The 57,366-nt window shown below is 32.7% G+C and overlaps 1 protein-coding gene across 1 annotated transcript; it reads right to left on the bottom strand.

Moving 5' to 3' along the window:
* Nucleotides 1-13,593: 13,593 nt before the first annotated feature.
* Nucleotides 13,594-41,802, bottom strand: LOC132737238 (uncharacterized). The gene is made up of 7 exons (XM_060724499.1): nucleotides 41,621-41,802; nucleotides 39,017-39,125; nucleotides 35,847-35,975; nucleotides 33,577-33,755; nucleotides 28,997-29,288; nucleotides 14,257-14,406; nucleotides 13,594-13,800 (listed from the first exon to the last, which is right to left on the bottom strand). Exons 1-7 carry the CDS (start codon nucleotides 41,708-41,710, stop codon nucleotides 13,742-13,744), a joined length of 1,008 nt encoding a protein of 335 aa, XP_060580482.1. The 5' UTR covers nucleotides 41,711-41,802; the 3' UTR covers nucleotides 13,594-13,741.
* Nucleotides 41,803-57,366: the final 15,564 nt, after the last annotated feature.

Raw genomic sequence — 57,366 nt, 5'->3', positions numbered from 1 at the left:
AAATCAATTTCAAATGGCCGCCATTGAATTTTTTAAATTTTACTTTAATTTTCCCATGGGCGAAATATATACATATTTTTTGGCATTTTAATTTAAGGCATTTTTAATTTTAGTCTGCTGAAGTGTGTACGAGAAGAATAGATGCAAAAACAATAAATTTATTGCGGCAGCCATCTTGGATTTCAAAAAGGCTGACAATTCCCTATGTTTTATACACTGTATTATAATTAAAGTAAACAAGCACGAAAATACATTTTACCAGGCATGTTTTCTTTTATTAGAAGTGCAGTGATACTAATTAAGACTTCCAAGTGCAGATTTTGAAAAACATCCATTAAAACTACAAACTTTATGGTGCCAAAAAGGTCACAATTTATACCCTAATACAACCTAAATGAGAGTCATATTTGCGTTCACTTTGACATTGAGATATTATTTTTATAATACTACGAATACAATGCATGTTCTTTAAATTATTGCGATGTTTTTTAAATTGGATTTGTATCGCTCTGAGGGGGGACCTGCTCAAATGTCTGTTCGTCTGTCTATCTGTCCGAGCGTCCTCTTGTGTCAGTTAGGGGTATTTGCGATCACAATTAGGCGTTTAGATTAATTCGGTATACCCACAACCTATCGGATGAATCATTGGTTATGGGAGGCAAAAGGCTGCTTTTGGAGTAAGAAACAAACATTAAGATAACAGACATCTTCACAAATCTCTCAGTAAGAACTTGTCCCTGTCTGTCCGTTTTAATCTCGTCCATATCTGTCATTTTTGGTTAGATTTTGAAATAATTGCATAAATGTGTGGCACATTGATACAATGTCATAAGAAAGACCCAGGTTTGAAGCTCAACTCATCAAGTTAGACTTAAAAGTGCTTGAAAAAAGATGTGCATTTAAGTATTCTGTCATTTAGAGATGGATTTTGAAAAAAAAAGTTGAGCATAAATATACGGCCTATAACGGATTGGGAAATGATATAATTTATATTATTACTTAATCTTCAAACAGGGATACCATGAAAATTGTTTGGTTATTTCTAATGTCAATGTCAATTGCGCAAAAACATGTACTGGAACGTGTAGTGATTGAGAGCCAATTCAACAGTACAAAGATCAGGGTCATGTCAATTAAGAAAGACAAGTTGGTAAAAATTCATTGGTGTGGAATCCGATCAACAATTTTTCATGCACGACATGATATTTAAAATAAGTCTTAGTATTTCCAAAAGTAATATAGGAATCGCCATCCAGGCTGGCATTCGAAAAATATATATATTTTTTTTCATGAAATAGACTACTTTCCTGAATAATAGAGTTAATGTTTCTTATTGTAAGAGAAATATTCCATATGGTGTTTATCCCATGGAAGCCCCTACATACTAGTGCCGAGCTTCCTGAATGAGGATAGTATTTCATTTGCTGACAAGAACATGGTGGTTAAGGCCCCTGTGTTAGGACTTTTGTCGTTAATTTTGTTATCATGTGGTATTAAATCATCTGTTTTGATTGACCTAGAGCACGCGGTGTACGGGTAAAAATATTTAAATCTTGTTAATTGTATATGCCGCCGTCCTGGAACGACAATAACTGCGTAAATGTGTAATTTAAAAAGGTCGTGTCATGCACAAGCAGGGTATGTCTACAGTTAAACTTCTATATCATAAATCATGATATAAACGTAACAAGGTGGTTGTGTCCGATCTATAACTTTCTCATTAATTGATGCATTTTGAAATAATAATTCTGCATAAGTATATGGCACATTGGGACAATTAGTCAAATGTAAACCCATCTGATGATGTAAATCAAAGATCAAAATCATAATTTCACTTCGAACAAAATATTTCCTTAAAGTGTCTGAAAAGTCTGGTTAATGAGTTTGTCATTCATGGATGAATTAAAAATCATTTGGGATAAATATAGTGCCTCTTTGTAAGACAAAATCTCGTATCATCAGTTAAGTTAATAAAATTTAAAGACATAGGCTTCGACGGCATTTGTTACAAGATTTAGAAGCAAAAAACCAAAATGCTCTATAAAATTATTTTGTGTTAATAAAAAGGGATAAACAGCAGTGAATCGTCAATATATTAATTGCAGAATTGGTATCAATTATCTGTCTAATCTTCTATGCATATACCATCATCAAATACCCGCGGTAGACCTATAATGTTTTACTCTATATTATTCATTAACCGTAAGACAGTGCATCCTCGTAGAATATTTATGGTTCATGTTTGCGATACTTTTTTTTAAAGTGAAAGGTAATAAAGATTAAAATGACTTTACCATTTATTTGAGTTTATTTCAATTAATAAATAGATGATCTGTTTTTAACCATGCCTAGGCATGTTTAAAGTTTGATTGATAAATACGACCCTTTATAAAGTAGCTATATCAATACAACAATTAAAAATATCATATAAACACATCTGCGGATATTTCTAAATTCCAAATTTCACAATTCCCCCTTTGATATATGAATTTAGCGTAGGCCGGTGCTTGGGTGCTTGGACGGTACCTTGCAATTTCAAGTAACGTCCATGTACAGGATCAATCAAATCGAGCCTAAAACATTTTAATTTTGCCGTTTTGATCGTTTTAAGTGATTATGTTGTTTTCTATTTTAAATCGGGTCGTACAATAGATATTGTTGCACAGACATGCGGGCCCAGAGACATAGTCGCTGACCTGTGAAGATGACAGGCAATATTTAAAATATCTACATACTGACCTTGACTCTTGGCATTCAAATTATAAAATGACCTAGTGTCCATAAAGGTTTACACAAATGCTATTCTATCAAAATAAAAAAAAACTTAAAACATCTAATGGTAAATTAAAATTTGCAGGTTTTATGTAAGACATTTGGGATCTCAGATACATGATATAGATTAATTGTCCAAAAGGAATGACCTGTGATAGTTTGAAGTAATGATGTAAATTAAAGTGTGCAGTATACCTACAAAGTGTGTACAATTCGACATGACATGTTGCTTATATCATTTTACAATTTTTGATACTCATGCCTACAGAAGGATCCATTTGTTTATAAGCACTTTACTTATATTTGTTAAAAAAGGTGTCCATTTTGAAATCAAAGATGGCCGACACAGCAGTCAATGTGTAAAGCATGTATAATTATCAGCCAATTATTCCTAAACGTAATTGAAACTTTATTCCATGTAGATTAACGGACATACGACACGATATATACCAGAAATAATAATTTTTTAAGTAGATGGTAAAGGACAATGGCGGTCATTTTGATTTGACCTTTAGAAGGTCAAGGACTTCGAGTACAGCCGTGGTAGAGCAAAAAATGGATTCAGCGTACCCGAATTATGTAAAAACGATTGACTACCTGCTTGTACTAAAAAATGCCGTTAGACTCTTAACGGAGGGTCTTTTCTGAAAATCAAACCCGTCTATATATAATGTTGAGGACCTTCTTAATTCTAAATATGGATCACCATTTTGAACGCTTAACAAACATTGATAAGAAATGATAAGTTACAAAATGATAAAATACAAAACAATAACGATTTTCAGAAAACGATTTTGGTTATGAAAGCACACAAATATTTGCTTAACTGTACAGATAAGGAAACAATTTCGGAAAAGCATTAAAAGAGATGATAACGCGGAATTTTTCCGAAAACAAACTTTGTTTCAGGTTGATAAAGACGACACGTATTATTTGTTAACAAAAGTAAAGTAAACCATTAACACAATTCTTTTTAAGGAAATATGAAATGAAATAATATCTGTAGTTTTCTGAAAACGATTGTTGGAAAACGGGCGAGCAAGATATTATTTCAGATAAGATTAAAGTATCTTTTTTTTACAAAATACGATGATCAGCAGTTAAATGTGAGGAATTGTTAACTCTACTGACTCGAAAAATATAACGCTTTTTAAGTGTTTTTGTTGATATTTATTTGTTTATTCCGTACATTTATTTCAAAAACATAAACTAAGACGTAAAGCTGCCCATTAACGTCTTTAATGCACATAAAATATATCTGCAAGGACTATTGCCTTCTGATATAAGCCAATATTTCTTTGTTGGAATGGCTCTTTACTTGATAATATAATACTAACAACATATCATAGCATGCTTTTCAATAGACAGTGAAACTATAATTTGATAATTTCACAGTGAAATAATAAACTATAACTTCCATAGTAGCCAGACTATATCTTAATGCAGATGAAAAGTATGCATCATAAATAAGAGGAAATATCGTCAGAAATACACTCTATCATACGTAAAATGTTCTTGGTTACCCGAAGCATATGAAAATCTGCACATACCGTAACAAAATGTAACAACTGTCGTGAAAATTGTACAGAATTTTTTTCAAAATGAACCATGTGACGTCATGAATGACATCTTGAAAAACAAATTCTTGTGTACGTTTTTAAAAACAAAACAGTATGTTTGTAACGTCACTTTTCATTTGATAATCTGTCAATTTATAAAGTAGTTTTCATTGTTCCTCAAAGTGATTCTGCTGTATTATAAATTCATTATCAAGATATCTGATATGTTATATGGCCATTTATAATACATCACTTTTAATTGTATAACCGTGACGTTGATATAAACTATATACACGGCTCATGTGAATTATTGAAGTCCTTACTTTGCTGCAATACAAATTCCTTATAAAGATTTTTGACAAGTCATATCACATTTTTATCCAGAAAGTTTTCCTGTCATGTGCCATACTCACACATGACAGACATGACTTCAAATATAAAAAGGTGAAGGCAACGCCTTTAAAGGTGAAGGCAACGCCTTTGCAAAATAAGCAACAATTTCTTCGTTCATTTGCATCTTTACTTCGGTGAATGCGATATTATGGCCAGGGATATATTGCAAACCACCGTTTATATAGGGCTATTTAACCTGTTAAAATCTTTATAACTAATATCTTTAACGGCTCGGGTAATAGTTACCTTTAAACCGACGTTTATACCGAAATATACAGCCTGTCAGACATAGAGGGTATTGAATGAGTGTGGGTTCATTACTGAATTTTATATAATTAAATTATGCGAGCCTCTGGCGAGCAAAATATTATTTTATTTAACGAGTTAAATAGATTCAGTAATATAATATAACGAATATAATTACCTTAAGACTTAAGACTGTGTAAAGTGCAAACAAATCATTTTCATTGGCGTGTCTATACTGTAACGCTAGCATATAGCGCGTCTTTACACAATGTTTATGTGCACAAAACTGACGTCACGTCAAAATATCTGCACGGCCGTGCAACGGGTATGTGATCAAACTTGATACATGTAACTAACAGTAAATTAGCCAAAAAAAGAGAAGTGTTTTGACAGTTTATTTGACTGTTTGCCATATAACTTTATAACTTTGAATACACGACATATTACCTCTTGATAAGTAATATCAGATTTCAAAAATATGTCCTATCACAAGCAAGCGATAAAATAAAACCACTGATACTTACTGTAGATAGTTTGGTGTAACTGAAGTTATGATAGGAGGTTTCAAGCCCGAATCTTTTAAACTCGTTGTATATGAATTCCTTTGAGGCCACTTTGTTAGTATTGTTGATCACGTGGTGGCGATTTTCTGAGAAGTGTTTGGTAATTGTTGATCTCAAGTAATCAATGTCCGCTGCGTAGATCACGTGACCTATAAAGTAAGCAGAAAAAAATAGCATCATCATTATGCATATCTGGCAATTACTCATTTTCTAGAGATATCGATCATTCGTGGAATAACGCAGAGGGATTTTTATGCAAATACGGACTAACAGATTACTAAGTGCGTAGATACTATTGAACGAAAGAATAGTAAGGTTGTAAGATTTTGCAAGTGTCGGAAAACAAACACGAAAAACAAATAGTGATAGCTTAAACCACATATTACATTATACCATCATGTGATTAACAAGAAATAGATTCGAGATAACAGAATATTAATGCTTGAAATAACGTACATGTATAATATCAAAAGAATTTACAGAATTGTATCAAACAATTTTTATTATCGTCATTTTTCACTTTTCAGAGTCTACATTAACAATAACAGCAAAGAAATGGACTCAATATCTTAAAAAAGGTTAAAAGAAGAAAAAAATACCGAAAAGCACACAGTACTGCGTAAATAAATAGAAAATAGTACACAAAGGTACTGATGATTCCAATTTTCAATCATTTAATGTAATTCAATCATTTGATATAAGTATGTATATTCATGTAAATTGTCATATGTAGAACTGTGTTATTTTACGTTTTATAAATTTCTTAGTTTCATTAGATTCGAACACTAGATAGATAGATTTATTTCGGCAAAGGAAGCATATACATAGTTGACAATATAACATAGGATAAAATAATGAGCATTATTAAATACTATATCACATACGAGTAAAACTATGACATGCTCACCAAAACCAAGGATAACACAAAAAAGGGCAAAAAAGCTCTTATTTCCATTGTGGTCCTTTGTATTGGCGGCATGACATAGAGAGGCAAACCTTAAAATAATCATGTTTAAGAATACTAATAAATCATAAAAATGTATATCACAGTCAAATTTTGAGTTAATGATACTCCTGTTTACTGCTAGGATTTAAAACACATTACTAAAATTGTAATAAGATAAATGGCAGACAATTTAAAATCCTGAGCCGAAATATGTAAAAACATGTTTAAAAAAATTTTTTAAATACTGTTCATAAGATGACTTTTGATGGCAACCTTAAAACTTTGTAACCTGTTGATCTCCGTTAACTTTACAGGTAAATCATTCCATAATTTAATACCAGAGAAAGCAAATGATTTAGAACCCTGGCCTTTGACCTTAGGTAGACAATATCCACCCTTTTGACTAAGTCTTGTACTATAATTATGATTGGAATCTTGTGAAATAAAGTGTTCTGACATGTAATCCGGAGATAGGCCATTTTTTATCTTAAAAACATGACACAACATTATCTGTTCAACTCTTTTGTGGACCGGTAACCAGTTAAGGGACTTAAAGTGGGATGGGTCAATGTGGGCTCTAGAGTCCAAGTCAAGTACAAATCTCATTATTTTGTTTTGACAAGTTTGTAACTTATTTTTTAAAGACTGTGTCAAGCTATTATACCAAACAGAGCATGCGTAATCATAGTGACACTGAATAAGAGACATAACCAGAAGTTTCTTGGTATGCTGAGTAAGAAACTCTTTCTTGCGGTAAAGAAATTTTAACCGAGAGTTGGCCTTCTTAAGAACAGACACTGTCTACATTTTCATTCACGGTCGTTTAAAATTATTGCAATTAATCATGAAGAACATAAAGATTTGCCATTTTTAAATCAGTAACTCATTTTATATAGCTCTGTAGTATTACCTTAACTATAATAAGACTTGTCACATAATATGATCAATTGTTATTACGTACTCTATCTAGTCCATTAGGTATCTCCTTGAACAATACGTTTATACTAAAAGTTTCCTTACAAATCTTAAGAAATGTCAAACGCATTTCAATTATGTTTCAATAATGCATTTAGAGCAAATTAGATGTTTAGCAACTAAAGAATTACTAACGATGACTATGGAGTAATGTGTCGAAAAGGTAGCAAAACGTAAACAAAGTGGTATTTTGACTTCCATACATAATACTCATTCAATATAATGAGCCAACAGAGCATAAGAATTATAATATAGTTTATCTGTATGCCAAATCAGTATTTTTTAAAACTGTAACAAGATACCAAAATAAAATGCCTTTGAGAAATAGAAAATATTGCTTTTTTGAGGCATAATTGGCCTTTTATGATATAATTATATTCTATTACTATAGTAAGATCGTGTTGAGAATTTCAAATTTTATAGATCTACTGTGCGCTAACATAATTATATTTATTATTTATTTTTCCCAATTATTATTTAAAGAATGGATACATGTGAACTTACATATAAGAAATGAAAGTCCGAGCAAACACCACATCATAAAATGTTTAAAGTATGTAAACGTTCGGTGATAAAACAAAAAAGTTAAGCTATTAATGACGATTATCCTGTGGGACACTTGAACAATATGCGCACTACGACAATAGCACTAAGATAAGCACTTAGCACTAAGTAAATCTGAACTCTCTTCAATGGCAGCCAGCGATTTCCGTTTAAACATTGACCTTAAAATTGTTTCAGTTTGATACGTGATTACGTGACTACGCCAAAAGCATTTTCGGAAAAAAATGACGGATAAAAATTACATACATTTTTTTTGTATTTACAGATACATGAACGGCAAAATGGTAGGGAAATAAAAATAAGACAAATTCGGGTTTGGTTATAATGATATTTATATTGTTTCTAATTGTCAGATATATTTCTCTATCATAGTTTTTACCCAAATGGATTTTATTTTCACGTGGATATAAAAAAATTACTCATTACTAATTAAAAAAAGAAAAAAAAGAAAAAGAAAACAGTTCTACAGTTTTTGTTTACATCTGAAGTTCTGAAGCGTGGTACTCGTGTTAAGTCCTAGGTGATTTAAGATAATAGTCGATGTGTTCCGATTGAGACGTCTATTACATTCTTTGTATTCGGTTATGAGATATCAAGTTAGCATGTTTGACTTCCTGTTCTATATTTAAAGTAATTAAAACATATGGAATTTGATAGTGCAAATCTCGTAGGATGTTTTGCACGCGTATTAATTTTTGTTGGACCGATCACCGAATAAAACTTCAATATACATGTACAACTGTATATTGGTAATACTACCGACCGGTCACATTGGAGCTTATGACCAGTGAAGACCAGTTCACGATCACCAGTGACCTCTGGTCGCGGACAATCTTTAAAACGTCTTACGACGGTCATCGATTATCTTTGACAGTCGCAGGTTATCTTATTTAGGTCCCACGACCAATTTCAGTCGTAGAGAGGTTTTTGAGCTTGCACAAAAACCTCCTTGCGATCAAACAGGTCGCTAGTGATCTTATAAGGTCTTAAGGCTGTCGCACGATGGTCGTTCGGAAGTGCGACAATCTTACGACAGTCTTTACAAATTCCCACTAGTCACTGATAATCTTAAGTAGTCTTTAGTAATCGTGTGATGGTCGTACGACAAGTTTTAGGTGATCGCATGTTATGTCACGGGTAGTCGTAAGTAATGCCAGGCAATCTTGAGACCATCGTACGTTTACTTATGACCTGTCGTGCGATTGTCAATGATGACTTGTCTTACGATACTCGCAAAAGTAAATTTATCTGTGCAAAAATGGTTTCGGTCGCAGACAATCGCTGATGATCGTCAGTTTTACAAGTCGCCGGTGGTCGCAAGTAATCGTAAGCTCTAGTGTGACTGGGGTTTTATGTTGGCGTTTAAATGACAGAAGATAGATCGATAAATCGTAAAGTTAATATCAGATACTAATGCCACTTCTTTTTAAAAAAAAGTATATTGACTATTTTTCATAGCGTCGCATTATGACCATTTAGGTAAAACGGACTGTTTTTAAAATTATTTCGCCATGCAACCTTGGGACAAAAAAAAGAAACCTCTTACAAAAGAAATGAATAATTTGGATATTCTTATCTAATATTGCGTGAAGATAAATCTAAAATGTTTTAAGTGATATAGTATCAACATTAAAATATGATGAAAAATAATATTCTGTTTTAGAACAATTTATTATCTGCTACATTGATATAAGTCATATCAGATTGTTATAACAATTCATGTATCTTACACTTGCTTACGACGTTCATATATAATTCTCTTTCCTTTTTTTTTATTTATTGTTAATGTCTGCAAATAAATAGTATCAATTCATTAACATCATTATTTACTGTATTACAAGCTTTCTATTACAGATAAATTTACTTTAACACACTAAAATAGCTGTATGCGTTTAGAAGTACCAATTATTTTACTACTTGCTATACAAGATTTAAAGACGATAATAAGTAAACTTATTAAATATTTCGTTGCAACTGAAAATACAAATGACTACTTACATGAGGAAAAAGAAGCGAATATAATAAATCCTTGCCAAATACCCATTGTCACAATGTTTATAACCACATCCAGTATATGTTTATCTGACTATCGTTATATTAAAATACAAATTTAACATGTATGTGTAGGAGATAAAGCTGTTATAGTAGTTCGTGATTACTCATGCATTTACTCGGTTAAATATTTATGTGGTATCCTGTGCATTTGTAAACCCCATGAGGACGTATGCGGTATTGAATTTCTGAAAATCTGTTTTCTGAAACAGTTTTTACCTTTGTACATTTAATGACAAATAGATAAGACCTTGGGGATATTTTCGCATTTGCAAACCATATCAATACAATATTAACATATTTTTTTTTCTTTCTACCCGAATAAAATTCAGCTGTTGACGCGTATAAAATTCCACAGTAAACTATTTCCAGAAAATAGCTTTTTATTTATGTTGCGTAAAATGAATAGTTCCAGGCAGCAAATATCATCTTGCCCAGAGTACTAAAAACATCCATTCATTCTCCGCTTGCCTGTCCGCCAGGGGCGTTCCTATAATACGACAGGACATTACAGTAAGTATTAATTGAATAAACTAGTGATGTAGAATATCAAACCGCCATTTTAGTGTTATAAGCATCTGGTTGTTTTTATTATTTAATGTTTGATTTGATTTGGTTGTTTAAAAAGAGTACTGTTTTATACATTGCAGCTGTTATATCTTTGTTGATATTATTATTATTATTATTAACTTATCTCACGAAAATATTTCATTTTCCACCTTTAAGTTAAAGATCCTGTAACACATTTTTGTATGATTTTATATCATAAATATGATGCTCAAATTAAGAATTATCTAAAGATAAGATAATTAATCTTTAGCAAAGCTGAAGGCCGCTTTAACTAACTTCACCTGACCATAGAAAACGACACATGACTTCAAATGATCTAAGGAATCGGTTTTGGAAAAAACGGGTGCAGATTTGTTGGCGATAAAGTCGCCAGTCCAAAAAAAATATGGTGGCAGTGGTATGTGTAGCAAAGCAAGACAGACCGCTGTGTAGACGTTTGCTCTGACATAATAAGGCGAATTATCGGAACTACTTTCGGTCACTTTGTAAAATGGCGGCCTCCATGGTGAATGTTAAAGAGATATGTTTTTTTCATACATTGGAAGAAATAATAACAGTGATATTTCGAAACTGCAACCAGTGGATTTCGGTTCTTAATCAGACATAGCTTTCTCGCGAACGAAAATTGCCTTATAACACCGGTCGAATTGCGCTGGATGTAGACATGTCCTATGTACGATATATAGTTTGTGACAAAGGTGGCATACAAAGTACAAATTACTATACCTATATATGTAAAACGTACATTATCTTTGAGCTGTACTAAAATGTACGGTGTAACGTTTAGCGGCTACTTTCTATAATAAAGTAATTTAGGAAACGCGAAAACACAAAATCACGGAAGAACGACGACGAAAAAGCTAAAACGCGAAAGTAAGATGACACCTCCGATACGACTGCCAGGTTGTCAAAATGATTTTGTTTCCTGGAAATAAACTTATCTTCATTTGATTTACTACTTACCGAGCGTCGCTTGTTTTGGGGAATAGATCCGCACATTTTTGTGCCCTGCAAGTCTGAAGATTTGCTGCAAAATATAGTTAAGATAATTCTTACTGTCGTCTCTTCCATCCTCCGCCCTTGTGCCCTCTCCCGTTTTTGGTTAGGTGTCTCTTTTTTGTGTGCGTGTGTGTGTTGGGGGGGGGGTACCTCGCACCACAGTATAGGTCGTAGGCGATTTTCCATCTTTATTGGTTGAGGAAGACCTCAGGTTCCCTTTCGTGCATTCAGACATGAAAGAATCCAATGTCCTTGTCGGGATTCGAACTCACAGCAGTAAGTGACAAGTAGTTTGAAGTTAACGACTTTAACCACTCGGCCTCGGATGCCCCCTTTATGTGTCCTACTTGGTGTATTACCGGTTTGGCTGGATTATGTCTGAGGCTGCGTTCTATTAATGTCGCCATGACTTGTATTATTTTTGTAAAATAAGTAGCAGTATAAAAGATTTTAAACTATGTATCGATAGAGAAATTCCAGCCTATTCTTGTAGCAACACGATCACTTTCATGACTTGTTTAATTTAATCTTGAATTTTTTGAAATTCATTTACCAATTGATTTGCTGTAACTTTTTATACGTTTTGACTGTTTGGTTGGTTGGTTGTTTTTTCATATTATATACTTTTTTATATTTTGTATAACATATTTAAAGTAGAAGTTAGTTTCATAAAACCGATGCATTTAAGCATACGCTAAATGTTTCAGATTGAAATCACATTTCGTGGTTATTATTACTTTTTTGTGTTCATTTATTTCTCAATTTCTGTGTTTAATCAGATTGATAAAAAGTATCTATATTGTGAATAGATAACTATAATGTACTTTCATCTTTAGCTACTTTAAAACAGACAACATCCGTATGTATCCATAATTTTATTCATTCCATTTGCGTTTTTTGTGCTAACATGTTATGTTAAACACCTACCGCTGTTTGTTGTTAGTTTTTGTATGGGATATTCACAAGATTATTTGGTTTCCAGTTTTACTTTAACTATCTGTTTTTATCACACTGTTAATACTTTCCAGTTAAAATTATTCTTTGAGTTGGTTTTTCAACTAGGATAACGTTTGTCACAGTTGAAAAACTTCATAAGTTTACAATTGCGTACAATTATAAAATAGACATTCTTCTTTGCTTAAATTTCTCCCTTTAAATACATGATCTTATTATTTAAGAAAAACAATAGACATGGAAGCCAGTCATGTCAATATTGTGTATCTCATCGATGTACACGTATTGTCATGGGGCGTCCGTGGCCGAGTGGCTTATAGGGTCGTTACTTCAAACCACTTGCCCCTCATCGCTGTGGGTTCGAATCCCGACATGGACTTTGGATTCTTTCATGTGAGTAAGCTATCCAGCCAGCTTAAGGAACGTCGGTGGTTCTACTCAGGTGCCCGTTCGTGCCTGAAGTAATGCTAGGAAGAGCATCTGAGGTCTTCCTCCACCAGTAAGACTGGAACGTCGCCAAATGACATATACTGTGTCGATGTGACGTAAAACCCAATCAAACAAACAAAACACAAACGTAATAGTACTTAAATATGTGATAAAAAGGTCATTATCACAATAAGCTATATAGTTATCTTTCGTGTCACGTCACAAAAAAGTTGGAATACATAGATTTAAAGCATTCACGAAAGGTTGAAAAATGCCATTAACACAACAACTTGCTCGCACTCTTTGAAGTTACGTTATAAAATATCACCTAAGTTGGAATACGAAATGTAGAAAACTGTCATTAACAAAACAACGTGTTCGTATTCTATCACATCACTACGTAATAAAATATTACTAAAGTTTAAATGTATAAAACTTCCACGAAAGACAAAACAACATCGTAGTACTATTGTTTTGTTTCACGTGCATGGAAATGTGACGAAAGGTAGAATGTATTGAGCTGTAACGAAATATTGAAACATCTACGTATACCATACAAAATACACAGGCGTTTTGAAATACTCATTTATTTGACATCTACAAATATGTCTCTGTAACATACATCTTTCAAAAGCTTTGTTTGAACAAATTAGTCCATTGTTGAAAAAATATATTGTTCTTCAGGGACTATGGTGTTTTAAGATATAGTAGACCAACATTTAAGCAGAAATCACACGACTTAGAAAGACTCCGATGCATCCACTTGTTTCTGAAAAATCTATAAAATAAACAAACCCAATGGTTTAATCAACAAGACGTCTTTAAGAAGATATAAGAATTTACACATTTTATTTTTCTGTCACCATATGTTAGACGGAGGTTGAATTTTTGACAGTCCGCAACTAGGAAGGACGTGTCTATGTTAACATTTGATGTACAGAATCTATAAGAAATTTTACACCACTTACGTTTATGAACTGTTTAATTATTCATAAATTATTGTGTTGCCCACTCTCTCTTAAAGAATACTAATTAAATCCAAAGAAATATCTTTACGTGGCAATATCTATATATCGTATTTGCGTAAATTTGATTGTTGGTAAGATGTGTTTCATTTTAATAATGTGTTTTTTAAAGCTGACCAATAAATCATATTGCTGTTAATTTAGTTGCGGCTCTAAAGCTGGCCTCTACAGAGAATATACTGCATGTATCCCTAATAAAAATATATTACCGGTTTTGTCGGACTCTGACAATTCATCAATTGATCTTGCAATAGCATCTGATGTCTTGCTAAGGAAGTTAATATTGTCATCAGTAAGCATTGTAGCTAGATCATCACATGGACGGTGGTAGCATTTCACCATATCTCCACGGAAATTTCCTGTATAAAGAAATCATTGCACAAACATATAAACAAATTGCGATACTGACATATCTCCACGGTAATTTTCTGTATAAAAGCATTACACAATTATAATATAAACATGTATAATATAAACAAAAACTGCGATACTGATGAAGGCATTCCACTATATCAACGAAAATTTGCCGTATAAAGAATTCACAGTATAATAATTTAAACAAATAGCGATTGGTAACATTTTTGCATATCATACTGCTCAAGGATAGCTTTGTTCAACAAATGTCGCTGCTTATGTTAGTACACATTAATGCACTATACGACGACAACACAAACATATATAAACGAAAGGTATATTGATAGTTCCCTAATATGTAACTAGTGGTACTTAAGTTAGTTTAAACATATTTATACGGAAGCTTATCAGGGCCTCCACTTATCTAAAAGTTTCACGTCATGTAAACTTGTTTCTTCTCGTTTTGACCAAAAACATTCCATGAAGACGTTATGATTTATACGTTATACATAAAACATTCCATGAAGAAGTTATGATTAATACGTAACACGTAGAAGTTTTTAATAATTTCAAAAAAACTTTGTTGAATTACGTGAGCTATTTGTCAATGCGAGTAACGTCTTTGCGTCTTACTAAATATTTCAGCAAAGTCGTGAAATCAAGAAGTTTCGACAGGATTTTTGTCGAAGAGACAAAAGCTTCAAACATATCGAGAAAAATTCAGTTGCAATGCCTAAATGCTTCTCATCTTTTCAGTAAATTTTATTGCGAAATGCAAAAACATCTTATCAATGCGAATAAAAATAAGTCGACTTAGCGCAAAACATCTCACCAACTGTAGGCCCTGATACGCTTCCGTATATTTATTTCAATATCTTACAAATATTACATTTTATATGTATATAATTGTTACATAAAATTGAAAGGGATTAGAACGAAAGAAAACTTGTAAAGTTCATCTCCCTAAACACAGGTACTTGAGTTAGCGGCGGAACGCTCAAGTGTCTAGGATATCTTTTAAATATAGAAGTACTTAAACATTGCATGAATGGCTTCCTCCTTACCGCGACAAAGGTGAAAAATGTATTGTTTTGGATATACAATATTATGCGTATTACTAACAAAATAATATCGGGGGGAAAATTGCATTAGCTATCTTAAAGTCGATTCGTTTCAAATCCATACGTCTTCAATGTGCAAACAATTTTTTAAGAAAATATTTAAATCTACGTAAGATTGAGTCAAGATTTTACGATAATGATTATTATATTAACACTATACCCATTACGTGTTATGTGCAAAGGTTGACTGAATTTAGTACTTTTATCCTGCCATATAACTGAGTAATGGCTATGTTTTGCCTCTTTTTTTTTTATAAGATTTACATGGTAAATTACATAGATTTTAAGTGCCTCGTGCTAGCTTTGTTCAGGTATTGACATTTTCACGAAGAAGACAGAATTATTGGATTTCCCACCTTCTCGTGATCCATCTTGTATACTTTTTTTTTTATTAAATTCAGTTTGCAAATCCTACCTTTATATAATTACGACCTCAAGGGGGTCATGCCATGCGCGCGAATCCTCAAAATTCTGATACCACGAACACTTTTTCAACCAGTTTCTTGAACAAAAACGAGTCATGTAAAGCAATCAGAATATGTTTGAATTTAATTTCTTTTGCAAAGAAGATGTCCTTACTTCTAGTTTTAGTATCCAAATACCTTGACATAAGTCTTCCCTTTTTTGTCAGTATTTCGCGTTGAATGCGATTTTGATTCTGGATAATGCGTACACCCGGCGGTGAAATATTACAGAAATTGAGAAATTGTCGATTAAACTGAAAGTTTCATACAACTGGAAGTAAGCTTATGGTAGAACCTGTTTCATAAATATGTTTTCAATCTTTTTTTTTTTTCCTTTGTACGAACAATGTCTTAAAACGAATTTTCTGTGTATTATAATTTGACATATATACGAAGCGTCATACCTCTGAACGCAAGTTTGGATGCTATTGTGGAAAATGAGATTTGAAACCATTAATTTTGTATTAACGACCGCTTATTTAGGAGTTCAGTGCTTTAATATGCACTAGCAAACTTTCGTGCACCTATAACGATTATTTACCAAAATCAACTATTCTAAACAAATGGTTAATCATTCACATTACATTAAGTTTATGAAGTTGTTGAATAGCAATATAATATATTCTTTCATTATTGTTTTTGCCCTACTCAGAATGCGCACGCACGAAATGCAACACTCGTTTCTATGGAAAATTCGTATCGTAAAAACGGCCTTAATGCTCTTAGGCAAACAAGTTGTTTCAACTCGTATGATTAGAATCTTGTATAAAATAAGGCGAGAAAGTAAATTTCAGGGTGGTTAAGAAAGGAAATATATTTTGGTTTTGAGTGAAATGTGCTATAATACCAAAGATAAAGACTGTTTGAAGTGAAAGAAAACTCTAAAATGTTTAGATAGATAGATAGATACTTTTTATTCTCCAATATTGAAGAGCAAAACATATTTAAAAAACCGAACAATAACAGAGCATGGCATATGTACAATAAATTACAAATCATAACATCTAAGCAAACATCATTTGTTATACAATTCTTTCAGATCGAATAAATATATGGAGATATGCTGATATCTACATTTATCTCATTTATGACATAATATGTATGTTAACAGACTTTAATTATATAAAAACCACATCGTATATTTGTATTTACTCTGCAAAAACTAGAAGTTGACTATTAAAATGTAAAGTATATAGGATACAAAAGATATATTTAATTGCTAAAGTTTTAGTTTGAGAATTCGTGTATATCATATCTTTCTTCGGTTACTTCTGTCAAAATTTTACAATTTTAATCAGGGTGTGGAGTAAAAAAAATCAAGAAGCTAACCATATAATTATCGTGCTATATGTATAACACAGAGAAAACACAATCAAAATGTTTTCTGTTCTAACACATCAAGAAAAAATATAGTCGGATTTTATTGTTGGTGATTAAATTTGTTCTTGCCTCATTGTTTCTAATATTAACGTTATTTAATTGATTTTTTAGTTGTTGATGCATATCAATTTGAGAGTTACACATGTTGGGAACGTTGTTTGTGTTCTTATTTTATCTCTTTATATATTTTACAAGCGAAAAACAGTATTTATAGTAAAATATAGGCAACAGTGATTTTTTTACGGTTTTTGCACGCGCTGTTTGGCGCTGCATTGTGACGTCACGTAAACAACACTTCAAACGTCTGTATTGCGTTTACGACTGAATTAAAGATATTATTGTCCGTATTAATTGTTTATGATAGACAACTGCCTATCATTATAGAAAGTTTTATTATACTTAATCATATTCCCGTGCCAAATTTGCGATTCCGTAAAAATGGTATTGCAAGGCCGTGCATATATTTTGACGTGAGGTCATTTTCTTTTTAAAAACATAACTTAAAGACGCGCTAAATGTTAGCGTTATACATTGATATAAGTCATATCAGATTGTTATAACAATTCATGTATCTTACACTTGCTTACGACGTTCATATATAATTCTCTTTCCTTTTTTATTATTTATTGTTAATGTCTGCAAATAAATAGTATCAATTCATTAACATCATTATTTACTGTATTACAACTTTTCTATTACAGATAAATTTACTTTAACACACTAAAATAGCTGTATGCGTTTAGAAGTACCAATTATTTTACTACTTGCTATACAAGATTTAAAGACGATAATAAGTAAACTTATTAAATATTTCGTTGCAACTGAAAATACAAATGACTACTTACATGAGGAAAAAGAAGCGAATATAATAAATCCTTGCCAAATACCCATTGTCACAATGTTTATAACCACATCCAGTATATGTTTATCTGACTATCGTTATATTAAAATACAAATTTAACATGTATGTGTAGGAGACAAAGCTGTTATAGTAGTTCGTGATTACTCATGCATTTACTCGGTTAAATATTTATGTGGTATCCTGTGCATTTGTAAACCCCATGAGGACGTATGCGGTATTGAATTTCTGAAAATCTGTTTTCTGAAATAGCTTTTACCTTTGTACATTTAATGACAAATAGATAAGACCTTGGGGATATTTTCGCATTTGCAAACCATATCAATACAATATTAACATATTTTTTTTCTTTCTACCCGAATAAAATTCAGCTGTTGACGCGTATAAAATTCCACAGTAAACTATTTCCAGAAAATAGCTTTTTATTTATGTTGCGTAAAATGAATAGTTCCAGGCAGCAAATATCATCTTGCCCAGAGTACTAAAAACATCCATTCATTCTCCGCTTGCCTGTCCGCCAGGGGCGTTCCTATAATACGACAGGACATTACAGTAAGTATTAATTGAATAAGTAATAGAAAGAGCACCGAAACACGAGGCTATCTGATTTGTACGAGGGGGCGTAGCCCTCGAGTATTAATCAGATTGCCGAGTGTTTTGGTGTTCTTTCTCTTTTGTATCATAGTCAAACATAAAAGCACGTTCCCTGTTGTCACAATATGAAACCCCGGCAAAAATGAACCAATGAACGAACATCTGAATATGACATTTCTGTCGCTTTCCCTTTCTCTGCCGCCACAATATGTAAACCCCAGCAAAAAGGAGCGCTCTGGAGTGCGGGTAACTAATACCCGCACTCCAGTTAACGCACTGTGCATGTATATGTATACGATTTAACCCTGACACATTTTCAACAGAAAGGTCTCCAAACTATGATACAAACTAGTGATGTAGAATATCAAACCGTCATTTTAGTGTTATTAGCATCTGGTTGTTTTTATTATTTAATGTTTGATTTGATTTGGTTGTTTAAAAAGAGTACTGTTTTATACATTGCAGCTGTTATATCTTTGTTGATATTATTATTATTATTATTAACTTATCTCACGAAAATATTTCATTTTCCACCTTTAAGTTAAAGATCCTGTAACACATTTTTGTATGATTTTATATCATAAATATGATGCTCAAATTAAGAATTATCTAAAGATAAGATAATTAATCTTTAGCAAGCTGAAGGCCGCTTAACTAACTTCACCTGACCATAGAAAACGACACATGACTTCAAATGATCTAAGGAATCGGTTTTGGAAAAAACGGGTTGCAAGATTTGTTGCGATAAAGTCGCCAGTCCAAAAAAAATATGGTGGCAGTGGTATGTGTAGCAAAGCAAGACAGACCGCTGTGGTAGACGTTTGCTCTGACATAATAAGGCGAATTATCGGAACTACTTTCGGTCACTTTGTAAAATGGCGGCCTCCATGGTGAATGTTAAAGAGATATGTTTCTTTCATACATTGGAAAGAAATAATAACAGTGATATTTCGAAACTGCAACAGTGGATTTCGGTTCTTAATCAGACTTAGCTTTCTCGCGAACGAAAATTGCCTTATTAACACCGGTCGAATTGCGCTGGATGTAGACATTGCTCCTATGTACGATATATAGTTTGTGACAAAGGTGGCATACAAAGTACAAATTACTATATTATATATGTAAACGTACATTATCTTTGAGCTGTACTAAAATGTATGCGGTGTAACGTTTAGCGGCTACTTTCTATAATAAAAGTAATTTAGGAAACTCGAAAACACAAAATCACGGAAGCAACGACGACGAAAAAGCTAAAACGCGAAAGTAAGATGACACCTCCGATACGACTGCCAGGTTGTCAAAATGATTTTGTTTCCTGGAAATAAACTTATCTTCATTTGATTTACTACTACCGAGCGTCGCTTGTTTGGGGAATAGATCCGCACATTTTTGTGCCCTGCAAGTCTGAAGATTTGCTGCAAAACTATAGTTAAGAATAATTCTTACTGTCGTCTCTTCCATCCTCCGCCCTTGTGCCTCTCCCGTTTTTGGTTAGGTGTCTCTTTTTTGTGTGCGTGTGTGTGGGGGGGGGGGTACCTCGCACCACAGTATAGGTCGTAGGCGATTTTCCATTCTTTATTGGTTGAGGAAAACTACCTCAGGTTCCCTTTCGTGCATTCAGACATGAAAGAATCCAATGTCCTTGTCGGGATTCGAACTCACAGCAGTAAGTTGACAAGTAGTTTGAAGTTAACGACTTTAACCACTCGGCTCGGATGCCCCCTTTATGTTGTCCTACTTGGTGTATTAAACCGGTTTGGCTTGGATTTATGTCTGAGGCTGCGTTCTTAAATTAATGTCGCCATGACTGTATTATTTTTTTTTGTAAAATAAGTAGCAGTATAAAAGATTTTAAACTATGTATCGATATGAGAAATTCCAGCCTATTCTTGTAGCAACAAGATCACTTTCATGACTTGTTTAATTTAATCTTGAATTTTTTGAAATTCATTTACCAATTGATTTGCTGTAACTTTTTATACGTTTTGACTGTTTTGGTTGGTTGTTGTTTTTTCATATTATATACTTTTTTATATTTTGTATAACATATTTAAAGTAGAAGTTAGTTTCATAAAACCGATGCATTTAAGCATACGCTAAATGTTTTCAGATTGAAATCGAACATTTCGTGGTTTTTATTACTTTTTTGTGTTCATTTATTTCTGCAATTCTGTGTTTAATCAGATTGATGAAAAAAGTATCTATATTGTGAATAATAACTATAATGTACTTTCATCTTGGTAGCTACTTGTTTAAAACAGACAACATCCGTATTGTATCCATAATTTTATTCATTCCATTTGCGTTTTTTGTGCTAACATGTTATGTTAAAACACCTACCGGGCTAGTTTGTTGTTAGTTTTTTGTATGGGGATATTCACATAGATTATTTTGTTTCCAGTTTTTACTTTTAATATTGTTTTTAATCACACTGTTAATACTTTCCCAGTTAAAACTTATTCTTTGAGTTGGTTTTTACTGGATAACGTTTGTCACAGTTGAAAAACTTCATAAGTTTACAATTGCGTAAATTATAAATAGCATTCTTCTTTGCTTAAATTTCTCCTTTAAATACATGATCTTATTTTTAAGAAAAACAATGAATGGAAGCCAGTCTGTAATATTGTGTATCTCATCGATGTCACGTATTGTCATGGGGCGGCCGTTGCCGAGTGGCTTCTAGGGTCGTTAACTTCAAACCACTTGCCCCTCATCGCTGTGGGTTCGAATCCCGACATGGACTTTTGGATTCTTTCATGTGAGTAAGCTATCAGCCTAGCTTAAGGAACGTCGGTGGTTCTATCAGGTGCCCGTTCGTGCCTGAAGTAATGCTAGGAGAGCATCTGAGGTCTTTCCTCCCCAGTAAGACTGGAACGTCGCCAAATGACATAATACTGTGTCGATGTGACGTAAAACCCATCAAACAAACAAAACTACAAACGTATAGTACTTAAATATGTGATAAAAAGTCATTATCACAATAAGCTATATAGTATCTTTCGTGTCACGTCACAAAAAAGTTGGAATACATAGATTTAAAGCATTTCACGAAAGGTTGAAAAATGCCATTAACCAACAAACTTTGCTCGCACTCTTTGAAGTTACGTTATAAAATATCACCTAAGTTGGAATACGAAATGTAGAAAACTGTCATTAACAAAAACTAACGGATGTTCGTATTCTATCACATCACCTACGTAATAAAATATTACTAAAGTTTAAATGTATAATTCCACGAAAGACAAACAACATCGTAGTACTATTGTTTTTGTTTCCACGTGCATGGAAATGTGACGAAAGGGTAGAATGTATTGAGCTGTAACGAAATATTGAAACATCTACGTATACCATACAAAATACACAGGCGTTTTGAAAATACTTCATTTATTTATGACATCTACAAATAAAATGTCATGTCTCTGTAACATACATCTTTCAAAAGCTTGTTTTGAAAAATTAGTCCATTGTTCTTCAGGACTTATGGCTGTTTAAGATATAGGTAGACCAACACACAGCAGAAATCACACGATTAGAAAGACTCCGATGCATCCACTTGTTCTGAAAAATCTGATAAAATAAACAAACCAATGGTTTAATCAACAAGACGTCATCAAGAAGAATATAAGATTTCACATTTTATTTTTTTCTGTCACTCTATATTTGAGACGGAGGTTGAATTTTTGACAGTCCGCAACTAGGAAGGACGTGTTCTATGTTAATTTGATGTAAAAATCTATAAGAAATTTTACACCACTTGGCGTTTTATGAACTGTTTAATTATTCATATTTTGGTTGTCCACTCTCTTTAAAGAAATACTATTAAATCCAAAGTAAAAATATCTTTCGTGGCAAATCTCTATTATCGTTTTGCGTAATTTGATTGTTGGAAGTGTGTTTCATTTTAATAATGTGTTTTTTTTAAAGCTGACCAATAAATATATTGCTGTTAATTTTAGTTGCGGCTCTAAAGCTTGGCCTCTACAGAGAATATACTGCATGTATCCCAATAAAAATATATTACCGGTGTTTTGTTGGACTCTGACAATTCATCAATTGATCTGAAATAGCATCTGATGTCTTGCTAAGGAATTTAATATTGTCATCAGTAAGCATTGTAGCTATATCATCACATGGACTGGTGGTAGCATTTCACCATATCTCCACGGAAATTTTCCCCATGTATAAAGAAAATCATTGCACAAACATATAAACAAAATTGCGATACTGACAATCTCCACGGTAATTTTCCTGTATATTTAAAGCATTACACAATTATAATATAAACATGTATAAATAAAACAAAAAGCGATATCTGATGAAGGCATTCCACTATATCAACGAAAATTTGCCTATAAAGAATTCACAGATATAAATTTAAACAAATAGCGATTTTGGTAACATTTTTGCATATCATTACTGCTCAAAAAAATGATAGCTTGTTCAACAAATGTGCTGCTTATGTTAGTCACACATTAATGCACTATAAGACGACACACAAACATATATAAACGAAAGTATATTTGATAGTTCCCTATATGTAATACTGTTGTACTTAAGTTAGTTTAAACATATTTATACGGAAGCTTATCAGGGCCCTCCACTTATCTAAAAGTTTCACGTCATGTAAAACTTGTTTTCTTCTCGTTTTGACCAAAAAACATTCCATGAAGACGTTATGATTTATACGTTTATACATAAAACATTCCATGAAGAAGTTATGATTAATACGTAAACACGTAGAAGTTTTTAATAATTTTCAAAAAAAAAACTTTGTTGAATTACGTGAGCTATTTGTCAATGCGAGTAACGTCTTTGCGTCTTACTAAATATTTTCAGCAAAGTCGTGAAATCAAGAAGTTTCGACAGGATTTTTGTCGAAGAGACAAAAGCTTCAAACATATCGAGAAAAATTCAGTTGCAATGCCTAAATGCTTCTCATCTTTTCAGTAAATTTTATTGCGAATGCAAAAACATCTTATCAATGCGAATAAAAATAAGTCGACTTAGAGCAAACATCTCACCAACTGTAGGCCCTGATACGCTTCCGTATATTTATTTCAATATCTTACAAATATTACATTTTATATGTATATAATTGTTACATAAAATTGAAAGGGATTAGAACGAAAGAAAAATTGTAAAGTTCATCTCCCTAAACACAGGTACTTGAGTTAGCGGCGGAACGCTCAAGTGTCTAGGATATCTTTTTTAAATATAGAAGTACTTAAACATTGCATGAATGGCTTCCTCCTTACCGCGACAAAGGTGAAAAATGTATTGTTTTGGATATACAATATTATGCGTATTACTAACAAAATAATATCGGGGGGAAAATTGCATTTAGCTATCTTTAAGTCGATTCGTTTTCAAATCCATACGTCTTCAATGTGCAAACAATTTTTTTAAGAAAATATTTTTAAATCTACGTAAGATTGAGTCAAGATTTTACGATAATGATTATTATATTAACACTGATACCCATTACGTGTTATGTGCAAAGGTTGACTGAATTTAGTACTTTTATCCTGCCATATAACTGAGTAATGGCTATGTTTTGCCTCTTTTTTTTTATAAGATTTACATGGTAAATTACATAGATTTTAAGTGCCTCGTGCTAGCTTTGTTCAGGTATTGACATTTTCACGAAGAAGACAGAATTATTGGATTTCCCACCTTCTCGTGATCCATCTTGTATACTTTTTTTTTATAAATTCAGTTTGCAAATCCTACCTTTATATAATTACGACCTCAAGGGGGTCATGCCATGCGCGCGAATCCTCAAAATTTCTGATACCACGAACACTTTTTCAAAACCAGTTTCTTGAACAAAACGAGTCATGTAAAGCAATCAGAATATGTTTTTGAATTTATTTCTTTTGCAAAGAAGATGTCCTTACTTCTAGTTTTAGTATCCAAATACCTTGACACAAGTCTTCCCTTTTTTGTCAGTATTTCGCGTTGAATGCGATTTTGATTCTGGATAATGCGTACACCCGGCGGTGAAATATTACAGAAATTGAGAAATTGTCGATTAAACTGAAAGTTTCATACAACTGGAAGTAAGCTTATGGTAGAACCTGTTTCATAAATATGTTTTCAATCTTTTTTTTTTTTCCTTTGTACGAACAATGTCTTAAAACGAATTTTCTGTGTATTATAATTTGACATATATACGAAGCGTCATACCTCTGAACGCAAGTTTGGATGCTATTGTGGAAAATGAGATTTGAAACCATTAATTTTGTATTAACGACCGCTTATTTAGGAGTTCAGTGCTTTAATATGCACTAGCAAACTTTCGTGCACCTAAAATGATTATTTATCAAAATAAACTATTCTAAACTAGTGATCAATCTTTCACATTACATCAAACTGTTTATGAAGTTGTTGAATAGCAATATAATATATTCTTTCATTATTGTTTTTGCCCTACTCAGAATGCGCACGCACGAAATGCAACACTCGTTTCTATGGAAAATTCGTATCGTAAAACGGCCTTAATGCTCTTAGGCAAACAAGTTGTTTCAACTCGTATGATTAGAATCTTGTATAAAATAAGGCGAGAAAGTAAATTTCAGGGTGGTTAAGAAAGGAAATATATTTTGGTTTTGAGTGAAATGTGCTATAATACCAAAGATAAAGACTGTTTGAAGTGAAAGAAAACTCTAAAATGTTTAGATAGATAGATAGATACTTTTTATTCCTCCAATATTGAAGAGCAAAACATATTTACAAAACCGAACAATAACAGAGCATGGCATGTGTACAATAAATTACAAATCATAACATCTAAGCAAACATCATTTGTTATACAATTCTTTCAGATCGAATAAATATATGGAGATATGCTGATATCTACATTTATCTCATTTATGACATAATATGTATGTAACAGACTTTAATTATATAAAAACCACATCGTATATTTGTATTTACTCTGCAAAAACTAGAAGTTGACTATCAAATTATAAAGTATATAGGATACAAAAGATATATTTAATTGCTAAAGTTTAGTTTGAGAATTCGTGTATATTCATATCTTTCTTCGGTTACTTCTGTCAAAATTTTACAATTTTAATCAGGGTGTGGAGTAAAAAAAATCAAGAAGCTAACCATATAATTATCGTGCTATATGTATAACACAGAGCAAATAAAATCAAAAAAGTTGTTCCATTGTAACACGTCAAGAAAAACTATAGTCGGATTTTATTGTTGGTGATTAAATTTGTTCTTGCCTCATTGTTTCTAATATTAACGTTATTTAATTGATTTTTTAGTTGTTGATGCATATCAATTTGAGAGTTACACATGTTGGGAACGTTGTTTGTGTTCTTATTTTATCTCTTTATATATTTTACAAGCGAAAAACAGTATTTATAGTAAAATATAGGCAACAGTGATTTTTTTACGGTTTTTGCACGCGCTGTTTGGCGCTGCATTGTGACGTCACGTAAACAACACTTCAAACGTCTGTATTGCGTTTACGACTGAATTAAAGATATTATTGTCCGTATTAATTGTTTATGATAGACAACTGCCTATCATTATAGAAAGTTTTATTATACTTAATCATATTCCCGTGCCAAATTTGCGATTCCGTAAAAATGGTATTGCAAGGCCGTGCATATATTTTGACGTGAGGTCATTTTCTTTTTAAAAACATAACTTAAAGACGCGCTAAATGTTAGCGTTATAAAATAGGCGCGTCAATAAAAAATATAGAGAATAATAGGTTGGTGCCGTGGACGGAGAAAGTTATCTGGCGAGGCGGAGGAATTTATTGGGTGAGCCGAAGGCGAACCCAATAAATTCCGGAGCAGAGCCAGATAAACTTTCTCCATCTACGGCACCAATCTATTATTCTATTTATCCTGTCACCGTTTTTTTAAAGAATTTCATTAGGCAAACTACCTTTAATCACACTATCGGAAATGTTTCTATATAAACTAAGAAGGCCCGAAGCGTGCATTATTCCACAACAATGCACTCGCCGTTCTTATTATCTCCCTGTGTATTTTCACATTGAGGGCGCCATTTTGTTTGAAAAATGTGATGAATAAAACAATTTTTTGTCGAATTTTGTTGTGAAAACTATCTAGAATGAAAGAAAATGGTCTAACTAAGAAAATGAATTCGAACACCAATATCTTTTATTCAGTCGTTAACGCTGTTCAGACGTTTAAAGTATTGTTTACGTGACGTCACAATGAAGCGCCAAACAGCACGTGCAAAACAATCAAATCAAGTACGCTATTTTAATGTCGCAAACGAGTTAAGTTTTACATTTATTTCACTTTTAATAATTTTTATTTCGCTTGAAAAATTATAGAGTGAAATAAAATAAACAAACAAAGTTTTATCAACGTTTCAAAAGTTCGTTTTTCTACACACAGAAGATTTAACGACAGTTTTTTTTATACCACTGGAAAGGCCTGTAAAGAATTATATATTTTTTCTTGAAAAGTAGTCCGGCAAACATGCATACCACGTGATCAAGTGCCGTAGATCAGTAAAAATATACGGCACCTTGTTATCGGGCCGAAATTGATACAAGTGACAGGATAAATAGTTATTCTTTCATTTTAAACAGTCTTTATATTTGGTATATGATAAATAATATATTAAAGTCGTCTAAGTTTAATACTAAATATATTGAAGAGGCTTTCATAATATATTTTTTTAACTCGTTCAAGAAATTCAATATTAAACTTACACTAATTCGATATACGCTGGTAATCACATACCCGTGCGTGTCGCGTTAATGTCTCCGTAAAAATGGTGTTGCGTGGTCGTGTTTACATAAGGCATATGACGTGACGTCAAAATATATTCACGACCGTGCAATACCATTTTTTACGGAGACGCAAAAACAGCATGGGTATGTGATAAAGAGAGTACTGTATATCAAATGAGTGCATAAACTGACTAAAAAAAGGCCTTTAAAAACGCTAATATTAGAAACACTGAGGCGAGAACAAATTTAACCACCAATATAGCCCAACTATAGTTTTTTTGACGTGTTAGAATGAAAAAACATCTTGATTTTGTTTGTTATTTTAAAATGCAATGTACGAAAACATTTATCAGTTTAGAGTGTTACATAAATGATTAAACAAATTTAATGAAAAATATTAAAAGTATTAATTAGGATGTACATTTTAAGGGAGCATACTTTATCACAAAATTTAAATCATATTTTTTATTTTAATTATATTTTATTATTTTATTTTTTGTTCGCCAGTGTTATCCATTTGATCCAATTATGAACTTAGACTGCTGACAGAATCAATAACACAAAAATGTGTACGCAGTATCTTGATTTTTTTAGAGTGTACACAGTATAATGTATTTTTCCTGTAAATAGTTTAAAGACATTTTTTCGTACAAAGGAAACATAGCAAAGATTGAAAATATATTTGTGAAATAGATTGTACAATGAACTAACTTTCAGTTGTGTGAAATTTTCTGTTTAATCGACAATTTCAAAATTTCTGTTATATTTCAACACCGGGTATACGCAGTATCCAGAATCAAAATCGCATTCAATGCGAATTACGTGTACTGACAAGAAAGGGAAGACTTGTGTCAAGATATTTGGAATATCAAAACTAGAAGTAAGGACATCTTATTTGCAAAAGAAATTAAATTCAAATCTATTCTGATTGCTTTACATGACTCGTTTTTTTTTCAAAATACCGGTTGAAAAAGTGTTCGCGGTATCAGAATTTTGAGGATGCGCGCGCATGGCATGACCCCCTTGGACCTGGTCATAAAACTTATTTTCTACGCTGTAAAAAGTGTGTAATCATACCCTTAGATATTGAAAAATTAGCACACATGTCAGAAGGAGAGAAGAAATAACCATTTCAAATCAAAATGGAAGCATGGTTAAACTTGATTACGTCTTCGGTACTAGACCAGGTACTTATCTAATGATATATATGACTTAGAGCTTGCAAAAATAAAGGTTTTTTGGGTCCTCCTTGGCTCCTGGCCGCTGGTCCTTATTGCTGGGTCGTGTGGGGTTGCGTTCGTTTAACGCCGCCTTTCCTTATTGATCTTGTTTATCATATTTTATATTTCATGAAGCAATTTTAATTAATCTAAAGTTGATTTTTATCAAGATATAATTATATAGCTTCGTGACATTGAATTCGCATTGAGTTATATAACTTACCTGAATCTGTCAAAAATATCGCCGGTATTTTGACAAGCCAGAAGTTGAAGTGGTCACTACGAAGGAAATTTTCAAACAAACTCATCATTGTCCCGTTGAGGGAACTTACATCTACAAATGGTAAGGGAAATGATTCGATTTCAAACTGAGGACGCTTCGCAGCTGACCAAGACTTTAAAAGTGAAGTTGCAAGTGAGTCATCCGCGGTTTTGCGATATATCAAAGTCAGAAAATCTCCTCGAAAATTGTCCGAACTCATACTTTCGAACGACTTTGGAAATAGTTGATGAAACTACAAGTTTGAAAAAAAATAATGTTGTATATTTCTGAGTTAAAGATTTACCATTCGATATATACAGACGAAGTTTATATTATGAGATTATGAAAAGAGCTATTAAACTTTCAAAACTGCTATTAAGAACATTCAAATACAATACAAAATAAACTTTCCAATTACAGAAGGCACTTTAGTGTTCTATATTATAATTTACCCTTTATATTTTATTGATTTGAAATCTGAGTTAACACAGTTATTAAACTATTAAGACAACTATAAATGTATCTCTAAGTTTGTCAAAGACTATTTAATGACAGCGTTAAACGTTCAAAGCTAAAAATAGCAAAACTATCATTAATCTTTCTCCATAAAACTAACTCGGACTATTCAGAGAAAATTTCAAACTTTCAAAGCTTAAAGATAATTAAAAACAAATTATTCTTCCCCACTCTTAAAAACCCTATTTTTCTTCTTATCATTTTATTAATGCAAACTTGAGTTGAAAATACATGTACTGGGGGTTATCCAAAAGTTCGTGCACTTTCTTTGTTGCGTAATATATTTGAGATATTGATTGGAAATTCTTACACTGCATTGAAGAGTGAATAACCAATAAACATAGGAAAAAAATATGTTAGTAACTTCTTATATTACAAGAGTATTTAATTTTACATAAACACATGTCGGCGACATTGGCGCAATCAGTCAACGTCATTAAAACGTACAACTGGTGCTTTAACGTTACGCAGTCATGACCGTAACTGCTTCTCAAAGAAATGTCCGTTTTTCCCGTCCATAAATTAATCTCTTATGCCACTTTAAAACACTAAATTAAATGATTATGAAATTTTATTTTCTCTGTTTGCCTGCTAATTTTTTTCAAATGTTTCTGAATGTGCCATCCCAAATTACAACAAAATTTTATGATCGCGCGATTTTCTAATTATTTCTGCGTGTCCGTCATTTTCCCGTTAATTATTAACACAGTTAACTGTTCCTGATAATATTCTACAAGGTATGCTGATAAAATGTAATTACAATACAATGCACGTTGAACTTCAATAGATATTTAAACAGTCCACGAATTTTGGATAACTCCTCGTATAATTATCAATTATAAGTAAGAGAAGACACAGGGTAAAGTCATACATTTATTATACATGTACATGGTTTGGAAATAAACTTTGGTAAAAAATTATAATGTTTTTTTTTTAATTTTATTTTGTTTGTTACTATCTACTTTAAAAGACTTTTTTAATAATCAATCGTTAATGTTAATGGCTAAACGTAAAATGAATCAAAATAAAAGTTATCATTGTAATAAGTTCAGTGCGTCATGGAACAACTGAGTCATCTAAGTGTTCATTAGACTTTTTTGAAATATATAATGGTAAGTTGTTTAACCCACTTTTCTGACTTCATTATTCGATAAGGTATTTTAACTAAAAAAATTTGTACACATTGTTCGCTCTAAAGAAGGTTATCAGCGGAATACCCAGGGAAAGGGAAAAGGAAAAACAGCGGCGTTCACCCCGGTATCGGGGTATCATGCAATATTATCCACTCGGTACCAGGGATTAAAAGTACTATGTGAAGCAGCTGGTGTATTGCACTTCATAGCATTTCATATTTGTTTGTATTGAAATGAAAAAATATCATTTTATTACTTTAAAAACTACATGTACTTAAAAAGGAAACTTAGGCAAATATTTTCATTTCTTCGTTTTGAATTTTTCATTCATTAATCTGTAAATGTTCTCAGAATGAAAGAAAACACTAGGCAGTCACAGGAACAAAACTTTTCTCCTTTAAAAGAATAAAATGGTGGTTTCCTAGCTTGACTCACATGGGTCAGGTTAGTGTTAATATTTCACAATAGTTGTAACAGTGAACTCTGGAAACGTTAAAAAACATGTAAAATGTATGATCTAGGTTTGTTTCAATCATACAGTATCCACAATATCTGTTACTGCAACTTCTAGGGTTATTTAAGTCACATGACTAGTTTTAAAACAACTTGGTGATTCTGTCGGCGTCTCAATTTCGTTCTACATATATTATTAGTTATAAAGATTGTTGACAGGTTATATGGCCCTATATAAACGGCTATTTGTCAATATAACCCGAGCCGCTAGGCATTTGTATTGCATTGTATTGCAAACAGTCTTTTATATACGGCCATATAACCTGTGAAGAATCTTTATTACGAAGTTATAATACAGCAAGCATCCTTTTTGAGAAAAAAGTAGCATTTGTTCATGAATCGACAACAGTCGTGTATATTATATGTTATTTTGGTTTTGAAGTGATATATGTGGATATATTACCTGTCAAGATTTTATATCGCCCGGGCCGTTAGGCGAGGGTGATATATTATCTTGGCGGGTAATATACCCACATATATCACTCCAAAACCAAAATAATAATTTTATTACCATTCCCCTCACAAGTTAAGACGATTTTAAAATAAATCATTGCTACTTCAAATGAAACGTCGAAATAAGATTCCCTTTAGAGTACCTCTTCACCACAACATGACGTCACATAGATATATGACGTATTTTCTTTCGAACCTAAAGAATGTAAAAAAATCTGGAAACAAAGTGATCCTTCGGAAACATTTATCACAACAAAATTACAAGAGAATTGCAGACTCGGTTTGATTGAGTCTGTACATGAGGGATAATAACAAGAGAAAAGGAGTTGTCTCTTGAGAATTAATATCAAACTTTCACAAGGTCATATTTGTTTTCAATACTGATGAGAATATGTTTCATTACTCTATTTTGGTAAATATTTATCATTTGATTGTTTAAAAGTGCTTGTAAATCGGAATTTACATCGCGTAAAATCAAACCGTACGCACATTGCCACAGCGCATGTTGTTTACAATGTGGGGTACCCAACGGGGAAATTTTAGTGTATATTACAATATCAATGTCTTTCGGGTGATCAATATCCAATCAAAAAGGCGGAAAAAATCTGGAAGGGTAATAAAAAACTATAAACTCGTAAACGTCACGATTATCCAATGAAAAGCGACGTTACAAACGTGCATTATTAATATTAGTTAAAAAGATTTTTGACAGGTTATATGGCCGTATATTTAATATATAAACGGTTATATTGCAAACAACCGTTTATATACGAACATATAACCTGTCAGAAACCTTCATAACGAATTTATAATACAGCAAGCATCATTTTAGTGTATTAATTGAGATTTCTTCATAAATTGTCAGCAGCCGTGTATATAAAGCTATACAAATGTCACGATTATCCAATGAAAAGCGACGTTACAAACGTGCAGTATTATAAAGATATAAATACGCTTCAAACCCAAAATACATGTATACAAAATTTATATAGAAATTCATGCTGGGTTCTTTACAAATGTCATTTTAGCGTGATTTGAGTATATAAGATAATTTTGATATTTTTGTCATTAATTTGCCTGAATACCCCTTTAAAAATGGCATTTATTAATATAATGAGAGTAGATAAAACATGATATTATGTAGAGTTGGCCGTGTGGCAGCTGTAAAAAGTTACCACGTACTTCACTTAGAGTTGATATATTTTTCTGGTCATTCGGAATCATTGATTTCAGCATTTTTAAGTGTCTCCTAATCCGGTGCTATGGAGTGTGAGGGATGTTTCATTGGTTAATTATCCCTTATGTACTTACTTAATCAAAATGAGCAATTTTCATGTTATTTTGTTGTGATAACTGTTTCCGAGGGATCATCCTTTTTCCAGGCTTTTGGAAATAATGATGCGTTATTTTAGATCTCTGAAAGTTTGAATTTTCTAAGAGAATTATTTTGTGACTAACTGTTACGCAGTCTGTATAACGTGAATTTTGATAGTATGTGACGCAAAAAGTGACTTTAATCAGTTTTTTTGAAAGTTTGAGGGGAAAATTAAATTGGTTTTGTTTATTTTGGAATTTTCTTAATGGCTGTTTAATAGTGTAATAGCTTACGGTATAAACTACTTACATAATAGACATGTGTATTTTACATAATTTTAATATAGCAAGCAGTTAGTTCCTTCTTTGTGTTGTGTATTTTTTCTTTTTCTTTGTTTACTTTTTGTAATATGGTTTTGGTGTTTGAATGTCTACTTTTCAATGGTTTAACTTATGCATACCAGTCCTGTCAAAACTTTCACATAATTATAATAATTGTTTCCTGTTTATTTATAAAGAGGTCTTTTAGCCAAAAGGAAGAATGTTAGGACCTACTTTCCATGGCGAAAATAGGGTTGTTACTTTTAATTAGAAAATAAAGCATCAACTTACAGTAACCTCTGCTCCAGGAGGTAATAGTAATTTTTGAGAATTACTTGATGTTTTGTACTCCATTATAGTGTCCAATATAATAACTCCATGAGGTTGTAGGGACTGGTACTCGTCACCGTAATTTTTCATTAACCAAGGGGTCAACCACAGTGGGAAAAAATAATTGCATCCTATTGACTCTGTAAAAATACTAATGCATTGTATACTCACTATCTATATAAATATGTATTCACCCACTCTAGAACATGTAGATGTATAGTTGTAATATCTATATAACCTGTAAATCTACATAATTATACTGTTTATATAACTTGTCAATTATGTATTGTATTAGTATGTATAAACATTTTGGAAAATTGTACAATATAAGCCATTTTATCAAACATATATGTTAAGGTTCTAGTTAATTGACCATGTGAATGGTAATGGCAATACAGACCTATACAACTAATTTCTGTCCGAGCATCAAGTTCTGTTGGATCAGACCCTATACCTTTGGCTGCTTAAGGATTACAATAAGCAATAGATATTAACTTAGGTAGGCTGGTACCATATTAACCCCCCAAGCCGATCTCTCCTTCTTTGGACAGTTTTTGTTTACCTATTTAAGGTATGACAAGCCTAACAGGCACTATATAAGAAACTGAAAAATCGACAACATACGTCAGAAATATACCTAAAAAGAGATGACATCTGTATGCAAAATTTAAACAAACTTTACCGTACGAGTTATGGCCAATTTTCTAAACTTAAGCTTGGATGTTAGAAGGACCCTTTTTCAGAAATAAGGAACCAAAAATAATTTACAATAGCATCCCTATGCAATATGTTTTTCATTGACAAATATCACATTTATCTAACAACCCACATTAGTAAAATGATTGTTTGTACTCAAAATTTGTGAAATATGTATAAAAATATAAATATAACCCCATCCATTTAACATGTGTTTGACATTTTTCCTAATTAGAGAGCCTAATTAAGAAAATAACTAAAATATTCTAAAATATGTGCCTGTTTTCAAAGTTTCCTAAATTTTCTCTTAAGTATATTAGTTTAAGTGATCTTGCAAAATATTTATTATTTTACCGTGTAGTTTTGATTTGATTACACTTTGAAAATATCAGGTACTATATTTGTTATAAGATTTAGCATTATTTAGCTAATATATTCCTATATTAATTAAATAATTAAAACGCAACACTTTTTTCTTCCTTAAAGGGATATGAGAGATGTATTGATAATGTTAAAAGAAAAGAAAAAAGAAAGGAAAGAAGTTGACCCTTCTGGGATTTGATCCCACTGACCTATGTTTCAATGTAGTTAAAAAGAATTCTGCACTTGCATCTTTTATCGGCCCTTTCCGTCAGTCTTCTATGACGGTATTTCGGTCTAACCTTCGCTAAGAAACTATACATGTAAACAAAAATTAATTAAATGCTGGGAGTTGTTGACAATATATTATTTGTATACTTATTATTATGATTGTAGAAACCGATAATATAAAATGCCAACCATTTGACTTTAAGTCGAATTTGTTTAAAATTGCACATCATTGGCATATTTAAATTAAAATAGGTTGTCAGAAATATTTTAAATCATAATTGTACCGAAACAGACTTTATTTTTCTTTTGATGTCAAATATATACCATCGTTTTACATTATCGAAGATTACACTCTGATTCTGTATACATGATCTGAAACCACGTGGTAGAACTACTTACTCTGAGGTTATTATAGCTATAGCTGAGGACGTTCCGATTGAGTAATTCTAGCCTATCTGAAAACTGTTCAAAGCGAAGGTAATGCATGAGGTTAGTCATACCTTATGTACATTTTGCCGCTTGATAGGGAATTTTCCATCCAAGAAAATATAAATATGATGGCTTGAAGACGTGCTAATTTGTGTTCTAAAGAATCAATGCGTTAGGTGGTATTAATTACGGTAGGGTTGTGAATATAAGAGCAATTTGGTAAAATCTAGGATAGATGCACGTTTTTGTTGTTGCTTTTTGTTGTTGTTGTTGTTTTACATGTATATACGAGTCACATAAGAAAAGATACAAATGTGTTAAAACGTTAACACTTCAATAATTAAGGAAACACCCAATTAGACTATTATTGATATGTTCTAATGTACCTCGATAAATCAAAGATCATAATGTTAACACTTTTGTAGTTTGATAAATCAAATCATACTTTTGTACTTTGATACTTAGATTTTTTTTGATATTTATATTTAGATATAAAATATATAAAATTATTTTACCTTGTTCCTTTAAGTCGAAAGACACAAATATAATTGTGTTGTTCCGTTTCACTCCTCGTTTGTTTTGGCCTGATAGTTGCTTAGCAACTTCCAACATGGCGGCTACGCCGGAACCGTTATCATCAACTCCTGTGAATAAAACATACAAGATATGTATATTCTACATATTATACGCATTGGTCAATTATAACACCCTCCCAAAACTAGAATACAACGGAAAAATGACTTCTTGCTTAACAAACACCCGATACAGACGAAAATATAAAAAGTTTGGATATTTTCTCCAGACATGTATTCTTTGCACTTCAAATGGGACAGAAAAAAGCTTACAAATGACCGGTACATAACAAATGTTGTGTTTCGTTTTGTTTAGTTTTTATTACACGCAGGTATTAAATACTTTTTTTCTTTTCTTTTTATAAGTAATTTATAAAGGTTAATAATGTTATAGTGTTGCATTCGCATGTTTTATAATTATGTAATTGGGAATAGGGTTTAAATAGAAAATATCATCCATTATGAACATTTAAAAAGAATGCCAAAAATATTTCTGCTAAAGCTTCAATAATTTAAAATTTTTCAGCATAGCACCAACCCGGCATATGTTTAGTACATGTCGTCTGATAAGATTCTTATAAAGTGTAAACACCCCACCCCGCGCCGCTACTTACATACATGAACCTCGTAAAGTATGGTGTCTCCCTTAAAATTACCCCCCCCCCCCCTGTTATTTCTTGTCATTATTGAAAGAACAATAACCCAGTTTAAAACATATGACAAGTTAAAGCCTCTACACGTATTTATGGTAGGCGCATTATGTAAAATTAAAAATGTTTTCCAAAGATATTGTGACAAACAAAAACGATTAAAAGATCATCGTATTTCACTTATAAATTTATAAAAAAAAAAGGAAAAGGGGTGATCCCTCAGAAGCACTGAAAACAACAATATTAAGTTACAGACTTGGTTCCACTGAAACTAATCATGAGATATAATGCAAAAGTGATCAATAATCAATCGTTGATCCGAAGGAGTAGTAAAATATAACAATACAGAAGCGAAATACGGGGCAATTTACAGCTGCCACACGGCACTTGGCACACACTAGTGTTAAGTATACAGTTCTGGAAAAGGATTAGTCTCTCGGAAGCACCGAAAACAACGATATTATATAAGACTTGCAGGCTCGGGTTGACTGAGACTGCAATGTATTTCAAATAATTTCTAAAAAAAACTTATATCAAGTAATTATAAATATCAAGATTATACATTTCGTCATTGGAATTTAAAAACAAAACAAAAACAAGATTGCATTTAGGAAAAATGCTATGCCACCTCATTAATACAACACTAAATAGTAGTGTAGGAACAGATTTGTTTGGTTTCTATACAATTGAAAATTGTCATAATGCATAGATCCCTGACCTATCTAATTCTTATTATCAGATTAGTGGTTAAATCTATTGTTAATCCAATAAAAGATCAGAGTAGGAATATATCAATGCACTTGAGTCTAGTAAATTTGGTGGTGAAGGTCATATTTCACACAGCCTAAATTTCATGACTACATCAAAGGACAACACAGTAAGATACTTTGTCAAAATCTAGGTCAGCTGATATCAAAGTCCACTTTACATCTTAATCTGTGCACATGGTTCAAATTTCATAGCTGTACATCAAATGACCAGAAAGTAGGTCACATCATCAACATCTATGTCACCTGATATCAAAGTTCAATTTTACAACTAAAACTGTGCACATGGTCAAAATTTCACTGCTGTGCATCAAAGGACAAGAAAGTAGGTCACTGTCCCCTTGGGCAAGACAAAATTTTAACACAAGAGATTAATTCAAAGCAATCTTGATACAGGTCCACCAAACAACATTTCAAGTCAAATATATAAGCTGTTGCTTTCTCCAATTCAGAAAAAAAATGTTTTATTTTCTGTTTTTACTATGTGTACATATGAGAATCACTGCCCCCGGGCAGGACCAATTTTGATACCAGGGGAAAAATTTGAACAACTTTGGTAGAGGACCTACAGATGATATTATATAGCAAACATCAAAGCTCTATGCCTTGTACCTTCAGACAAAACTGTTTTTTTTTTACTATATGTACATAATGAAAATCAATGACCCCCGGGGCGGAACCAATTTTGACCCCAGGGCTATAATTTGAACAATCTTGGTAGAGGTTCACTTCGCAAAGTCTCATGCAAAATATTTAACCTCTAGCCTTTGTCAATTCAGAGAAGAAGATTTTTCAAGTTTATACTTTATACATATTACATATAAGGAAAACTATCGCCCCTGGGGCAGGGCAATTTTAACACTAGGGACATATGAATACTATATGAATATAATGAATATACATTAATTATGTTGAACGAAATGAAGACTCAGACAGAATCAACAAGTAGTTTTAAAACACGTTATTTGACAATAACAAACCCTGGAAGTGAAAAAAACCCAGATATTGTGGCTATTGTTAGAGTTAAACAAGTCTAAGTCGCTTAATTGACAGGTACTTTAACGTTTCCATAGTTCATTGTTATAAACTTTCGTGAAATCTAAATGCCCTAACCTTACCCATGCGGGTCAGGTTAGGAAACCACCATTATATTTCTTTAAATGGAGAAATTGTTTGTGTTCCTCAAACTGCTTAGTGTATTCATTTCTCGTAACATCGCAGGCATTTGTTTTCTTGACAAGAGACTTTACATGTTTCATGTTTCATGTTAATTTTAGCTGAAGTCAAGGTGAGATCAGACGGCCTTCGGCCGAAAAAGTGTAAGTTTTAAAGGTAGAAATTGCCATTTTTCACGTGAGTTCTCCAAGTATATAGAAAAGTTTTCCACAGAAATCCGTAACCTTTTCCAGGAACTCCTTGATAGTTATCATAAGAATTCCAAACAAGTTTTCATAAGAACTCCATCCTTCGTGTAACAGTTCCTCCCACGTGTTTTATGTTAATCTTTTTTTTACCATATTTTACATTCACTGTTCAGTACTTGCTGATTCCAGGAACGTATTTGAGAGTGTGTTTATAACCTTAAAGCTTCCTACACAATCAAGCTAAAATAAATTCGGTATCAACAAAAGCCGACAAGCTTATATAGCATGTCTTAATCCAAGCGTTGTCCTTCAAACGCTAAATATGAAATTACCTTTCGTCTGTTCCACAGTGTCATAGTGTGCAGCAAGCCCGATAATTTTATCATTTGTCTTTCCAAAGTTTGTGCCCTTTAGAATACCAACGACATTTGCAAATGGTCTCTGAAAAAAAAATACAGTGGAACCCATCTAATCTGAACTTTTCAAGACCATAAGAAAGTTCGGATTAGAAAGGTTTCCGGCTTTTTGCATATTTGTACATGTGAAGGGCAAAATAGTTTAAGGAAAGAAAAAGGAAATACATATGCAATAGCAACATAAATATTATATTTATGAAATCTTATAAACTCATATCGTTCATTTTAATACGCATGAATACATAGTTATGAACAGGAGGCAATGCTTGACTTATTTTTACTTTACATAAAAGCAAACAAATAAACGGTTTAAACAAAAGTGTAAAAACAAAAAATAATTAAGAAAATGAGGTTTTATTTTTTTATTTTATAAGGTCTGTCTTGTATTTTTAAGGTCTATCTAGTCACACTTGTTGTTTTGTCCAATTTTGAATCATTCCAATAAATAAAAGACAAAGTCAGAAAATATAAACAAAATTCACTCATCTGACATTTACGGTCAATGTCAATTAACGGTCAATGTCATATCTGACTTTTTTGTGAAAATTTAATTTTGTCCACGTATGAATCACATCCATACATAAATAACAACATCAGCAAATTCAATCATTTGACCTCAACGGTCAAGGTCATTTAAAGCCTAAGGTCAAAGTTCCTCCAACAGTTTTAAAGGTCTTGTCCAAAAGGTTGTTTTGTCCAAGTATGAATACTATCCATTGATTAATTGTCAAGCTTTAGCAAATTATGGCAAACATTATTGAAAATTTAATAATTTGACCTTCAATGTTTAGGTCATACATGCGTCAAGGTCAATTTAAGTTGAATATACGTGTAGCTCGTGACCTAAAAGGTGTTTCGTCTAAATATGAAGTTAACCTATTTATAATTAACTAAGTAATAGCCAGTTACATGGAAAACATGTAAATTTTATTAATTTCACCTTAACGGTCAAATTCAAATGAAGGTCAAGGGCACAATTAAATTATTCAATATGTTTGTTTGGTAGAAAGTCTTGTTTTGTCAAAGTATGAATCAAATTTGTAAAAAAACAAATTTTGAAAATTCAATTCAATCATTTTACCTTGACCGTCAAGGTCATTTAGAGCTCAAGGTCAAGGTCAGTTCAACTTTTTAGAAGGTATTGTCCAAAAGGTTGTTATGCCCAAGTGTGCAGAAAATCATACGTAATTGCTGCTGTAAATGATTTCAGTTGTGTTCAGTTGTTTTCTTTATTTATAATCATTTTAAACAGATAATGTTACAAGTAAAAAAACAACATTTTCGGATTAAATGCCATTCAATAAAAAAATATCCAAATTGTCATATTTTGAATAAAGTGAGTAAAGTTGATTTCAGTAAGAATGAATTTTGCTGAACTATCATAAGACGGTTTGAAAACCATGTAATTTCCATAATGTCAAGTGTATATTACACATTAAAAGATTTCACTTCTTGGACAACCTGGAGATCTGTTTAACCCTTAACAAAACATGATTTGTTTACAAAGACATTACAACCATCAGCTATTTTCAAAAATATATTTTGTTTACCGGTAATTGAATCGTAAAAATTCAATATTTTGCATTTCGTTGCAAACGCATTAAAGGGATAAGAATTGAAACAGCTCATATAAGCGCGTGGTGAACTATTTCCATTATCTTATCAATGAAGTTAGTCTATTACAATACAGTAAACTGAAACTGAAAGCTTTAAAAATACACTAATCGTGTTGAAAAAGCAAACTGTTGTCCAAGAAAAATAATACCAAAAGTCCAAAACCAAATAATACAGCTCTTTTGCTAACATATCTTTATTAAATATACAGGGGTTGCGTTGCGTCAATACTGTGATAACTGTAAATTTATTGACAACTGCAAACGATTTGATATCTAGATATCTGATACTTTTTTGAAATGTTGTCAAGGTGCATAAACTTCGGTTGCCCCATACATATATAATCTGTTACAGTGGTTCTGAAGGTGTAACCATATTCGTTTAATACTGAAAAAAGGTTCATTATAGTTTTAAATATGGATAATATAAGTAAAACAACAAAAATAGGACCTAATTTTCCTTTAATTCAGGAAAAGAAACGTGCATTGTTTATCTAACATACGTTTTTAAATATTTCGAAGAAGGTCCCTAGCCGTCTGTTCAAGGTCTTTTCCTTAAAAACAATTGCCCCTCACTGCTATGTGTTCGAATCCCGTCATGGGTTTGGAATTTTTGGAGATAAACAGCTTACTTCAGGATAGTTTTGAAGTAAAGAACAGAGGAGCACCTGTGGAAATTTGGCATACCGCCATATGGCATTTGCAGTATTGAAACGACTGAACACCCAACAAAAATATATCATATATCAATAAAATTATCTGGCCGTGTATAAGCGGTTTTTGCTATTTAACTTTTTAAGCGTGTATACTGCATACATAACGTATCAAAATCTATATAAAGGATATTCTAACCGTAGACTTGCATTTAATAAAAGCGGAAAGGTAGAATAAAATCACAGATACATACTCGGTCTAAGGCGCTGTAATTGAAGTTATGATAGGAGGTTTCAAGCCCGAATCTTTTAAACTCGTTGTATATAAATTCCTTGGAGGCCATTTTGTTGGCATAGTTGATCACATGGTTTCGGTTTTCTGAGAAGTGATCGGTAATTGTTGACCTCAAGTAATTGGTGTCCGCTGCGTAGATTACGTGACCTAGAAAATAAGTAAAAATAGATGGTTAAATTGTATAATTATTTAGTAAACTGTAATGCTTAGAATAAGTCATATTATTGTGGTATTGATGATAGATAAATAATGCAGAAGGATTTGTTATGCAATAGGTATAGTGAAAACATATATGTGTAAATATTCACAATTCACAAGTGACACTTAAATTTCGGATGACATTTGACCATTACCACGCCCACCCCCTCCCCCGAAAAAAAACAACAAAAAACCACGATTGTGCCTTGTTTGCAATACAGACAGAGCATAATTCTATAATTTCAGACTCTACATTAAAAGACAGACAAATAATAAGAAGCTATGCCCCCACCCCCTATCCAAAATGGACACTAAAGGAACTAAACAAATAACAATATTTGTCAGTTATACGTCTTAGAGGAAACATGTATGTCCACTTTTCTGAACTAAAGTATGGATAAAAAGGGTGTTTTATTTTTCGGAAATGAGGAAACTCACAATAATCTATAAAAAAATGTCTTTCTTTTGTTTTCAAGAAGCAAATAAAATCATTCATCTAACAAATCACAATTGTTGTTTGTACATGTATCGTAATGTTTGAAATATGTAAAAGTAGAAACCTCCAATTTTAAACATTTGTTTGACCTTTTTCCTACATAGAGAATCCAATTAGGGGACAATATAAAAAGTTTGCCTTAATTGTTTTCCAAAGAAAATTGGTTGATCTTATCAAATATTATATATTTACAGTGTAGTTTTGAATTAACAATACTTTAAATATATCAGGTATCAAATATTATAAAAATTATCATTAATTAGCCAATACATACCTATAATAATGATATAATCAACACGTTTCTTTAAAAAAGAGGGATCTTAGAGATACATAAATAATGCTAAAACAAGGAAAATAACGAAGAAATGTTGACCCTTTCTTGGATTTAAACGCAAGACCATCAGTTTTAATGTAGTTGACAGTAACTTTAGTTCACTATATGAAATATGCTAAACAATATCAACAAGGAAAGGGGGCGTTCAATGAACGCAACCCCCGTAAGACCCAGGAACAAGAACCAGTGGCAAGGAGCCCAGGAGGACCCCAAACAAAAGTAAGACAGGACGCAAGACAGAGCACGAACAGGCTAATGATACATAAGAAGAAATAAAAGTAGGACTCTTCAGAGCATAGGTTATGCATAAGGGATTGGGGTTATACCTTCCAATATTCAGCGTGATAAGGGTTAATCGCCATTTTAATACAAATACTGGCACAGTCTGGGCTTAATCTGCATATTTGGGTTAATTAGAAACATTTTTTAAATTAGGTTCCTTGATCTATGCTTTGTTACTTTGTTCGGGATTCTACTTAGGTGTCCGGTCTTGCCTGTAATAACGCATAGAGGGGACCAAATATCTTTACTATTAAAGCTGGTGCGACTTCAAAACGAAAAGCAAAAAGACAGGAACTGTTTTGGCAGATGTATTATTCCGTAATAACTTATAAGAACCGATGCTGATGTAAAGTGTAGTATACCGAGAAGGATGACGCTAGATATACCCTCCATGAAATAGCGAGTTATCTTATTAACAATCGTATAAAGGATAGTACACAATATTCTGACAACACATTTGTAATAAGGAAAAATTGTGCAGGATCGATGCCGCATCTGCTCATTGACGATCAGCAAAATCAAGGGGGAGAATCACGCCGTTCGTTACCCAAACAAACAAGATGGCGGATGCAGCCAAAAAGTATGTTTTTAACTTTTTTCTCTGAAATTAGTGATGTTCTAATGTAAAGGTACATATAACAACCTTCTACACAATTTTCCTTGCACACAGGATTTTATTTCATGATGTTTCGCCCCTTACTTTATCTGCAATGCGCGTCACCAGATTCGAAGCGAGAGAATTTTCCACCGGTTTGATCGTGGTAACGTACGGCTTTTTCTCTCAAATTCACTGTTTCTTTTACATATATGTATATTAACTGAAACCACTGACTTAAAAAAGTTGTAATATGTTGTCAAGTAAGCAATCATGCCAATTCTGACTAGATTTACTGCTGTAAATATTAATATCGGGGCATTTTCCGGAAATGATAACGTATGGCGCACAAAATATCAATGATAACGTACGGCGCATTTTACTACTTGGTGGATTTCCATTTGTCCAATCAGCTGAATTATTTTTATATCGGAAATGATAGATATCTGAAAAAAATGTTGGTCCGGTCAGAAATAATTAATTGAACAATGCTGTACTATCGGAAATAAATATCTGTCTAGCTGGTGGCATAATATATATTCGTTGTTAATATACCAATTAAAACACACGTGTATAGTTTGAGATTATTTTGTATAAAATGCAGAATGGGAAGAAAAGTCTCAACATTAAGGAAACATTTGTGTAATGTTGTCTTTACATAAAATTTCGCCAGTGTTGTGCGATAATTATGGTCTTATCCCCTAATTGGAAAGAAGAAACGCATTCAGCAGAGCAAAAATGTTAAAAAGGTACGGACGGCTTGGTATATTTTCTTTTCCAAAGAAAAAGTCTAAAATCATTCCTAACAAATTTCTGATAAGGAAATCTTAATATTTGAACCCGTCAACATTTACAAAACGAAAACTGATTGCGACTAGCTTACACCCAGATGAGATGAGTCTGTGTTTATTTAATATGGTCGCTCATTGAAAGAAAAATACATAACAGAGAAAAATGAATGAATGTAGGTTCTAAAATGAGTTTATTTAATGAGTTAGAAAATAATGTTATGCGAAAAACTTATTGAATTTAGTAAATAAAAAAATTTCTGTTAATTAGACGGGCGGTTAATATTGAAACGCTACCATTTAGCGTGACGTTGTGCCACTATGGCGTCAGATATAATTACGCGACATAGCCTCACAGTATTTTTTTATTATAGTAGACAGTAGACATTTTATTTTATTCCATTTGGCTTTAAAGCCGATGAGGACATAAAACATGCATAATAACGAACAGTTTCATATAAACATGTAACCCTTTCCCTCATGAGCATATTGTGAAAAAATGGCCGTTTTCATTGAAAAAGCCTCCTGTTACAAGTTCAAACTGCTATGAAACTTTGAAAAATGTTTCAATACTAATCAAACTTGGCACAAATGTTGACTGGACCATTGCCTTTGTAACAACATGCTCAGTCTAAAATTTCCTGTTACCATGGCAACATGGGGACATCTCAAAATTGCCATAAATCACTATTTTGCCTTGAGTTTTTTCATCAAAATTTATTTCAAAGTGCTGCAATTTCTCAAGGGATTGAGATAGAGTCAAAGGCTTTTCAGCGTGGGTTACACGTTACCTTATGATCGACCTGGGGTCATTTTTAGCCTCTCGCAAGTCCACAATTTTCTTGGCGATGAGGGGAACTACCGCCCCTCTTCAACCCCACCCCCCCCCCAAACAGAAGGGGGCACATCCCCCTTCTGGCAACCCCCTGATGTATCTTTTGGATGAGGGGCAGCGCCGAAAAAGTGCTCACTTTTTTTAGCAACGTTTCTCAAACGAAAACATGTGTTTGGGGTCCAAGAAAGGACATTTTTTCACTGAGGCCTAAAAGGGGGGTCGAGTTACATAATGAACATTTTCAAAATTGATCTTTAAACCAGTAACTTATGGGTCTCTTGTATTCACATATACATACACACGTATACATGTACATACATACAAAAAGCATACATTACATGAACTATTAATGCAAAATTGTTGTATATAAATCGATTTTTAACACAGAAACGCAATTACCGTTGTTTATACATATATCCTAAAAAATGAACGTCCCTTCGCATCAATTGCGGATTTCATAATTGTAAATAAAAGAAACGTCATAAGTTGATCAAAACAATTACATGCAAGAATTGGCCTATCATATTCTGGCGTTTTTTTTTCAACAAACGCCCCAACAAAAACAATAATTTCTTTAAAAAAAAAAGTATTGCAGGTATCAGCAATAAAAGAGTGACATTGGAATTTGCTTATTAATTTCTAGTGTTAATAATGAAGTTTCAAATCGTATTTGGATTTCGATGTTTTTATCCATGCCGGAAACCCGTCTGAAACCTTTAATGCCATACTGCTCATGTGCTTAAATGACGTCATTATCTTTATGAAAGAACGATTTTAAAAATTATTACGCTACTCTTAAACTATTGTTTACGAAGTATATGTAAGTGTTCATTCGTGTTGTTCTATTTCGACGGGGGCGATAGCGACCGGAGAATATTTCTTATTTCTGTAGAACAGCTACGGATGAATACAAACATACTTAGTGTCAAGCTTTATTTGGCTTCATTAGTATTAACTTTATTTCATCACTATACCTGTCAATTTGCACAAACGCGGTTCTATGAAAAATAAAAGGCTGCTATGAACGGACTTTGATATATCATCGACTTTTGTTCTTCTATGAAAATTTACACAATTTTTTTTTTAAGAAATACAACGCTTTCATTGGATGACAAATAAAGCTGGACACTAATATTATTTATTTCAGTTTCTTAATTTGGTTCTACACATCCACTTATGTCTTGTAAACATAACTTTTCTATTATAAAGAAAATCAATTAATCAGAAAAAAATGTGCCGTACGTTATCACTGATATTTTGTGCGCCAGACGTTATCATTTCCGGAAAATGCCTCGATATTAATATTTACAGCAGTAAATCCAGCCAGAATTGGCATGATTGCTTACTTGACAACATATTACAACTTTTTTAAGTCAGTGGTTTCAGTTAATATACATATATGTAAAAGAAACAGTGAATTTGAGAGAAAAAGCCGTACGTTACCACGATCAAACCGGTGGAAAATTCTCTCGCTTCGAATCTTGTGACGCGCATTTCAGATGGAGTACGGGACGAAACATCATGAAATAACATCCTTTGTGCCAGGAAAATTGTGTAGAAGGTTGTTATATGTACTTTAACATCAGAACATCACGAATTTCAGAGAAAAAAGGGAAAAACCTACTTTTTGGCTGCATCCGCCATCTTGATTGTTTGGGTCACGAACGGCGTGATTCTCCCCCGTGAAAATGGCAGATTAATTATGCAGAAGATAAATAAAAATCAGATTAGTTCATTCATTCGGGAAAACTGAATTGATTACGAGTGAAGGAAAATGTACGTACTAATTTGGACATATACAAGACATAAATAACAAACAATAGCATCGTTAAGATTATCAAATAAATAATCCTGCTAAAAGAAGCTGAAGTTGAAAATGCTTAATTTACGTTATGTTCTTTAACCCTATGATATGCAGGCTTTATAACCTCTGATCCTCTTTTAAAATTCCATTTTGTTTAGTTCTGCTCATTGTTTTCTCAATTAGGGAACAAGCTTTTAATTACTTGGGGACCATACGCCGCTTTCATGGAATGGCACAATTGTGTCACATTGAAGGTTCCATGATAACCGCCGTATAAACACACATGCAGATGTTTCTAAATTCAAAATGTTACCATTTCATGTTTAAATGTTGGGTTCTAATAAAGACACAATAAGGATATTGTTAAATGTTTATTAGGTTTCGGTCCAAAAGTCGTTCTTTTCAAGTTATCGAAGAACTATATGAGAGGTGGTGTCCTCACATTTTAGAGAATCCATTGAACATACCCTGGCAAACTCGATGAAATTGTTGTTAACTCTTATGAATTAAGAACGGCAAACTTAAGGGAACTACATGTTGCAAAGCCTTTCCGAAGTTTGACGAACTATTATCATTGTTCCCTATAGTACTTGAGCTTGCGAAAACAAACTTATTCCTTCTCTTGGTGATTAAGAGGGTAAATATGCAATATTTCGCGATTTTTTTGAGAATATTTTCGAAGCCAAAGGAATGTTTCTTTCCGAAGATGTAATGTAATGGAACATTTTGCAATATCTCAATGAATAATGTTGCATCAAAGATCCTCTTGAACCATATTCTAACAAGAACGATCTGTAATCACATGTGTCGCCTCATGATAGCCATAACCCGGCAAAAATCATTCAACCTTAATTGTGTAGTATACACATTTATTTGAGCTATCGACCAATCCTGTAAAGTTTCATTGAAATTACAGTGGTACGAGTATAACATGAGTAGTCCGAAGAAATTTCAAAATTAAAATCATGAAAGGATAAAAACTCTGACAAAAATCAATGAACGAAAAATGTTGATGAGATGCACAACTAGATATGGTATTAATTATTCCCCTAGACTTTTGATGAAATTGCACCAGTAGAATCTGAGAATTAGTCCAGACAAACTTCTTTGTAGCTGAAAACACACAAAAAAATTTTATTTAAAGGCAGTAACTCAGCCAAAATTCATTTAAGCAAAAAGCATGTGTATTATGCAGAAGTACTTGACCTACCAATCAATCTTGTAAAATTTCATCGAAATTGCATTAGTGATAACAAGGGGGAGAATCACGCCGTTCGTTACCCAAACAATCAAGATGGCGGATGCAGCCAAAAAGTATGTTTTTAACTTTTTTCTCTGAAATTAGTGATGTTCTAATGTAAAGGTACATATAACAAACCTTCTAACACAAAAATTTTCCCCCTTTGGCACACAGGATTTTATTTCATGATTGTTTCGTACCGCTTACTTTATCTGCAATGCGCGTCACCAGATTCGTAAGCGAGAGAATTTTCCACCGGTTTTGATCGTGGTAACGTAGCGCTTTTTCTTCAATTCACTGTTTCTTTTACATATATGTATATTAACTGAAACCACTGACTTAAAAAAGTTGTAATATGTTGTCAAGTAAGCAATCATGCCAATTCTGAACTAGATTTACCTGCTGTAAATATTAATATCGGGGCATTTTCCGGAAAAATGATAACGTTATGGCGCACAAAATATCAATGATAACGTACGGCGCATTTTACTACTTTGGTGGTTTTCCATTTGTCCAATCAGCTGAATTAATTTTTATATCGGAAATGATAGATAATCTCTGAAAAAAAATGTTTGGTTCCGGTTCAGAAATAATAATTGAACAATGCTGTACTATCGGCAATAAAATATCTGTCTAGCTGGTGGCATAATATATACTTCGTTGTTAATATACCAAATTAAAACACACGTGGTATAGTTTGAGATTATTTTTGTATAAAATGGCCAGAATTGGGAAGAAAAGTCTCAAATTAAGAGAAGCATTTGTGTGTTGTTGTCTTACAGTAAATTTCGCCAGTTGTTGTGCGATAATTAATGGTCTTATCCCCTAATTGGAAGAAGAAACGCATTCAGCAGAGCAAAAATGTTAAAAAAGGTAAACGGAACGGCTTGGTATATTTCTTTTTCCAAAAGAAAAGTCCTAAAATTTTTTATTCCTAACAAATTTCTGATAAGGAAATCTTAATATTTGAACCCCCCGTCAACATTTACAAAACGAAAAACTGATTGCGACTAGCTTACCACCAGATGAGATGAGTCTGTGGGTTTATTTAATATGGTCGCTCATTGAAAGAAAAATACATAACAGAGAAAATATGAATGAATGTCGGTTCTAAAATGAGTTTATTTAATGAGTTAAAAGAAAATAATTTTATGGCGAAAAACTTATTGAATTTAGTAAATAAAAAATTTCTGTTAAATTAAGAGTAGACCCGGGCGGTTAATATTAAACGCTAACCATTTGCGTGGACGTTGTGCCACGTATGCGTCAGATTAATAATTACGTGGACGACATAGCCTCACAGTTTTTTTTTATTATAGTAGACAGTAGCATTTTATTTTTATTCCATTTGGTTTTAAAGCCGATGAGGACATAAAACATGCATAATAACGAACAGTTCATATAAAACATTAACCCTTTCCCTCATGAGAGCATAATTGTGAAAAATGGCCGTTTTCATTGAAAAAAAGCTCCTGTTACAAGTTCAAAAACTGCTATGAAACTTTGAAAAAATGTTTCAATAACTAATCAAAACTTGGGACAATGTTGACTGGACCATTGCCTTTGTAACGACATGCTCAGTCTAAAATTTTCCTGTTAATGGCAAAACATGGGGACTCTCAAAATTGCCATAAATCACTATTTTGCCTTAGTTTTTTCATCAAAATTTTATTTCAAAGTGCTGCAATTTCTCAAGGGGATTGAGATAGAGTCAAAGGCTTTTTCAGCGTTGGTTACACGTTACCTTATGATCGACCTGGGGTCATTTTTAGCCTCTCGCAAGTCCACAATTTTTTGGCGATGAGGGGAACTACCGCCCCTTCTGGCAACCCCCCTGATGTATCTTTTGGATGAGGGGCAGCGCCGAAAAAGTGCTCACTTTTTTAGCAACGTTTCTCAACGAAACATGTGTTTGGGGTCCAAGAAAGGACATTTTTTCACTGAGGCTAAAAGGGGGGTCGAGTTACATAATGAACATTTTCAAAAAATTGATCTTTAAACCAGTAACTTAGTAGGTCTCTTGTATTCACATATACATACACACGTATACATGTACATAATACAAAAGCATACATTACATGAACTATATTAATGCAAAATTGTTGTTATAAATTCGATTTTAACACAGAAACGCAATTACCGTTGTTTATACATATATACCTAAAAAATGACATTCCTTCGCATCATTGCGGATTTCATAATTGTAAATAAATAGGAACGTCATACAAGTTGATCAAAACAATTACATGCAAGAATTGGCCTATCATATTCTGGCGTTTTTTTTTTTCAACAAACGCCCCCAACAAAAAACAATAATTTTTTAAAAAAAAAGTATTGCAGGTATCAGAATAAAAGGCAGTGACATTGGAATTTTGCTTATTTTAATTTCTAGTTGTTAATAATGAAATTTCAAATCGTATTTGGATTTCGATGTTTTTTATCCATGCCGGAAACCCCGTCTGAAACTTTTAATGCCATACTGCTCATGGCTTAAATGACGTCACTTATCTTTATGAAAGAACGATTTTAAAAATATTACGCTACTCTTAAACTATTGTTTACGAAGTTATGTAAGTGTTCATTCGTGTTGTTCTACTTTCGAGACGGGGGCGATAGCGACGGAGAATATTTCTTATTTCTGTAGAACAGCTACGGATGAATACAAACATACTTAGTGTCAAGCTTATTTGGCTTCCGAACACAAGGAATAGTAATTAACTTTATTTCATCACTATACCTGTCAATTTGCACAAACGCGGTTCTATGAAAAATAAAAGGCTGCTATGAACGGACTTTGATATATCATCGACTTTTGTTCTCTATTCTATGAAAATTTACACAAATTTTTTTTAAGAAATACAACGCTTTCATTGGATGACAAATAAAGCTGGACACTAATATTATTTATTTCAGTTTCTTAATTTGGTTCTTACACATTCACTTATGTATTGTAAACATAACTTTTCTATTTATAAAGAAAATCAATTAATCAGAAAAAAAAATGTGGCCGTACGTTATCACTGATATTTTTGTGCGCAGACGTTATCATTTCCGGAAATGCCTCGATATTAATATTTAGCAGCAGTAAATCCAGCAGAAAATTGGCATGATTGCTTTAGCTTGACAACATATTACAACTTTTTTAAGTCAGTGGTTTCAGTAATATACATATATGTAAAGAAACAGTGAATTTGAGAGAAAAAGCCGTAGCGTTACCACGATCAAACCGGTGGAAAATTCTCTCGCTTCGAATCTTGTGAGCGCAATTTCAAGATGGAGAGGGGGGAAAACATCATGAAATAACATCCTTTGTCCAGGAAAAAATTGTCTGTAGAAGGTTGTTATATGTACTTTAACATCAGAACATCACGAATTTCAGAGAAAAAAGTTAAAAACCTACTTTTTGGCTGCATCCGCCATCTTGATTGTTTGGGTCACGAACGGCGTGATTCTCCCCCGTGGATATAAGAAGAGAAGTCCGGACAAACTTTAAAAATAAAAATGATTAAAGGGCCATAACTCTAACAGAATTCATTAAACCATAATATGCTGAAGATATGCCCTTAATTAAATGCCTTCCCGAAAGTTTTGTGAAAAAGGGACCCCCTAGTTTTTGGGATCTGACAAAGCTTTTGTGTTTGGGAAAAACAAAAAACCCCTCTTTTTATTAAAAAGGGCCCTAACCGGCCAAAAATCTTCAACCGGAAAACCCTTGCAAAATGCACCATAACTTAAGCTGATTATCCTGTAAATTAATTGAAATTACATAAGGGGATAAGAGTAGTAGCCCGGGCAAAACTTTAAAAAAAACAAGAAAGTGTTTGTTAAGACTCATTAGGACGGAAAATTGTAAAAAATTGTGAAAACCCGTTATGTATATTGACAGGTATGGCGTTTTGAAAAAGAAAAATATAAGTTTGCAAATCTTGCAATGATTTGATGAATTAAAGAATTTTAAAACTTTATCAATCTAGTATCTTATATGAAAATGAAAGACTCCTTGAACACAGCAACCCCAAACTCCAGCCGAACTTATAGGATTAGGCATGATCCTTGTAAATATGAGACATTGGTAAAAAAAATACAAAGGCTGTATAAAAAGTGTTAAACAAATATATTGTCATAACAAGTAACATTGACTTTGTGACTCCCAGCACTGGACTATTCAAGATAATTCCTTTCAAATATGAAAAACATTCAACTATAGAAAACAGATTTATAAGCCATTGTATAAAAATCTATTTGGCACCCTTGACTTTGACTTTACTGACTCCTCACTCAATTCAAAAACTATGCAAGATATCTTCCTACCTAATTGAAAGACATCTGTCAATAAAAAGGGCTATTTGTGTAAAAAAAAAGTGTAAAAATCTATTTTTAGTACTGGTGATCTTGACCCAACTGACCCCGAACTCCGTCAAATGGAAGAATACAATGCCTGTTATGATCCTAAAATATATGCAAAAATCTTTTCAATAAATAAAGGCTATATGGTCAAAAGTGTTAAAAATATATTTTAGCACTGGTGAACTTGACCAACTGACCTCTACTTCGATCAGAAGGAAGAATACCATAATAATATGCAAGCTACATGTATCAAATATGAAAGACATCTGTAAATAAATAAAGGTTGTATGAGCAGAAGTGTCAAATCTAATTTCAGCACCTGGTGACATTGACTCATCTGACCCCCTAACTCTATCCGAAAAAAGACCCCAATTTTATGTTCCTACCAATAATAAGACACATTTGTCAATAGAATAAGGTTAATACACCTGTAAAAAAGTAAAAATCTATTTTTACATTGGTGACCTTGACCAAAATGATTCCTAAATTAACCCAAAGTATGGAACAGAATTAATGCATTTATTCCATCTTGCTTTATGATATCGGAACTTTCATTATGCTTGCTTCTATACTTCTTTATGACAATGAAAACCTGCGTTTTGCTGAATTCAATCATGCCTTATGAATACTGAAAATGCACTTATGTAATTGCAACCTTGTGTGTTCCCTACTAAACCATCAAAACTCACATATTTTAATATGTATGTTTAGTTGCATCTTTTTTTTAAGACAACGATTATGTTTGGTGTTTAAGATAACATTCTTTATAATATATTAACATGGTAGTTGTATCTTTATTTGCTAAAATCTGCCATTATTTGTCGGCTTATGTAAAATTAACTATTCATTTTGATCAATAATTGGCGAAATTTGATGTTGTTTAGATTCATATGCTTCAATATATTCACTGATTACAAATATAATGCTACATGATACATGCGCATCGACAACGAAGATGACAACGATTAGCGATATCATAGTCGCATGTGACAGTACGCCACTAAGCAGTTGCAGTAAGCATAATGCGAGTTGCAATAATTTGTGTTCATATTATGACAGCAGGTGTCGCTTTGTCTACAATCCCGTTATTTTCGCGGAATATCCCGTTATTTTGGCACGTGGAGTAATCAAAGTTACGTCCACTTTTATAGGGGCGTATACAGAACAGTGTTAGCTGGGGACTGGACTGTAAATTTACTGAAAAAACAAAGAACACGATGCGACACGAAGAAAAGTGCATGTTTTTTGAAGATTCCGCCCGCATGTGGAAAAAAGTTATATATGTCTCTAATAACTCATCCTACAAGGGGCAACTCACCTCTTATAATCAATTGTTTACCTTCTTTTGAGCGTGTGTGATAAGTGAAATTGAATTTTATCAAACTTAAGGGGCACAAAGGTGACATGTGTGTGTTTTTATTTATCTCGTGCGCACGAGCTTTGGTCGTGGCCACGGTTTTAAAGTGTGGCCACGAGATAGTTAAGTCGTGAGAACGAGATACTATGTTGTGGCCACGAGTTACTAAGTCGTGGCCACGAGATAATTAAGTCATGGGAACGAGATAAGAAGTCGTGGCCACGAGTAGTTAATTTTCGTGGAAACGAGATACTTTGTTGTGGCCACGAGTTACTAAGTCGTGGCCACGAGATAATTAAGTCGGGAACGATCTAACTAATCGTGGCCCACGAGTTACTAAGTCGTGGCCACGAGTAAAAAGTCGTTGGAACAAGTTATATGTGGTGGCCTAGAGAAGTTTAGTCGGGCGAACAAGAAGGTTAAGTCGTGCGAACGAGATAAATAACCAATCAAATTACACTATTTATATGAATTTTCCTAATAAGGGATGCCCTACTTCACTTGCCCGTAAAAGTTGCCATTTTATCAAGTTATTGATTGTCAAGATTTAGCGTCATTGTACCCTGATTTCTGACCAAATGCCTAAAAATTTTAGGTGTCATCTACATGAAGGTATGTTTATCTGACCTGTGACCTCAAAACATCCTAATAGAGTATTATTGTCCATGGGGCAATGTCCCTTCCCAATAAAATAAACCAGGATAAGTCCCCTCAAGTTTGGGTAAACAATTTAAAGGCCTTTGTAGTACAAAAGACCAATTCTATCATAGAATTGTCCCAACAAAGGGCTAAATTAGTCAAAATTAATGTCTGATTTATGGGCTTATATCCTAAAGCATGTATTAAGTTCAAAGTGAAAAACACTTCAGTATTTTCAAAGATTAATGTTGCACATAAATCTTTAAACAGAAATTTTTTCTAAGTTTAAAAATCATGGTGTAATCTTATTTAATTATCTCGTCTGCAGACTTAGTTGTTCGTTCCACGACTTAAACGACTTAGTAATCGTGGCCGTGACATGTATTCGTGGCTACGATATAGTATTCTCGTTCCCACGACATAACTTTTCGTGGCCACGACTTAGTAAGCTCGTGGCCACGACACAGTACTCGTGCGCACGAGATAAAAAAAACACACACATGTCACTTAGAAACTTGTTGCCACGACTTCGTACAGCAAACTTGATTTTTTTTTTGTAAAAAAATAAATATAATTTGGCTTCACACAAACATTGTGCTTTAAATCCTTTCACTGTAAGTGGACAGTATGAATATTCATGTATAGTGTCATTACAAAAATATATATGGAAGTTTTTTTTAAAGACGGCACAACTTTACTTGACCCGTAAATAAGGAAAAAACAGATTCCTATACATTATGTGTATTGTTTTTATTTAAATAAAACATATTTAGTAAGAATTTTATTAAGATTTCAATAAATTTCTGTGATAAAAATTATAACTGAAAGATGTGCATAGTATATCTTTAAGCACAAATTTGTGAATGTGGTGGGTGTTTCGGGATGTTGATCTATAATAGACACCATATGCCTAAATTTATAATTGACTATGCACATGTCACAAAAAACAACTTCCTTCTTTCCTTATTATACATGTATATTTAATTGTTTACATACCTATTCGCCACTATTATGACTCTGAGACATTTATTAAGTTAAAGGCAAATTAATAAGTTTTGCTTTTAATGTCCAAGTCATTAGTAAAGACCTTCGCAATCGCGTACCTGGGCAGGTGCTTAACAACTGGATACAGCATTAAATGTTTTGAAATAAGGGAGTACATATACACTATTGCATGAAAACGTACACGTATATATTCCATCCAGCTCATTCAACGTATCTTTGGGGGTAGGTGCAGCCCTTAAGGCAAGGCCTGAAATGCCCACTGTACGTATAACGCCCCCCTTGAATAACTGTTTACGAGCATATTTTTTCATTGCTGTAATCATTACATGAATAAAAATTATATTGGCATAATCCCTTACTACTTGTATTTTATTTTTTCCACTGCAAATTTATGTATTAAGCGCTTGGTACAGTATTTATGCATTGTCGCCCTCTGTATTTTAACGTATAACCACGATGGCCCTAAGGTATTCCGTAATATATACATGTACGGAAAATTCCGATGATAGGGGAATCATGGAAAAAATCCGTTGATTCGAAACAGAGTTCTCGCCCACTTAAACAGTCACAAATCGCCAGGACATTGTTTAAATTGTTTATCATAATGTAAGATGACAAACATAATCCACAAAGCTCAGACACCGGGCTTTATTAAGCTAAACACTGAATAATGGATATAAGCGAAAAGCTTATAGTAATACCCCATGCAGCTATAAATCAAAAATAAGTAACATTTTTAAAACAAAATCCATCAGGGAAAAAAAATAGTCATTTTAATTGACTAACATAAAAGTTACAAAAAAAACTAAACCGTAAAATAGTTTGGTATAAAGCCATGAAGAAAGGTAGCTTATACATAAAGGCTAATGACGTAAACATTTTAGTAATTCCAAATGGCTTGTTCCAGTTTTAATAGTTATTCACTCAATCTGAAAATTTGGTCTACAAATATTGGAAATGTTTGAATGAAAATAATGGAAAAATGAATCCAGAATAATGCAACGTTTAAATATCATAAAGCTAGATGGAATCAATCATAATGGCAAGTTCTAATGTCAGCGTAGCAAGATGGAATTAAAGCATCAATGGTAGTTCCCAATGTCATCAGAGCAAATGATGGAAATCAAGCATAGGCAAGTTCCAAATGTCATCAAGCAAGAATGGAATTAAGCATGAATGCAAGTTCCAATGTCATCAAGCAAGAATAGAATAAAATATTTGCGTATACAGCCTTTATTTTTTTGACTGATGATTTTATATTTAGTAGCATGATAACTTCCATGGTTTTCCTTTTAATTTATTCAGGGGTCAGTTTGGTCAAGGGCACTAGTTATTAAAACAGATTTTTACACTTTTGCCCATAAAGCCTTTATTAATGGAGACAAGTCTTTCATATTTGGCAGGAAGATAGCTTTCATAATTGTCTTCCTTTCTATGGAGTAAGGTACCAGAGGGTCAATGTCAATGGTGCCAATAAAATATTTGTACACATTTGCTAAAACAGCCTTTATTTTATCGATGTTTTTTTTATATTTGAAAGGATTTTCTTTGATTGAGTTAGGGGTCAGCTGGATCAAGATCATCAGTACTTCAGATATTGTTTTACCATTTTGCCCATTTCCTAAGTGCTGGGATTCGCAAGGTCAATGCCACTTGTACTAACGGTACATGTTTACACTTTTTATACAGCCTTTGCAATTGGCTAACAATATGTCATATTTACAATGAACATACCTATGGTGATCCTTTAATTTTGGATCGAGTTTGGGGTCACAGAGTTCAATA

Source organism: Ruditapes philippinarum, unplaced genomic scaffold (genome assembly GCF_026571515.1).
Source record: "Ruditapes philippinarum isolate M1 unplaced genomic scaffold, ASM2657151v2 ctg5624_1_1_1_1, whole genome shotgun sequence".
NCBI lineage: Eukaryota > Metazoa > Mollusca > Bivalvia > Venerida > Veneridae > Ruditapes > Ruditapes philippinarum.
Note: the sequence above shows the minus strand (reverse complement) of the source record. Positions and strands in the feature narration are given on the sequence as shown.

Excerpts from the sequence above, each read along its gene's own strand:
- LOC132737238 (XM_060724499.1), bottom strand. The coding sequence starts at position 41,710 with ATGGCCTCCAAGGAATTTATATACAACGAGTTTAAAAGATTCGGGCTT. Across the intron at positions 29,289-33,576 it reads CTCCTGGAGCAGAGGTTACT|TTTCATCAACTATTTCCAAA; the intron begins GTAAGTTGATGC and ends TCAAACTTGTAG. Across the intron at positions 14,407-28,996 it reads GATATTTTTGACAGATTCAG|GAAATTTCCGTGGAGATATG; the intron begins GTAAGTTATATA and ends TTCTTTATACAG.